This window comes from Vitis vinifera, chromosome 12 (assembly GCF_030704535.1).
Source record: "Vitis vinifera cultivar Pinot Noir 40024 chromosome 12, ASM3070453v1".
NCBI lineage: Eukaryota > Viridiplantae > Streptophyta > Magnoliopsida > Vitales > Vitaceae > Vitis > Vitis vinifera.
Window position 1 is genome coordinate 13,939,816 of NC_081816.1, and position 72,089 is coordinate 14,011,904.

At 32.8% G+C, this 72,089-nt stretch overlaps 1 protein-coding gene across 1 annotated transcript; it reads left to right on the forward strand.

Annotated features, from left to right (window-relative positions):
- Positions 1-5,619: 5,619 nt before the first annotated feature.
- On the forward strand, positions 5,620-51,619 carry LOC100243324 (uncharacterized). The gene is made up of 12 exons (XM_019223304.2): positions 5,620-6,811; positions 8,433-8,538; positions 8,613-8,717; positions 8,796-8,924; positions 9,029-9,111; positions 14,545-14,641; positions 23,994-24,042; positions 40,303-40,354; positions 46,834-46,905; positions 47,956-48,043; positions 48,188-48,304; positions 51,223-51,619. Exons 1-12 carry the CDS (start codon positions 5,688-5,690, stop codon positions 51,427-51,429), a joined length of 2,229 nt encoding a protein of 742 aa, XP_019078849.1. The 5' UTR covers positions 5,620-5,687; the 3' UTR covers positions 51,430-51,619.
- Positions 51,620-72,089: the final 20,470 nt, after the last annotated feature.

Consider the following 72,089-nt stretch of genomic DNA (forward strand, 5'->3'; position numbering starts at 1 on the left):
GATAAGATTACATCATGATTCATTGTAGGTCCTATCCAGTGTACATCATATATACTAGTGAACTCACCATGGGAAAACTATCTCAATGACCAAGACAAGTCATCCCTCCAATTAGGAGGTAGTGCATAACATTCTTAGATGAATTGCCCAAATTCATGAACCAATTATGGACTACTCATCACTCTACAAGGAACTCATAACTTGGATCTTCTATACAACTCTAATTACTCCCATATTATGTAAAATACAACTAATGTGGGTGTGTATGCTCACATAACTAATGTATATCGAATAAAAGGAAACTAAGACACATGAAATAAATAAAGTTATAAATGAATTTCAATCTGCTACATCATATCATGCTTTCTAGGGCTTAATCCCTATAATCAAAACTTGATAGCCTTATGTATCATGATTCATTGGAGGTTCTATCTAATATATAACCATACACACTAATACCCTCACCATGGGAAACCTGTCCTGATTACCAAGACCAACCATCCCTCTAATTAGGAGGTAGCGCAATACAATCTCTAATGGGCTTCCTAAGCCTATGATCGGTTGTGAACAAGTCATCTACTTATAAAGAACCCATGACTTAGATCTTCCATACAACTCCTTATGAATTATAATGCATGGAAACATGATAAGTAAAACAGAATTAGAACTTCATTAATAAATAATAAAATCCAAAAATTTATTACATCATGTTATACTTTTAAGGGCTCTATCCTAATAGGTCTAAGGCACTAAGTAAGGAAGCACACTTGGGAAAATAAAAAATGGTTTTTAATACATTGTTTGATGCAATTCAAAACTCAAGTAGACTTAAAATGAAAGCACTATGGCTATGGGGACTAAACTTGATGAAGAAAATAAAAAGGGAGACAACCAAAAGAGAAGAAAAGAAAAACAAGAAAATCAATGAAAAAATTGTTAGGATAAAGCCTTTAAAAGCATGACATGATGTAATAAACATATGACTTTTTATTATTTATTTAATAAAGTTACAGTTCACTTTTATCCATCCTATTTCCATGCATTATATCTTGTAAACACCTTAGTTTGTCTCTTTTGCATAGTTCGTGACTTAGGTGCATTAGGAGTTGCATAAAAGATCCAAGTCACAAGTTCCTGGCAAATAAATGACTTGTTCACAATCGGTTCATGGGTCTAAGCAAGCTATTAAAGGCTATAGTGCACCACTTCCTTAGTAGAGAGATAACTGGTCTTGGCTATTGAGATGGGTTTCCCCTGGTAAGTGCACTAGTGTGTATGGTTACACATTGGACAGGACCTACGGTGAGTCATAGCTTAGGGTTGTCAAGTAGTCATGACTTCACCAAGCTACTTCATTATGTTGTCTCTTAACGTTGAGAGAATATTGAGTTTATGTCAAAGTTAGCAATGGCTTTAAGTTATAGGTGAAATCATAAGCTAATCATATATTCCCTATAGATTAGGTTACTATTGATGGAAGTTGGTAGCAATAGGTATTCTCAATAGACATATCATGATATCTCATGAGATTGAGATTGAGTATCCTCTTGGATGATTCTAAGGAGGCGTGTTCATGTAAACTATGGTCATAGTAGTTCTTTAAGTGGAACTTGACATTAGGTGTTATAGAGCTAAGACATGTCATTTGAACGCACAATAGAAGGATTTATAACTTAAAGATAGTTGAAGTAATCTTGAAAGGCTGATAGTTGTCATGTTATTAGACCGCAAACACCAGTTCATGGGGAGATTAAACACAATGGGTAGAAGACCACAAAGCTGAGCACATAGTTTCTTGTTGTTATTTACATAGGATGTTGGAGTTTAGTTGATTCTTTATAGTGAGAAGTTATCAATTTTATAATTGGATTCTGAGGGAGCCAATACTTCTATAGGTACTTTTAGTGCTCGCTTTGAGTTCATATACCTTGTTGGCATGGGTTATGAGGGTCGAATTAGCTCTAGGTTCACTTTTATGCATAAGAGTGTTTTGGGAATTACACAAGGTTGCACAAGAGTAAGTGAACAAGGTTTCTAGATTAGGCCAATTAATTCATTAATAGGACCTTTTGGGTTAATTAATCTATTAAGACCATTTTTGGGCTAGATTAAGTTACCCAAGCCCTAAGTGGGCTCAAGTCACTTAAGCCTATTAGGGTGCCCTATAAATACCTCCTTAGGGGTTAGTGTTTCCATAGCTTTTTGTAGAGAGTTGTCTTCCACCTTAAGAGAGAAAAAGTCATGGCCTCCACCCTCTTTTCCATTTCCATCGAGAGTGTTTCAAGATCAAGGTTTGAGTTATCGAGTGAAAGAAACCTAGATAAAGTGTCATTAGAGAAGCTTAAATGGGTAATTCATGAGTTTTCTCCACCCATTCCCAATGAATATTCAACATAGGAATAAAGGGATGCTCATAAGAAGTTGTAAAGAGCTTATAAAGAGGCCATGTGCATTATACTTGGGTCATTGGACAATGTATTGCAATAGCAACACATGTCTCTAACTTGCTATTACTTATGAGATTCTGTTTAGTTTGCAAGAGATGTTTGATGACAAGAACAAGTAATCTAGAGAAGCTACCCTTAAGACTATTATGAACACCAAGATGATACAAGGAACTCTCATTAGAGATCATATGATGCATATGATAGAACTATTTAATAAGATTAACATCCTCAAAGCTTAAATGGATGGTGCGACCAAGGTTGACATGATCTTAGAGACATTGCAAGATCCCTTTAAGCATTTCAAGTTCAACTATTCTATGAATAAGATGTTGATGAACTTGCTAGAGTTTATGAGAACTCCAAAAGGTTGAGGTGATTCTTAAATATCAAAGGAGTGTTTATATGGTACTAGTAAAGGCTTCTTCAAGATTTTCTAACAAAAAAAATGGAAACACCAAATAGGAAAATCCAAGACTAGGAAAGGAAAGGAGAGGGAAAATTCTTCCTTTACGATAAGAAGGGTCATTGGAAAAAGGAATGCCTTGACTACCTGAAGTAAAAGGAAAGTACATTCCATTTACTTTTAGTTGAATCTTGCTTAGTGGTGGATTCCACCAATGCATGATGGATAGATTTTGAGGCTAGTGACCATATTTGTAATTCTTTATGGGGATTTCAAGTAAGGAGGAGATTGAAAGAAGGGGACATGAACCTAACTCTAGCTTTTAATGCGAGGATAGTTGTCTAGGTCGTGGGATATGTTACCCTAGTATAAGATAATAAATGTCATCTAGAACTCAAGGATTGTCTCTATGTACATGAGTCTCAAAAGAATCTTATTTCAGTTTCTAGTCTAAATAAATGCAATTATTTAGTTTATTTTAATAAAGAGGTTCTTTTAGAAGGAATAATTCATTTATTTGCTTAATCCCATTGGTTGACAATCTATATTGTATCACTCCATCTCATTTATTTGTGTAAATTTTGAACAGTGTTAGACTCCTACAAGTAGGTGCATCCTAATCAAGTAAAAATGTGTACAATACCTTTCTATTTAATAGATTTTATTACAATTATAAGACCCATATAGAGTTTTTGGAAAACCCTATAGGTAATTTTTCAACATAAATCTAGTGTTCTTGTTTGTAATAGAATTTCTTTATTCATTCCTTAAATGACTGGAATATTTTAACTCTAATTGAAATTAAACAAAAAAAAAGGGGGGGGGGGGGGGGGGGGGGGGATAGGTTGTTTGGACTAACTATTCACCATCTCTTCCCCTCTAAGTTGTTTGGACTAACTATTCTCCAACTCTTCCCCCAGACATCATCCCTCTAGGTAGTTATTAAGATTAGGAGAGAACTTACAACATGACAATCAAGAGTGGTACTTCACTTTATGATAGCGATTTCTCTCCTAACATACCTCTATAGTTATTTTATGACAATGTTAGTGTTCTCTCTCTGCATGCCAGTTAATTCAATTTTAATTTTAGGCTTAGTCTAAGCACAATGAATTTTTATTATTTTCTTTAGGAAAAAGTAACACGAGGCAACCTTATCACAGTTACATCTCTTGCACACAACTTACTGACATCCTTGGTTAGCCATATCTCAAGAGTATTTTGAAGAATTCTATTTGAGGTTAGGAGTCCAATGTTTTCCTTTCTAGCTTAAAGGGTTTGGTTAGTGTTAAAGCAACAATTGAAGAAACCAAGGTAATATTCTGCCTTGCAAAAGCAGAAATAGATCAAAGTTAGATAAAAAAAGTGGAAATATATTTTCATAGGCTATGACTCAAGTTACAAAACTTATAAGTTGTATAATTGATAAAGAAAAGTATGACATTAAAGTATCAACGAGAAGGTTGGGGTTTAACAAACACTAGGTTCCATTCTTTTGGGTATGGACAACATTCTACATGGATTACATCTAATTGTCAAAGAATCCAATGTCTCATGATCAAAGCAAGTACATCGATACAAGATATCATTTTATTAAAGCATTATTAAAAAAAAAAAAAAAAAAAGGCAATGCAATTGAAGTTTTAAAAGTCTCATGATCAAATTGTTTATACTAGTTGAATATTTGAAAACACTAAATAAACTAGTTGGAACAAATCAAATTTAAGGGGGCATATTAGAAAGTGAATTTGAGTTATTGGAAGTTCCCAACAATTATATTTGATTTATTTTTAAAAATTCTGTCAGATTATTCGTAATTTGATTGGTAAATTTTAATTTTCATAGTTAAGTAATTGAGTTTTGAAAAGTTCTTATATTTATGTTTAGGAATTTCTATTATATTAGGCGTGAGTATCTATAAATATGAGGTTGTATGATAGTTGAATTAAAGTGTTTGAAGACACATTTAATTTCTCTTAATATTTCTCCCTAGTTTGTATGTGTTTAGCCCTCATAGTCCAACAATCTAAAATAGTGTGAATGTTCGTCTTCTATCTCCATTCTTTAATGCCCTACATTATATCATGTATGTATATTTATGATGCATTTTAAGTTTTTCTTTCCTTCAATAAAAATAACAAAGTCTTTCTCCCTAAGAAATAGGTATATATTTCACAAGCATAAACCCTTTTTTGTTTATTTGTTATCCTTTCAATTCTTTTCTTGATACTTCCTCCAAACACACAAATTCCTCTTTCCGTGATGCTTCTCTTGTTTCTTCAAACATAAAAATTCCTTTCTTGAGATACAAATTTCAAATAATCCATCATATATGGTTAAAAAATATTGTTGTTAAAAATATATGTGAGATGACTATAATCATGTCAACAAAGCTCACAACCATGATATAACCTACAACCAATTCAAACATGCACATAGATAGAGAGCCTTTTGCTTGTTAGGAATTCAAGTAGAACCTTTTCTTTGATTATATATTTTTAATTTTATGGTTGTTACTGTTTACGAGTTATGCAGTCAGGAGAAGAAATTAAAGACCTTTAAATTCATTGAGAAGCATGGCATGGCGTCCATTACAAGGCTTTGGACAAAGTATGTATTCACATATAGCTCTCTTTGCTTTGGCTTTATGCTTTGTTCCTTTTCTTTTCTTTTCTTTTCCTTACTTAATTCCCCTCTTTTGATGCTTTTCCATTTCCTTGGATCACAAGAAATCCTTTGATTTGCAGAACAAAATCCTAATAATATGTAGGTGTGGATTATGAGATCAGTTGAAACAAAATCCCTAACAACAAAACCCTTATTGCGTAAATATCAGAATGTCTGCAGATGCTCTAGAGTTCCTGAAGAACAAATTCCTGGATGATTTGCGAGAAGCAGAAGACGAACACCTGCCTCATGAGATCCCTTTCCATTCTTCTTTTCAAGAAATTCGAAAACTTCTGCAAAACAGGAAGATAACACGTTCACAAGACTGTATGAAGGATTGTCTTAACCAACTAAACTTCACATTGGCCAACTGCATAATCTCCTTGGAGAACCGCAAAATGCAAAGAAAGAAAGATTCGTGGCTTGACCCCTACCTTCTGCCAGCCCTCCAGTTTAATTCTGAAACAAGAGGGAAGTTGCTTGCCATCAAGAAAAAACTTCTCAGTACAAGTGACGAATCCCAAGCCAAGAGTTCCCTTCCTGCCCCAAGTCCATGGTCTTGCTCCTCATCCTTATCAATTGATCAAATTCCACGAGAAATTGATAAACAAGGCGAGGAGATAGAGCATTTTCTTGTGGACGCAAGTGACCGTGATAAAGGAATAACTAGGAAAATTGGAATCGTGGGGCCTGGGGGTTCGGGTAAGACCTTGGTAGCGAGGAAGATTTTTGCTATCCATGTGAATGATTATAGAATTTGGATCGACTTACCATTGAAAATGCGGGAAGGAGAGAAAGATTATAAGAACATTCTTGAAGCTATGTTGAAGCCGAACTCTGATGAGCAGCATAGAGGTATGAATTACAAAAATTACAGTGAAGAGAAACTACTGGAGGAAGTCTGCAAAGTATTGAGGAGTAGAAAGTATTTGATAGTGTTTGATGGAATTTATGATATAAACCTGGAATGGTACTCCAGGTTAGAGAAGAGATTAGGGTGGGATAATGAATCAAAACAAGACAGAAACGGCATCATCATCATCACCACCAGACTCCCCGGTGTGGCTGAGAGGATGGTAGGCTCCCAAAATTTATATCACATGCAGCCCATTTCCAATGAGGCTAATTGGAAGCTGCTTGCGTCTGTTCCTGTTGATGGTAAGGGCATTCATCTTCCTGAACAGAACGGATTTCTGCTGAGGATGAAGAATGAAATTGAGGAAAAGTGTGATGGTCTCCCATTAGCTGGAATGACATTGGCAAACGTCATGGCTCAGTACATCATTGGAGAAGAGTAAGTATCTATACCTATATGTTAATATTTGGTTTTTGTTCATTTTGGTAACTTCATAATTCTTTAATTTCACATGCATATCCCCTGAGATACAGTGTAGATACCTATAAATTTATTTCATTTATATTTTAGAGAATTTTTTTAAAAAAAAATTGTGTGTTTAATATTTTTTTAAAATAAATTTTATGTATGAAATATATGTATCTATAGGGATGCTAACTAATAAAATTTGAAACCGATGATGACTAGTATATTTACACTCATCCCAATGGATATGAATGAAATAAACCCTTCAATTTTATATAAAATATCAATCCCTTAGTAAAAATTGCCCTTTAGTTGTTTTTATGATCTATGAGTTGCTTTACAAAATAAGGTGTACATATAAATATTTTTCATGCATAATTAAATGTTTGTTATTCTTACAGAGTAGAAATAAATTTTTATTGGAGAAATTTGAACAACCATCTTATTTTGGGAATAAACTAAATTTTAAATTGAAAATCTACAATCTTTTAGATTATGAATTTGACTAGTTGAATTGATGGTTTATAAATAGTTTGGACAACATCTATCAAAACTAATTGATTTTAGCACTTGATAAATGTTGACTAGCCTTGAAGATTGACTATTAGTTGAATAAGGATATCATTGTTAAATAGATGAAAAAAATGACTAAAATACCCTTCAAGATTTGCATTGTCCATTTGAGCTATCTTAAATAACTTTTTAAATGTTTGTGTATTAAAATTTTAATTAATTTTTATTAAACTTTCTAAATAATGTACTCTAATTATCTTCAAATTTCTAGAATTAAATTTATTAAAAATTCCTAAAATGCTCTCAATCCTAATTAAGATTTTATACATAAATTAATTTTTCTAAATATATTAATCATAATTAACCTCAAAATATCACCAATTAGAATAATTTTATATTTCAAGTAGTAAAAATAAAAATTACTTCCTAATTAATCTTGAATAATTTTTATTAAATGATTAAATTTAATTAACTTCAAATTTTACTAATTAAAATCATTAAATCTTACTGTTTATGATTTGTTTTTTTAGTTTTCCTTGATTTTCTTTGCGTAATTCCAAAAACAAACAAATTTTCAAATCAAACCCTATATTAAAAAGAAAAAAAAATGAATTCCCTATCTAATGTTGTCATATTTTACCTGATCTTATGTCATCTATCACTTCATTAATTGTAATTATATTTCATCAAATTTATTAATCTTACGTTATCACTAATTAAAATTACTAGATAATATTAAATAGTAATATTTTTTACTACTAGTTTTAATTAATATTCCTATTCAAGCTTGAAACCAAGAAAAATTTTACTTTCTTTCATCATTTCCATTTTCAATATTTTGTTTTTTTTCAAATTCTACTCATGAACATGGGCTAATATTTTTTTTCAAGTTCCATTTATTAATTAAATCATTCTCAATTTTGGTTTTCATAGAGGGCAACTCACCTCAAGTTAGGAAAAACTATATTGCATCTCAAGTGTTATGTATGTTGGTTTGAGACATTTGTGTTGTACAACCTTGCGGAATATTAGAATAAAAACCTTGCGGAATATTTTAAGACTAGTGTTGGTTACACTGCAGGTTTAACTTTGAAAAACTTGTATTGTTGATGATCAATCCCAAAGACAGCCCAAAGCTGGGGGAGGATTTGATTACATCACGTCGTAGTATCTTTCAACAATTTCTGGTAATCTTTCAAACCATCCTCAACATTCATTTTTGGAACAGTTTGCTGACATTATGTTTACTTTCGATCTTAAGGTCTGTGATATTTCAGAAATTGCTTCCCATCAAACATTCGATGACTTTTATCAAGTTGTTAGCACTCCAAGATTAAACTTCTTACAGACGCCAGAAAGAATACTAGTAGGTTGGGTTATGAATAAGAAAGGTTTCAGGTTGATATCCGGTTGGTTTTTACTTAATTCATATGTCTCTCACCAGGTCTTTGGTGGGGATGCTACTGCTAATCGGGTCCTTGGAGCACTCTCTGACAGAGAAGGCCTTCCCCATCCACTAGTTGCCATGGTGCCTTTGGGAAATGAAGTCAACATTTCAGTTTCGCTTGGATGGGTAAAACAATAATTATTTCTTGATAAGTTTATATCTTGACCATATTTATATTATGTCTGAAAATATTGGCTTTGACTCTGAGTTAACTTCTTCTTAACCTAAAGGGAAAGCGAGTTACGGAGACAGATTATAAGCCAGAGATTTTGTTGCGCAAGTTGCAGACTGCTGATGAGATATTAATAGACAGGTAATTGAGATTGAATGTCACTAAGAGAATGTGCATTTTTCATGTTATTAACATTGTTTCCTTGGAATATATACAAGTTGAATGTTCTTAATATGATCAATTAGTAAATTGTTGCACATATTTGCTTTCAGACAAAGCCAATTTTTTCATGCCATGAGTTACTTCAATGCCCAACCAACATCTAAGCAATATAGGAGAAGAAAAATGACAATACTTAATGGTGTATTCTTCACAAAAGCTGAGGGACCAGAGTGGCTCCTAGAAAAATCACTAAGCTTATCAATGTAGGAGAAGAAAAAGATCGTAGTACCTAAGTGAGCCAATGTAGGAGTCTGTGTGTAACTAAATATACAATTGGATTCATTCAATTTTACAGTAGTAATTTGGATAGCTGATATTATCTCAAGTTTGATTCCTAGCAATGGGACAACCATTAGAAGTCTTTTAAATAAATGATATATTGCGTTGGCTGTAGTTTCAGCCTGAAAACAAAGGATGGATGCTGAAAGAAAATGGAAGAGTAACACCCGGAAACAGAGGAGTAAGAAACAGTCCACCAAAAAACAGAGGACCCTCACTTTGTATTTCTCTGTTCTGTTGTTTTGTTGTATAGCGGCAGTTTACAAAACCAGATGCAAAGAGATTTAACTTGAGTGTATCTCTCCATGTGGAAGCACAACAACCACTCAAAACATAAAAACAAAAAACTAATTTTTACATGATACAACTCAAACACAGCATAGGCACATCATGTTAAATTCTTCCCCCTAATGTGATGTTCCCCTACACCCCAAAGCTTTCGGAAGTGAACAAGCTTCTCCAAAGGCAATGCTTTAGTGATGTTCCTCTACACCCAAAAGCTTTTGGAAGTGAACAAGCTTCGCCAAAGGCAATGCTTTAGTGAAGATATCAGTTAGCCGCTCCTTTGATTTACAATACATCAATTGAATCTAACCATTTGAAATTGCTTCTTTAATAAAATGGTACTTCACTGCAATATGCCTAGTCCTACTATGAAAAACATAGTTTTTTGCAATGACTATAGCAGATTTGTTGTCACAAAGTAGATCTGTTGCTTCATTTTGTTTCTCCTTGTTGTCTTCTAAAATTCTACTCAACCATATGACTTGAGAAGTTGCCAATGAAGCTGAAATGTACTCTGCTTTAGCAAAGGATTGAGTCATAGAACCTTGATTTTTTTAAACCCAAGATATTATATCCGAACCAAGGGAGAATGCATAGCTTGATGCGCTTTTCATGTCATCAACACAGCCACCCCAGTCACTATCACAATGGCCAATTGGCTTCACTTCAATATTCTTGAAATATTTTATTTCAAGCTTTAACGTGACCTGCAAGTATCTCATGACTTTTTTTGCTGCTCCAAGATGTAGATGACTAGGAGAGTGCATGAATCTAGAAAGCAAGCTTGCTACAAACATGATGTCTGGTCTTGTTACAATGAGATACAGGATATTTCCAACAAGACTTCTAAAGTGAGTTTTATCAACCATCTTTCCTCCATCTTCGTTTGCAACTTTTCATTCACAACTAAAGGAGTAGATATATAGGATTGCAACTAGCCATGCCAAAATTTCTAAGGATATGTTCAACATACCTTTTTTAGCAAACAAACACTCCATCTTCTTCTTGATAGACTTTAATTCCTAAAAAATAACGAAATTCCATATTTTTTCATCATTTATTTTCTCAATTTTTCAACCATCTTCTCATCATTTCTAGTAAAAATCAAATCATCAATACAGAGAAACAATAAGGATTTCAGAATTACCTTTGCTCTTCACATAGAGTGTAGGCTCCCTTTTGCTTCTAATGAAGCCATTTTCAATGAAGTAGTTGTCAATTTGAGTGTGACGGGCATGGGGAGCTTGTTTCAAACCATATAAGGCTTTCTTCAACTTGTAAGCTTTGTTTTCTTCACCATCAACAACAAAGCCTTGAGGTTGTTCAACATAGATCTCTTTTTCCAACTTTCCATTCAAAAATACAGATTTTATGTCAAATTGGTAACAACCAACCTTTTTAATGGAAATCAACATTCGGCTATTGTGAGTAGCCTTTTGAAACCAACCTAGCTTTAAGCCTTTAAACTCTACCATCAAAATGGTATTTCACCCCTAAAAATCCGCTTCACCCCAATGATTTCTTTGTCTTTGGCATTTCAACCAATTGCCATGTTTGCTTTTTATCAATGACATCAATTTCATTTTCCATTGCTTTCTTCCAATCTTCATCTTTTATTGCCTCTTCAAAACTTTGAGGTTCAACAATGCAAAACCTGCATCTCTCATAATAAACTCCTCATTTTTCTTGGAGTTGAGGATGGTGAAGATAAGCATGAGTTGGAGACTCAGTTGAAGGAGATAATGGAACCAATCTTGGGGAGTCTTAAGGCAATGAAGTTGAGGTGCTACCATTTTCATTTTCAACAAGTGTTTTTGTTTGAAGTTCATCAATAAGAATTGTTTTTTTCTAAATTTTACCTTCTTACCAATTCCAAGCAGCTTTTTCATCAAAAATAACATCTTTGCTTATGATCAACTTGTTGGTTTTCAAATTATACAGCCTATAACCCTTTGATTATGAACTATAACCCATGAAGATGCACTTTTCACTTGCTTCATCTAGCTTACTCCTCCTTTCCTTTGATACTTGTGAACAACATAAGCACCCAAACACTCTGAAGTGTGTTATAAATGGCTTTTTTCTACCCCATGCTTCAATCGAAGTTTTGTTCAATAAGGCTTTTGTTGGGCATCTATTCAAAAGATACACTACAATGTTTGATTCGTCCTTTCAACTACTCCGTTTTGTTGAGGAGTATATGCAATAGTAAGTTGTCTCTCAACCCTTTCATCTTCATAAAAAATTACCACATTGGCTTGAAGTATATTACATTCCTCTATCACTTCTCAGTGTCTTTATGTAGCAACCACTTTGCTTTTCAAAGAAACTCTTGAATTTTTTAAAGATAAAGAACACTTCTGATTTTTGCTTCATGAAGAACACCCAAGTCATTCTTGTGAAATCATCAATAAAGAATACAAATTACTTGTTGTTGCCTTGAGAAGGTGTAGACATAGGCCCATATATATTAGTGTGAATTAACTTCAATACCTTCTTTTCTCTCCAAGCAACTCCCTTTAGTAATGGTTGTCTATGATTCTTTCCAAGAGCATAACCTTCACATACTTCATTCTTTTCTTCAATGGTATTAGGAAATCCTTATACCATCTTCCTTTGACAGAGCATCTTCAAGCTTTTGAAGTTCAAGTGCCCAAATCTTCTATGCCACAACCAAGCTTCTTCAAAATCTTCCACTCTCAAAGCCACGTTTTCAACATATTTGAAGACAACTGGAAAGCTTCTATTTTTCTCCATCTTTATTTTCTTCACTAACTTTCTTCTTTGTTCCTTATCATAAATGGTGCACTCATTTCTTCAAAGTGAAGTTTGTACCCATGCTCTACTCGTTGTCCCACACTCAATAAATTTTGCTCCAAGGCTAGCACAAGAACTTCTCTGATGTAATTAGTTCCCACTTTAGTTTGGATGCCAACTGTGTCTTTTCTTTTGACATTCACTAAATCACCATTGCCCATTTTGACTTGTGAGTTGATGGTTATATCTATGTCAAGGAAAATATTTTTGTTGTTAGTCATGTGGTTTGTGCAACCACTATTAAGGAACCACACTTTATTCTTTTGCTCTACAACACTTTGACAAGCATAAAACATGTTTTCATCAGCTCTTTTTTCTCAGCACGGCTTGCTTGTTGATTGTTCTTAAATCTAAAATCTTTTTTAACATGCCTATATCTTTTACAATTGAAGAATTAAGGCTTCCCTTTGAATTAACAATCTTTCTCAATATGATTGTTTTTTTTATTTATTTATAAATATTACACTTTGGGAGTGATAAGCCTTCTTTGTTAGTGAACTTTCTTGCATGCTCTACCTTTTCTATCTCTTCTTCTTACTCTTCCCCGTTTAGTTCTACCACCTCTAGATGAATCGCTTTTATTTTCATTGCTTGTATATTTTCTTTCAACATTTCTGGAGTTAATGCTTAATTTAGATTGGAATGCACTTTCAACTAATTTTTCAAAAGGCCTCAACAATCTCTATTCATAAGCTTTTAAAGACCCAATTAGCTCTTGTACACTGAGTAGTGAGGGATCTTTTGTTTCTTCAACCACAACCACCATTGGGTCATATTTATTAGGTAGTTTGATAAAAAGTTTCTCAACAATTCTTCTGTCACTAATTTCTTCGCCATATGACTTCATCTAATTCACTAACTCTATAAACCTGGAAGAGAACTCATTTAGAGTTTCATTCTCCTTCATTTTCATATTTTCTAGCTCTTTTCTTAAAGCTTGAAGCTTTACTAACCGAGTTCTTCCATCTTCTTATAACTCTTGTTGAAGAATGTCCTATTCTTCTTTAGCTTTTGAAAGTCTCATAATTCTTATGAAGATGCTTTTACCAACACCTTGTTGAATAAATAAGGGAGCTTTTACATCCATTTATTTCAACTCTTTCAACTAATCTTTTTCAATTGGAGTTAGTACAGTCACATTTTTAGGTTCATCAAAACCATTTTCAACCAAATCCTAAACATCTTGAGACATCAATAATTAATGTTTTCATTTTTATGCACCAAAAACCATAATTTTCTCTTTCAAATAATGGAATAAATTATTTTGATATATTACTTCAAACTTTTTTCATTTATTTAATTCTTCTATATAAAGATTAAATAATTTAAAAATATAGAAATTTCTTAATAATTTTAATTATAGTTGACTTTCTTTCCTAGCAAAACCAAACATGAGAAAATCATTTTCTTTAGCATTTTTTTCTTTTCCTAGGATTTTCTAGTAGCCAAACATAGCTAAATTGTGTTGAAAATATCAATAAACTGCAATACTATTCTTGCAAAAAAACTTATATGAAATGCAAAGGAAGCTCTCTCTAACACACACACTCACAAGTTGTATGCAGATTTATAGGCATAAAGCAATAGTGTTCAGAATTCTTAAAATATGTAGAAAATATCAAGAAACTGCAACATTTTCTTTCTAAATGCCTATGAAATGAAAATTTTCTCTCTCCTATTTGTGCACTACACACAACAAGCAGATTTATAGAAACACGAAAAAAATTTAGTAATAATTTTGAGAATTCTTAAAGCTATTCAACTTGGTTGTAAATGATATGCTTATATCATATGTCCCATATTCTTTATTCAAACATGCATGTCCCTTGTTTTCATATGAGCTATTGGTGATTATGTTTTCCCATAACTCAGTTACAAAAAATTATGTTTAGAAAGTTATCATCATTAACAACTTCATTTCATGTTATTAATTAGTAACTATGTTGCTAATGTAGTTGGGTCTATTCACAGTTGGAAAGTTGTAATGAGGATTGCAATTCCAGATGGACTTAAGCTACCAAATACTGTTCATATTAAACAACTTTCTGAAAAAGAGATTCTGTTCAAGGTAATATTTTTCATATTGAATTTCTTTTTAATTTTATAAATAAATTGATGCTTTGTAGATCAAGAACAATTTTGTGCACAAAAAAAATACTTAAACATTTAATATTAAAATAAGCAAATGAATTTTTTTAAAGTTGGAATTCTGAATTTCCAGCGAATTAGTTCTAATTAGTGATACTTGCCAGAATTTAGCTATTAAGATTTTTTTTTTAATTCAAGAATAATATTCACAAGTGTTAGGTAAATATAATAAAATAAATAATATTATAAATACCTTATTATAGAATGTGCGAATCTTATGCTTAAATTATAACCTCCTTCATAGTAGAGACTTGTCTTTAAGAAACTACTAGAGTTTCTTGATGTTTCCATTCTCTAAATCCTAGTCTAAGATGGATTTCTTTCGATGACGGGAGGGAGAAATTAAGATAACATATGAGTTTGTAACAAGAAACCACATGTGGCTTAGTCATGTATTTGCAAGTCACCAACAAAGAGATAAGTGATACTACATTATTTGAATGGGGAGAGATTTACCTTCTTATTAGGTTGGTTAAATCTAGAAACATATTTTGAATTTTAACTTTTATAAAATAGTCGGATAAATAACTTTTGATATGAAGATAAAATTAAATAATAGAATTTTCATTCTACCTAATATATATTCACCCTTAAATATTATACAAGTTCTATTCAATAAAATTTAAAATATTGATACATTTATACTTATTCTTATCATGATTTGATTTGATAATAATAAAGATAAAAAATAAAATATTATTAAGATTTTCATTTCATATATATATATATATATATATATATATATATATATATATATATATATATATATATATATATATTTCAATGCAACTTAAAATATATATTTATGATATCATGTAGACAGTAATTTCTACTATGGTTGAACAATCGACTTGACCAATGAACTGTGACTGAGTAACATTTCCAGTTTAATGACTAGTTCAATTATGAAAATATTGCATAAAACTACTTCAAGATATTACACATGGTGGAAGCAACTAAGTGTAGAAGCAGAAGTTGGACCCAACATTTATGGAATCTTTAAGCTATTCAACTAAAAACGTAATTAAGTTGATTAGTCATCATGTGATGTTGACATAGTTAATCAACTATTAACAATATGGAAATGCCACTTGTGCCTCTATGCCTTTGGAACTTATTCTGCATTGGAACCATCCATGTCTCTAGTAAACAATATATTCTTATGCCAAAACTAAACATAATCAAACCATGTTGCTACCATCAATGTGCTCTATTGACTAAGCCTTATGAAGCTCCCAAATATATTTGCATTTTCACATTCTTGCATATATAGTATCATTCATGTGTTCACAAACTTAGATGCACTTGTTCCATGCTAGCTTCATGGCAGGTCTAGTGGTGGTTACTCTAGTCCTCTCTCAAATTACATTGGGAGAATGGCATGTCTAGTTAGTTGATCTTTGTTTCCTCCTCTATGAGCTTTTTAAGTCATTCATTGACACAGGAGTGTCCCATTATATAATCTAACTCCTAGTTAAAAAAGTGTTCCAACTCCTTACTTTAATCATGTATGCAAGGGATGCAAAAACTACTTTTGAATAGGTATATTTGGTATTAGGATAGTGAAAATTCCTATGCATACTGTATACCGCATTAACTGTCTTTGAGTTAAGATTCAAATGCATTTTATGGAACTTCATTTGCAGTTCTAGAGATGAAGTTATGTTCAATTTTTCATAGAAAAGTCAAATCATTAAATGCTACTCGAGAATTGGAGAAGTTCTACTTCTTAGGTATATTATAGTAGAATTTTTTATTTGAGTGAGACTTTATAACTTACCTAGAAAATATTTATGGAAATTGTTCATGCTTGGGGGGTTGTTCTAAGTTATGACAATTGGAAGTCAAATAGGGAGAAGTTGATGGATGAGAGGTAAAGGCTTTGTAGGAAAAAAAAAATGGTAGATGTTATGAACAGAGGATTGCTTCCTTGCTTTATATCCCTTGTGAACTACTTTGGGTGGTGATTGAATCTATATTCCATAGTTTTTTCTTCTTTGGTAGTGAGTTTGTATTTTCCCTCTTATCTATGTAGTTCTTTTCTTTTTCCATCCATCCTAGTGTCATTGGTGTCAAAGTAGGTTCTAAGTTCTCATGGTTTATTATCTTCATCGCACATAAAATGTTGAATAACATCCTGCTCATGAAAGAGTTGTTCATGACATTGAGGTGGAAGAATTAAGGAGACAAGTGTGACAACTACAATAATTTTTAGAATGTTGTGAGGTTGTTAGGCACAATGAATCCAGTCATAATATAGAGGATGAGGCTCCTAGCAATAAAGATAAAAACATTAATCCTTTTCATAAAGATCTAAGCTAATATTCGAGAGAAGTCTATCCTCCTCATTGTGTACAAAGGAATCACAATATTCTAAGAGACTTTGATATTAAAGTTGATATCCTAGAATTCAAAGGCATAATGAAGCCAGGTGAGTTTATTGATTGGCTTCATATCGTGGAAAAGGTGTTTAACTACAAAGAAGCTTCAAAGGTTCATAGGGTAAATTTTGTTGCTATCAAATTGAGAAAGTATGCCTCTTTATTGGCAAGAGAAGAATTATAACTTTGCAAAAGATGAAAAGGGAACTCAAGAGTAAATATTTGCTAGACAATTATTGGTAAGATGTTTTCCTTAAGTTTCTCAACTTCAAATAGAAGGAGTTGCATGTAGAACATTGATTGATTAATTTTCATCATTTATCGCATCAAAACAAAATTTATAACCTAATTCAACTATGCTAAAGTAACTCTTACTTGATCAAAAAGGGTTTTTAGCCAAAGTTACGATAGTATAACGGTCTTAGGTGTCGTCCACTAGGGTGGATTATTTCCGGTGATTAAGGCTTGAATGGGGAAGAAAGAAATGATTGTGATCAAGTAAAATTGTATTGGCAATTCATAATGAAAATTCAAAATAACAATGATTTCAAATTGAAAGGAACAATAAAATGTAAAATAAAAGGAAATTAATAAGGAAAATAAACTCTCGAAGTTAGGATTTTCTAGAAAACAAAATCTATGGTGAATAGATGTTCAGATCTATTTTTCATCAAGTTAGATTGAAAACCTAAATTCTCACCTAAACTAATTTTAGATTTAGCTATAAGTCTATACCTAATTTCTCTTCAAATTAGGTCATTTAATCCAAGAGATCAATTTAAACTATATATTCAATTCATCTTAAATCATCTTCCAATGATTCATACAATGCAACTATGCAATCTCATTAAATATAGCTTTAATAATTTAATGAATCTACCTAGTTTGCAATGTAATAGTCATTCAAGATAATCTGAAGAAAAAAATTCCTAAATTTCAATTGATCAATCAATTAAATCAAATTACCTTTGCAATTAAAACTCATTTCTCTAATTCACCATAATTCTTGCCTTTAAATCCTTCTTCCTTCGAGAAAAACAAGATTTAGCGACTCATGCTTGGAGATTTGGTCTCATAAGGCATGTTTGGCTAGTGAGAAAATGAGGGAAAATGAAAGAAAATAGGAAATTCTATTAAGAGAAAGAGTTTGTAGAAAAATCTACAATCCAAAGTATCCAAAAGTTTTTTAATGAGAGATTCAAGTTCCTATTTATATGCCAAGGTCAAGTGGACACTTGGCATCATCTAAAGGGTCATCTGGAACCTTCTCCCTTCAACAATCTAAAGTTTGACATCAAAAGAAGCATTTCACATGTTTGTGTGAAACCAATTGAGCAATAGGAGCAACAACTTTTTGGACCATTTTGCATGGTTGTGCAAAATTTTTGCATGTTCATGCGAAATCAACTTACACATCCTCCTCAACCTCCAGTACAAATTCCACTTCTAATCTAATTTGCACAGTCATGCGAATCTACAGCATTTGGTTTTTGAGCTCCTCTTTGTCAATTCTTCAATTTTCTTCTTTTGACTCTAAGTTAGCTACCTCCAATAAGCTCCAAATCCCGGTCCAAACCAATTGCATCGCTTCTTCTATTATGCATTTGGATCATCATCAACATTATTTGTTCTCTTAATTTGATTCATCTCTTTTATCACCAATATATCAAAATCATACCTTGAAATGACTCTAAAACTTCATAAAGCTTGTTAGTAACTCTTACAAGGGTAAAAACTTATTAATTGAGTGTTTTAGGCTTAATTACTACTCAAAAGATGTAAAATTCATGAGAATTATTATCTAAAATATGCTCTTTTTGAGTAGTAATCAAACATATAGCAAAGTTTCACCATCTTATGATGAAATGTGATCTTATTGACTTAAAGAATAAACCATAGCTTGTTTTCTTAGATGTTTGAAGCCTAAAATTAGTAGTGCTATCCAATTACAACCTTATTAGAAGATAATGTGTGCAAACTTGCTCTTAATGTAGAAAAGCAACAAAAGAAAGTAAAGAGTAGCAAGTTTCGGCTTATGCCACAAGATGGTCCATTTAGCTAGGACATATCTCTAATGTAAAGGCTAATTCAATTATGAAAACCACATCTAAAATAGCTTTGAAGGGTGACGATGGAGTTGGTTATAATCGATTGTAGAGCTTGTTGAAAGCTAATTCTTGTCAATGTTTTAAGTGTCATGGATATGAACATATAGATTTAGAATGTTCCAATCACATAATTCTCACCCTAGTGGAGGAAGAAAATGGTAAAGAGAGTGAAGTTGATGTCCAAGGTAGCTTTGAAACCCAAATAGAAGAAGAAGAAGTCATGTATGAAAATCAAGAAGAATCTCTTGTAATTCAAAGAAGTTCAAGTGCTATTCATGAAAAAGGGGTGGATTAACTACAAAAAAAAATATTTTTGACACCAGATGCACTTCCAAAGGGCAAGGTCTATAATGTCATCATTAATAAAGGCAACTTTGTGAATGAGGTGTCTACTAAAATGGTGGAGAAACTAGGCTTCAAAATGGAGAAGCACTCTTGCCGTTAGAAATTGTCTTGGCTTCTAAAGGGAAGTGAAATTAATCTAGATAAGAATTATCTTATTTTTTTCTCTATTGGACAAAATTATACATATGAAATATGGTATGATGTTCATATGGATGCTTGTCATCTGCTTCTTGGGTTTCTTTACAAATATAATAGGAAAACCATTCATGGTGGATACAAGAACACTTACTATTTTGTCAAGGATGGGATTAAAATTGTTTTAGGTCCTTATAATTTGGAGGAGCTCCTAAACTTTCTAAAAACGGCAAGGGGGCGTGGCGGGGATGAATAATTCACTCACTAAAACTAAATGTAAAAAAGAATTGATAAAAGAAAATCTTGACTATATTGACCTACCCATCATTATGCAACAACTTCTTGAAGAATTCCAAGATGTAATCCTAAAGGAGATTCTATTTAGTCTTCCACCTTTAAGGGACATTCACCACTACATTATCTTGTTCTAGGTGTTGTCTTTCCAATTAAATTAGTGGCATAAAAATGAGCCTTAGAGAGCATGATGAGTTGAAATGATAAGTTGAAGAATTATTAACTAAAGGATTAGTGAGGGAAAGTATGAGTCCATGTATAGTACCTGCTATTCTTGTGCCAAAAAAATGGAACTTAGTGTATGTGTGTTGATAGTAGAGTTGTAAATAAGATAGTTTTTAACTATCATTTTCTCATTCCACGTATTGATGATCTTCTTGATCAACTTCATAGTGTTACAATCTTATTTAAGATTGTTTTGTGAAGCAATTATAATCAGATTCGAATGTGACCCAAAGATGAACGCAGAATAAAATTCAAGATCAAAGATGGACTTTATGAATGGATGATTTTGTTGTTTGGTCATTCCAATGCTCTAAGTAACTTCATGCTACATCTGAATCATATTATAAAACCTTCCATGGAAAAAAAAAATTATGTACTTTGATGATATTCTAGTGTATAGCGAATAGGAAATGCAACACATTGAACATCTTCATCAAATTTTTATCAAGTTGAGAAGCCAAAAGCTCTATGCAAACCTAAAAAAGTGTAGATTGTTTATTGATAGACTTGTCTTTTAGGATATATAGTCTTTAAAGATGGAATCAAGATGGATCCTTATAAGGTGGAAGCAATTTTAAATGGGCCGACACCTAAGGCACTTCATGACATTCAAAGCTTCTATGGTTTGGCTTCTTTTTACCAAAGGTTTATCAAGGGATTCAGTTCTATTGTTGTTTCTATCACTAAATGCTTAAAAGGAGATATTTTCAAGTGGACAAATGAAGCAACAAGAGTCTTGAAGTTGTGAAGAAAAAGGTATTTAAAGCACATGCTTTTTCACTTCCATATTTTACTAAAGTATTTGAAGTAAAGTGTGATGCTTCTAATATGGCTAGGGGTGTTGTACTTAGTCAAGAAGGTAAACCAATTGCTTTCTCTAGTGAGAAATTAAATTAATCCTAAATGAAGTATTCAACATATGACAAGGAGTTGTATGTCATTTTTCAAGCATTGGATCATTGGAGCCAAAATCTCCTTCCTAAGCCATTTTTCTTGTATTCAAACCATGAAACATTAAAGCTCATTAATAGTCAATAAAAGCTTAATAGCAAGCATGCTTCTTGGGTTGAGTTTCTTTAAGCTTTCAGATTTACAATCAAGCATAAGTTTGGTAATCAAAACTTAGTGGTTGATGTTTCAAGCCAAAAACACTCATTATGTGCAATGGAGGTGCAAACTATAGCTTTTGAAGTGATAAAAGAGTTTTATAAGGATAACCCTTATTTTGATCAAATTTGGGAAGAGTGAAAGAAAGGATCTTATGGTTAGTTTGTATTGTAAGATGACTTCTTTTTAAGACTAATAGATTATGCGTACATTCCTCAGTGTTATCTAAGAGAGTATGTGTCGAAAAAGCTCATGGAAGTGGGATTAGTGGTTGCTCTGGGAGAGACAACTCTTGTTATTATTCAATAACATTCTTATTAGCCAAAAATAGGACAATAGGTTGAGATGCATGTAAAAAGATACAAAATATGCCCTATAACCAAAAGTCACAACCAAAACACTGGTTTATACACTCCACTTCTAGTGTCTAAGGCTCCTTAGGAGGATGTTAGCATGGATTTTGTTGTAAGTTTGCTAAGAACTCAAAGAAACAATGATTCTGTCTTAGTGGTTGTTAAACGATTCTCTAATATGGTTCATTTTATTCCATCCAAGAAGACTTTAGATGAAACTCATATAACTAATTTGTATTTTCAAGAGATTGTGAAACTTCATGGCATTTCAAAAACCATTGTTTTTATCAAGATACGAAGTTCTTAAGTTATTTCTTGTGTACCCTCTAGAAGAAGCTAGAACAAGTCTAAATTTTAGCATGTCTCACCATTCCCAAACAAATGGTCAAACAGATGCGACTAATTGAAGATTAGGAAATATTTTAAGAAGTTACATGGGTAAGAAAATTTGACAATGGATCTTAATTTGGCTCCAATTTAATTTTCTTCCAATCGATCCCCTAATTAAACAACAAGCTACATTCTCTTTGAAGTGGTATGTTGTAAAAAAATCCCATAACTCCAATGGACTTGGATCCACTTCTAGCCACTGATCATGTTAGTAAGAATGTTGAAGAAAGAGCTAAGAGTATCAAAAAGCTACATAAACAGGTTCAAAACATAATTATCAAGCAAAATGAGAGGCACAAGAAGAATGCTGATAGAAAAGGGAAGAGTCATGGAGTTTAAAGTAGATGATATGGTTTAGGTTAATCTTTGAAAGAACATTATCCACTTACAAAGTTTCTAAACTTTAACCTAAGGTAGATGGCTCATTTAAAGTAATTCAACAGGTTAATGAAAATGCTTAGAAGATTGATTTTCCTAACAACTATGGTGTTTCAACAACTTTCAATGTTTCTGATTTTTCTCCTTACCATGTTGAAAAAAATGACCTAGACTTGAGGACAAGTCTTCTCCAACAAAGAGAACTTGACACAAGAGTGTCCCATTTTATAATCAAACACCTAATTAAAAAAGAGCTCTAACTCTTTACTTTAAGCATATGAGATGAAAGAGAAGTAGAAACTGTTTTTAAAAAGGTATATTTGGGGTAAATATAGTACTAGGATAATGAAAATTCTTATGCATACTATATACCAATTTAAAGGTATTTGAGTTAGGATTCAAACACATTTTAAGGGACTTCATTTCTAAAAGGGAAGTGATGTTCAATTCTCCACATAAAGGTCCAATTATCTAGTGCTACTCAAGAATTGGAGAAGTTCTACTTCTTAGGCATATTACAGTAGAATTTATGATCTGAGTGAGACTTTATAACTTACCTGTAAAATATAGTTGTGTAAATTGTTCATTCTTAGAGGACTGTTCCAAGTTATGGCAATTGGAAATCAAAGATAGAAAAGATGATGGATGAGGGATAGTGACTTTGGAGAAAAAAATGGTAGATTTTGTGAACAGAGGATTGCTTCCTTGCTTTATATCCCTTGTGAACTACTTTGGGTAGTGATTGAATCTGTATCCCTTAGTGTTTTCTTCTTAAGTGGTGAGCTTGTATTTTCCTTCCTATCTATTTAGTTTTTTCTTCTTCTTTTTTTCTCATCTATGTTGTTGTTATTCATATGACTCTTATGCTTGTTATGGTTTTTCATTATTTCGTAAAGTGCAATCCAGATGTTTTCTAATATAGCATGTTTAGCTTACACGTAAATTTATTGATAAGGTTTTATAAACCCTTTTAAAAATACCATTTCCAAGCTAATATAAATCTATTATAACAATTAAAAAACATATTTCAATGGATAAAAACAATTTTCATGTCATTTTATGCCTATTATTATATGATATATATCTATGTGCGTGTATGTGCACAGTGCATGCGTGTATGTGCACAGTGCATGCGTGTATGTGCACAGTGCATGCGTGCACTTCATATGCAATTGGTTGTATTTCAATAGTAAGTATATTTTTACACAAATGTGAGCATTCTTTTGAGCAAAGACTAATATAGGATTAAACTTACTTCATCTATTATTATAGCCAAAAGTCTCATCTATTTTATGAGTCATGCATATGTAAGAGAGACTATGACTTATGTTTTAGTTACGTTAAGAATTTTTTGTAAACATATTCTTTAGTCTCTTGATGTGACAAACTAATATATCTTTTTTGAATGAGTAACATCAATAAGGATTGATTTCTTCTTAATTATCTATAATTCAGAAATATAATTAATAAGAAATGAACAATACTTGAATTAATTCTTGAAGTGGATGAGGATTAATTGTTAAGTTAATACCATTTCCTTAATGTCATTCTGCTAGGGAGGTGACAAAGAACTTCATGCAAGATTTTGGAACTATTTTATCATAGGTAATACCTTCGATTTGATTTATTTATTTATTTATTTTTTATCTAAAGTCATACAATCTATTTCAAGATTCATAATAACAGTTCTTTTTTTTTTCTTTTTTTTTTTTTTTATGAAACCAATGAATTTTTATTGCTTTTTTTAGATTTTATCCATTTTTCTTTTTCTATAAAAATCAAGATAAAAAAAGAGAATAAAAAAAAAACCTTGGAATGGCAATGGGTCCTTTCATGTTGAGTTTTTGTTGTATTGAGGTATGATAATATTTGATATTATCCATAGAAAATGTTTAAAAATTAATAGGTTGGAATTTTTATATGAGGATTTGTGTAAGACATTATCTTGCCTGTATGTCATGTAGAACCTTTATAGAAGTTTATTATTTCACTTTTGTTGGGATAACACCTAGATCATATGTGCATGCAAAATCTGTCTTAAGGATATCTAGATTTATGCAACAGATGCAAAATAGATATTAAAACTTTAAATCTAGAGTTTAAATGCTCTACCTATGATCCAGATGTTCCTATATCAATTCTAGTAGATGAAAAGACTAGTGTCACTAATCTTAAAAACCAATAGGTCTTCCACCCAATTAGTCTCTTTCCTGGATCCTAGCACGTGAGAATGTGGAACCCTCTTTAGATGAGGTGAAGGCTAGGTACCTCTTTAGACAACTAAATGTTTAGAGTGTCGAAGTCCTAAATCCCTAAGAGGGTTTATATAGGTTTCCTCATGGGTTTAAGTAACTTGAGCCCATCTTAGAGTTAGGTCACTTAATTCAACCCACTAAGTTCTAATTAATGTATTAGGCTTGTTAGACTAGAATAAATTAATTAGCTCAATCTAGATAGATCACTCATAAGTTCTTGTGTAACCTTACATTTTTACTTATGCACACATATGAATAAGGAACCCAAATGTCTCTCAATAGATACGTCACTAAGGAACATGAGCTTAAACAAGAACCACTAGGACCTATAGGAAAATACAAACCCCTAAGAACATAAGAATCCAATTTGAAGTTGACTCAACATCCTATTAGAGGGAGTCAACTACACTTTAGTATCCTAGGCTATTACAACGAGATATAAACTCAGTTCCATGACCTACTATCCACTAAAAGCAAACTTTTAATAAACTAATGTCTACAATCTAATGAAGTGGATGCTATCAGCCTCTCAAGGTTACCTCTCTAACCCTTGAGTCTCTAATCCTCCTATTATGTGATCAACTAACATACTCTAGTTGTCCAAGAGCATAAGTCAAATTCTAGTTAAGGAATTACTATGAGCATAGACTTCCTTATCACATATCCTTAGGATCACCCAAGGGGACATACTATCTCAAACACATGAGATATGATGATGCCTTTATTGAGAATACTTGTTGCTTCCTACCTTAATCAATAGTGACCCAATCTGTAGGAAATATATGACTACCTTAGGGTCTCATCCATTGGTCAAAGCCATTGGCTCAATATTCTCTCAAGGTTGAGAACCCATGCAATATATTAGTGCACTTATAATAGGAAATCCATCTCGATCACCAAGACAAATCATCCCTCCAATTAAGAGGTCTTGCACTACAATCTTTAATAGATTGCTTAAATCCATGAACCAGTGATGGACTACTTACACCTATGGAACCCATGACTTGGATCTTTTGTGCAACTCTTAATGCACCCAAGTCATTTACAATGCAAGTGATACATGTAGAATGCTCAAACAACTATTAATGCAATTAAGGATAGAAATGGGAACTAAAAACCATAATAAATAAATTTATTAATGAAAACATATTTTGTTACATCATATGTTGAATGATATGTCCTAAGAGCTGCTGACATGGAGCTGAGTAGATTGAAGTGGAAGTAGTCAAATAAGTTCGTCATGTGGAAGATTTACCTATTCCTTAAGAAGTATTTGTTGGTTTGTTTCTATTCTTTAGGAAGTATCTATAGGTAGCAGGTTTGTTGCTATTTTTTATGTTCTTTTGTTTTAAGCTAGCTATATAAATAAGTGCTTTGAAGCTTAATAAAATATATCACTTCAGATTCCTCAATGTTTTGTTGCTTCTTGAGAGTTTCTACACTTTGTTTCTATCAAAACCCACAAATTGGTATCAGAGCCAGGTTCTTGAGCAACCTGTGAGGTGAGTGAACCTATACACCACCATCTACCCTATCCAAAACAATATCTAGAATGACCTCAGAAGCTTCACTGAGTGCACTGGCCACCTCCAGTGTTTGATGGAATAAATTATCAAGTATGGGTTGTCCGCATAGAAGCCTACCTTGATGCTAGTGATATGTGGGAAGCTGTTAGTGAGGAATATGAAGTTCTTCCCCTGTCCGACAATCCAACTATGGCTCAGATAAAACTACACAATGAGAGGAGGTAAAGGAAATCAAAGGCAAAAACTAGTCTATTTGTAGTTGTCTCATCTACAATTTTCACCAGAATCATGACACTGAAGAAAAAAAATGAAATATGGAACTTCCTGAAGAAGGAATATGAAGGAAATGAATGAGTCAAAGGTATGCAAGTGCTAAACCTTATTAGAGAATTTGAGATGCAAAGGATGAAAGAAACAGAAACAATCAAGGATTACTCAGACAGACTTCTTAGTATTGTTAACAAAGTAAGACTTCTTGGTACTAAATTTTCTGATTCTAGAATAGTTCAGAAAATTTTTATAACAGTTCCTGAAAAGTTTGAGACTATAATATCATCTCTAGAAAACTCAAAAGATGTGTCAAGTATCACCTTGGCAGAGCTGTTGAATGCATTACAAGCTAATGAACAAATGAGGCTTATAAAACAAGAAGGATCTGTGGAGGGTGCATTTCAGGCCATATATATTGACAAGAAAGAGATACAAGCAACAATAACAGTAGCAACAACACTCAAAATTTTCCACCATGTCCTTATTGTAAAAAATCAATCATCCACAAAAAAAAAAAAAGTGTTGGTGGAGGCCGGATGTAAAATGTCACAAGTGTGGTCAACTAGGGCATGTGGAATGAATATTCAAATCTCAATAGCAACAAGGAGAAGTCAAGACTGTTGTGGAAGAACTTCAAGATGAGCAACTGTTTGTGGTATCATGCTTTGCCACTAGCTGCTCCCCAGAAACTTGGCTTATAGATAATGGTTGCACAAACCATGTGACTTATGATCAAGGGCTCTTTAAGGAACTTGTAAAAACTGTTACTTCCAAAGTTAGAATTGGAAATGGAGCATATCTTGTAGTAAAAGGCAAAGGAATAGTGGCAATTGAAGGCCACACAGGTTTGAAATTAATCTCTAATATCTTATATGTTCTTGAGATTAATCAAAATCTATTGAGTGTTGGTCAGCCGCTGGAAAAAGGCTATGAGGTGTTGTTTGAGGACAATCATTGCATGATTGTTGATGCACAAGGCAAAGAGGTATCTATAGTCCAAATGAAAGGCAAAAGTTTTGCCTTAGATTTGATGAAATAAGAGCAGACTGCAATTCACAAAAGAAGAAAGCAATACAATGCTTTGGCATAGGCGTTTGGATCATACTGCCCTTCTCTTTATGAAGAAGAACGATCTTGGAGAAGGCTTGCCTGAATTAGAGGTGAAGCCTCCTACCTGTGTAGCCTGTTAGTACGGGAAACAAATAAGACTTCCTTTCCCATAAAACAAGGCTTGGAGAGCTACTCAAAAGTTGCAGTTAGTACACACTTGTGTGGGAGGACCTCAGAGAACACCATCACTGAATAGCAGTAAGTTCTATATTGCTTTCATTGATGATCACACAAGAATGTGCTGGATTTATTTCATGAAATTTAAATCTAAAGTTGCTGACATTTTCTGGAAGTTTAAAGCTTGGGCTGAAAATCAAAGTAAATGTATAATGCAAGTGATTAGGTGTGATAATGGAACTGAATACACCTCGGAGAAATTTAACAAATTTTGTGAGGATGCATGCATTGAGCACCAGCTTACAACACCTTATACCCCTCAACAAAATGGAGTCGTTGAGAAGAAAAATAGAACACTTATGGAAATGAAAAGGTGTTTGCTGCATGATAAAGGGCTACCAAAGAAATTCTAGGCTGAGGCTGCACATTCATCAGTCTTTCTGCTTAATAGACTGCCAACAAAAGCTTTATAACAAAAGACTCCATTTGAAGCATGGTATGGCTATAAACCAAGACTGCAAAATTTAAAAACATTTGGTTGTCTTTGTTTCTCTTATATTCCACATGTTAAGAGAGACAAATTAGATAAGAAAATAGAAGCTAGGATCTTTATAGGCTATAGCTCAATATCAAAGGCTTGTAGAATCTACCTTCTAGAAAACAACAAAGTAATAGTTAGCAAAGATGTCAAATTCTTCGAATCAGAAAGTTGGAATTGGGAGAATGATAAGAAGCTTGAGTTTAAAGAGAATCTTGAGTTCCAAAATGACCTTGAGTTTTAGGAAGAGAATGACAATATTGATGATGAACCTGTCAGATGAACCAGATCACTCTCTGACATCTATCAGAGGTGCAATGTTGCTATAATAGAGCCCACAAGGTATGAAGAAGCTGCAGCTGATAAAAAATGGATGGATGCAATGAAGGAGGGGCTTAAAATGATTGAAAAAAACCAGACTTGGGAGCTAGTGGACAAATCGACACACAAAAGGGCAATTGGAGTCAAGTGGGTTTATAGAACCAAACTCAATTCTGATGGTTCTGTAAACAAACACAAAGCAAGACTGGTTGTCAAAGGATATGCTCAGATGTTTAGGGTGGATTTCTCTGAGACTTTTGCCCCAGCTGCTAGATTGGACACTATAAGAATGTTGTTGGCTCTTACTGCTCAAAAAGGCTGGAATATACATCAGATGGATGTCAAATTAGTCTTCTTGAATGGATACTTGGAGGAAGAAATTTTTGTGGAGTAGCCTGAAGGTTTTATTGTTCAAGGAATGGAGGAGAAAGTATATTTGCTGAAAAAGGCCTTTTATGGTTTAAAACAGGCACCAAGGGCCTGGTACAACAAGATTGATTCACATTTGTTAGGCTTAGGCTTTACAAAAAGCCTAAGTGAATTTACTCTATACTTCAGGAAGGTTTGTGATGAAACACTTGTGGTATCTTTATATGTTGATGATCTACTTGTGACAAGAAGCAGTATGGAGCAAATTGACAATTTCAAAATGGAAATGAAGGATGTTTTTGAGATGACTGATCTTAGAAGGATGACATTCTTTCTTGGCATGGAGGTACAACAAAAGCAGAATGAGATCTTCATATGTCAACAAAAATATGCCAAGGAAATCTTGAAAAAGTTCAAGATGGGAGAATGCAATCCAAGTGCAACTCCAATGAATCAAAATGAGAAGTTTTGCAAAGAAGATGGAGTGGCAAAAGCTGATGAAAGGCTTTACAGGACCATTATCGGGTGCTTGATGTACCTAACGGCAACCAAACCAAATATTATGAATGTTGTAAGTTTACTCTCAAGGTACATGCATTGTGCTAGTGAAATTCACTTTCAAGCAGAAAAAAGAATTGTTAGATATGTCAAGGGTACAATTGACTATGGTCTGAGGTTTTGTCAAGTTAAAAACTTTACTCTCCATGGTTATTCAGACAGTGATTGGGCAGGTTATGTTGATGACATGAGAAGTACTTCAGGTTATTGTTTCAGTTTTGGTTCTACTATTTTTTCATGGTGTTCCAAAAAGAAAGAAGTCATAGCTCAATCCACAGTAGAAGCAGAATATGTAGTTGTTGCTGCTGCTGTGAATCAGGCTCTCTGGATTAGGAAATTGATAGCTGACTTGTTTATGGAGCAAAAGGAAAGCACACAAATACTCGTAGACAACCAAGATGCAATTTCAATTACAAATAATCTGGTGTTCCATGGAAAAACAAAACATTTCAAGCTGAAACTCTATTTCCTAAGAGAGATATAGGAGGAAGAAATACAGTTGGTCTACTGCAAAACAGAAAGTTAAAATGCTGATATCTTAACCAACCCACTTCCCAAAGCTAGATATGAGTTCTTGAGGCAAAGGCTTGGAGTCTACAGTTCCAGAGACAAGGAGGAGTGTTGAATGACATGTCCTAGGAGCTACTAACATGGAACTGAGTAGATTGAAGTGGAAGTAGTCAAATAAGTTAGTCATGTGGAAGATTTACCTATTCCTTAGGAAGTATTTGTTGGTTTGTTTCTATTCTTTAGGAAGTATCTATAGGTAGCAGGTTTGTTGCTATTTTTTATGTTTTTCTATTTTAAGCTAGTTGTATAAATAAGTGCTTTGAAGCTTAATAAAATATATCACTTCAGATTTCTCAATGTTCTGTTGCTTCCTGAGAGTTTCTATACTTTGTTTCTATCAAAACCCACATCATATCATGCTTTCAAAGGCTCTATCCTAACTATATTGTCTATAGGTAGATATGTACAAGACAATCCATTTATAATCCCAACTAAAAGAAAAAGAGAATGTGATTTTTATTTTTTTTATAGATGTCTAAAGTTGTCTACATACTTGTACTTATCATATTACATGGAGTAATATTAGGAATTGATCACAAGAGAAATTATAGGATGATCTTTATGATACAATAACTTATAAGGAAGAAATAAAGGACTCTACTTACACCTACAAAACTAGGAGAAAGGTAGAAATAATTAAAGTAAAGGTGACTAATTATGATTGTGCTACTAATTCGTTTCCTTAACAACCCCTCACAAGTAAAACCACCTATCCATGATGGAGAGTATGCTCTTCAAAAAACAAAAACCATTTTATGGGTAAAAACTTAGTGAAAATATCAACAATTTGATTCAAGGAAAGAATAAAATATATATCAAGTGACTTTTGCATAACCTGATCTTAAACAAAATGAAAATTGATCTCTATATGCTTTGAGCAAGAATGAAGAATTGGACTAGGAACAAGGAGAGTAGTACTTATGTTGTCACACCATATATTGAGAGTTGAATGCATTGAAATGCTTTCAAAGAGTAAAAATGGAATGCATTATGACCTAACTATGTTAGATGTTAAGGCATAATATTTAGCTTCTATGCTGCACCTAGATTCAACACATTATTTCTTTGATTGTCAAGAAACCATGTTGTTTCCCAAAAATACACAATTGCATAAGCAAATACCATAATTAGGAGCACTATATTTCATAGAATACCATGGTGAATTATCCCTTTCAAACATCTTAGTGTTCACTAACTATACTTCAATGTTTTATGGTTGGAGCATGCACGCAATGGTAACCTTGTTGAGTGCAAACATGATTTTTGACCTTGTGATTATAACATAGTGAAAGGCTTCAACATTACAAATGAATAAATAAAGAGCTCTATATAAAGTTGGAACATTAAAAAGAGCTCCATAATGAATAGAAATATTATTACAATTTGCTAAAAGAGTGGTAATTGGCTTAACTTTGTCCATTTTCTTTTTCTAGAGATGATCTTCGATGCATTTTCCATATGAGAAATAAAGAGTAGCCTCTTACACATTATAGTTCTTAAAAACCAAACCTTTGGAGCTTGTTTTAAACCATACAAGTCTTTACATGAATAACAAGCATGATCTAGTCACCCTTGATCAAGTGAAACCATGTAGTTGTTCCATAAAAACTTACTCATCTAATAGGCCATGAGATAAGCCACGACAAGGATGATAATAGGAAGAAGAAAATAACATAAAATAAATAAAATAAAACCACACACACACACCCATACATGAAGCACACAATAATTTATGTGATTTGTCCTAAAGCCTACACTCACATGTAAAAACAAAGAACTTCCATTATTATTGAGGAGAGTACAAACTAAGAGCTTACAAATCCCAAAATCCCAATCACCAAAAAAGAATGTCTCTTTTTTGGTCAAAATGTCATCTTATATATGTAACTACATATGGATATTTCATATAAGAAATTAGTTGTATAATTGTCAAAGATACCTATTACTTGAAAAAGAAAAATTACAATAGGATGTTTCCTTTGTGATTATAAGAAAGACATCTACATGAATATGTCTTATTAGGAAAATATCAATGACTTATAAATTGACTCAAAATAAAACTTATGATACTTTCCAACATTTACCATCTAAGATTCAAACAAACTCAAAAGTCTTTCATGTTACTTTGCTATTACATCCATGAAAGGGCATTTGGATACCAATACCAATTAAGTCCAAGTAATGCTCAAATATAACTATAGAAATGAGCTTAGTCATCATATCTACTAGATTGTCCATTGTAGAGATCTTTTTCATATCAATAACACCCTATGTAATCACATATGTGATAAAATGCATTCTAATATCAATAGGTTTGGTCTTCTCATGAAACATATAATTTTTAGTTGAATGTATGGAATTTTGGCTCTCATTATAACTCCTAATGTTAGCTTAAATTGCCAACCAAACCCCTAAATCAAATAGCTTCTTCATTGCTTCTATGCTTCCATGTATTTTTCTTCAATTACTGATAAAGCAAATTATACTAAAAGGTTGATTTCCAACTATTAAAACTACCATATAGAGTGAATACATACCCTATTAGAGTCCTTCTATCCAAGTCTCCAATGTAGTCATAATCAACATAACCAATAGCCAATAATTGTCTTTAAAATGTCACTATTTACATTGTATACTAAGTCAAAATGCAATACCCTTCTCAAATATCAAACTAGCCACTCACTACTTATCAATGAGTCTTTCATAGGTGATACATATATCTACTTACCACACTAACTGCATACAAAATGTCTAACCTACTATAAATTATAGCATACATAATTCGAACTACACTAGTATAAGGAATATGTGGCATGTGTTCTACCTTCTCCTTGGTATGTGATGATAAAAAACTTAAAGGTTTGAAGCAAGCTCCTAGTGGAGTACTCACTTCCCAACTTCAAAGTCTTTTATTTCAAACTCTCCCCTAAGTTGAGTTTTCAACCTATTAATCTCATATATGTTCTTGTAAGCAATTAAAATTCCATAACAATTGGCAAAAAAGAAATAAAACAACCATAAAGAAGCTCCCAATGAAAAACACAGATGTCACGCTTACTCATATGGTAACCATTACCAATCACAAATGTATTAAACTTGATCATTAACACTAGAAGATGATGTGATCATGGTTGTCATCTTGCTATGAACCAAATAATTTTGATCAAATTGGTAGTAGTACGATGAAGAATTATATCCAAACCAATTCCATAAATAACTTCCTTCTTGTTTCCCTTTACCTCATCCTCATCATCTCCTTCTATTAGACTTTGAAGAAAAGTTGCCACTAGAGGTCCCAATGTTGGAGTTCCTTTTTGTTTGTTTTGACTAAACTTCCTTTGCTTGTGTAAGATAATGTTCAAAGTTGTTGCCATTAGAGGTGACAATGTTGGAGTTCCTTTTTTGTTTGTTCTAACTAAACTTTCTTTTCCTGTACATTATAATGTTAGGGAAAAAAACAATAATGATCTTGTTGACACTCATAAGAAGGGATAGATGTACTTCTTCCAATGAGGGTTGATCTAACTGGTTACTCACAAAGATTACATAAAGATCATATTTAGGGCCTAGCCCTAAAAAATAGCTAGCATCAAATCATAATCAATTATGAGTTATGCTATAGATGCAATATGATTAGTGAGTTATCATTTTAAAATGATAATCACATACATGCAAGCTTCTCTTTTTAGATGTTTGCAACTACAAATACATTTACATGATTTGAGCTTGGAACTATGAGGCATGCATCATCTCAAGGGCATTCCAAATAACATATAATGTGGTGCATCTTACCACCTATACCAATTGTGAGGAAGAATTTACCTTGCTTCTTCCCTATTAAGTATTCTAGAGTGATTTCCTTCTAAGCTAAGGAAACATCTCCTATGATGACAATTTGAGGAGGACTTGGTTTGGATCATTCATTATATAACTCTTAAAAAAATGGCCTAAGATCAATACTCAAAATATTTTCCCAATTTGATCCCCTTAGGTTATTAAATTGAATTTAGATTCCATCATCAATCATTGAGTAATAAAATGATCACATAGGTACTAATAAACTATACTAGTTTTTTCCTATACAAGAGTTTTTATATTTCCTTTACTATGTTAACTTAGCTAGCTTAAATGTAAGTATGTCAGTCCTTGATTCCTAATTCTTGCATTCTAAACATGGAGTTTTAATGGTTTTGATTCAAATTGTGCAACCTTTTTTTTTTTGTTTTTTAGCCATCAACGTATTCCAACCCACGTAATGAGCATTGATGTCACTGACTCCCAATAAGATGATATAGGGTACCAGGGTTAAAGATCCCCCTTAAACCCATATTTGAGTTTCTAATCATCCATTTCTCTATATTTGCTATTCTGGATATAAATACTCGATGCTTCTTGAGTTGAGTAGCCTAGTTACTTAAAGGAAACTCTTAAAGATCTTTTTTTTTTTTGAAAAAAAAAAAAATTGAAACCAATCCTAATATCATTCATAAATATGCATTCCCCTTAATTTACTATGTTCAAATTTGGTTTTTTAGGCCCCTACCTACCAAAAAAAATACTAGATCCATTGTGTGTGAGTCAAAGAAGCATAAGAAATCTTCTATAGATCACTAGCATGTAGGTTTTAAAGTTGAGTGCAATTATATAATCCTATGATTTAAAACATTAACCTTTAGTATTAAGCGTATTAAAAATTCAATTCAATCTCCCAAACAAAAATATCATGAAAAGAAAAAAATTTCTATGAAATGTCTTAACATATCATTTATGTTGTGAAACACATGGAATAATACCAATTTCTAACTAAGTATGACAATAAGTTCAAACAATGAGGTGTTACAACTGCCCCCCCCCCCCCCCCCCTCTCAACCTGAATCTAACATTGTCCCAAGTGTTTTCAACTAATAGATATATAGTTGAAGTATGAGACAACTTGATAATTAGTAGAAATTAAGAAGGGTGAATGGAAACCTCCCATGGAATTAGTAAAGGTAGAAGGATGGCTTAAAAGGATCAATGAAGTGCTATAAAAGAAATAAACCATAATTAAATAAGAAAAAGTAAAGCAAACAAAACAATTAAGTATACTTTCTTATTATTTTGTCCATCATTTTATTTATGCACTTAGATTAATTATAAGAATGAGTCCAAAATAAGTGTGGAAAGTTGTCTTGTTTCTTCAAAAATATGATCTTGAGAGTTGTGGATTCTCTTGTTTCTTCAAAAATATGGGCTAGTTAGTCCCATAAGTCCACTATTTCAAGATCTTTGACACCCCATGATTTTTGCCTTAGCTCTTCTTTATAATAGAAAAAGAGGACCTTGGTCATGTTGGGTTATGTTTATCCTACCCATGAACCCATATATTAGGCTATTTGATATTTGGGTATTCCCTAAGCCCAAATATAGATATATAAATAGCTTCAGGTATTTAGTATTATGAGAGAATGGAGATTTGATTGAGAAAATGAAAGAAAATTAGAGTTGTTTTCTGGCCACTATTCTAGGGCTCAAGGTGAAGTTACAGGTTTTTTCATCAACCTTTTAGAAAGTCCCTGTGGTATGTTTTCTCCTTGATTTCTTTCTATTTATGTTTCTTGGGGTTATGGATTCCTACCTCAAGCATTAAGATACTTATATAAGTTTTCAAGGTGAAGAAACCTGAGGACTTAATTATTGTATCCCCATTTATTGAAGTGGATGAAATTTTCTCCATGGTATTTTACCTCCATTTAAAGGGTTTTTCCATGTTATATTTGGTGTCCTCTTTTTGGTTAAATGTTCTTGATTCTTGTTAGGTTGTTATTATTGTTAAGATGTGGTTATTATTGTTGAGTGGTGGTTATTATTGTGGAGGAATCTTTTAACCTTGGCAGGTGAATGCTCTAGATCTATCTCTTTATCTTCCCAATAGGTTAAGGATATAGCCAATGGTTTACTTTTAGCATAGAGCTTATTGCTTGCAAAGTTTTTTCACAATCAAGAAAATAAAAAACCTCAAGGCCATGCATATCAGTTAAAATTTCTTCATTCTATGAATGCATGTAACATGATGCAATGTGGTTGCTCAAAACATTTGGGTCCATATGGCCTTCCCTTATATCCTCTAATGTGGTAGTCTCATCCCTAATGCCATGGTCTTATGATAGCTCATAGGAGCAAGACACAACTAATCCCTCTTGGTTTTACACATTAAGTAATGAGGATAAGTAAAATGCCCCTTACTATTGGGCTCCAAAAAAATAAGTAAGCTTGCATATGATGTTTTTATCACTTCTAAGGATTGGACAATGCGACATTGAAAGATTTTTTTTGTGAAAAATGGATTAAGGTTTGGTTTTCTATCTAGGCATTAGGGGTCTCCTCAAACTCAAGAATCCAAACTTGGTTGATGCTGTTATTGGAAAAAATAGAGTTTTTTATATTGGTGTGGCCATTTCTCCCACCTATAGTCACAAGGTAAGCCTCCCAAGTGTTGTATGACATTTCCAAAGATGTGTGCGTATATTCCCAATCCTCCTATGTATGCCTTTAAAGTTGTCATCCAACATTGTCACCAATAAAGAACTCAACATAAATTTTTTTCTAATTTGAAAATGAAGTTCAAACTAAGTTAAATATATACAAATATTATAATCAACAAACTAAAATTAAAAAGAAATGAGAACAGAAATAACTCATCGGGTTGTCATGGCAATCAAAGGAGCCTAAAGTGCACAAAAAGCTTAAACATTGTATCCATAGATTTTTTATCAAAGGGGTCTTCCCCTAGTTAGAGAATCTAGCTAAGAATGACTTTTTGGAAACCCCCATTGATGGACATCCAAGTTTAATCCATGAAAATCACTAATTAAGATGAAAATGAAATTTTCATCAGGAAGTAAAATCTCTGAGAGCATCATTTTCCCCCACAAAAATCCTCCAACAAAAAGTCTTCCAAAGCTAATATTTATAATATTTATCATTTCAATAGTGAAGATAGTAACCATTCTCCATCAGTTGAACCACACTTAACAAGGTTTTGTTGAAGGTGGTCGGGAACAAGAAAAACATCATGAATATATCCTTATCCTTTCTTACTTTCAACAGCAACATTTTATTTTCCTTTTGATTGTACAACAGCCTCATTCCCCACTCTTCATTCTTACTTTGCAGGTAGTTGAAGTATTGATCCCTAGAAATATTTTTTCATTCATAACATGTGATTACTACAACCACAATCAAGATACCAAACATTATGATTTTCATGAGAGGCAGATTGACATGAAAAAAAAAAAAAAAAACACTTCTCATCATCATCATTTTTTTCTTAAGTAAAATTTTCTTGATTGTTTGCCTTGAATCTGCAGTATTTCTAAATATACCCAAACTTCTAACAATAATAGCATTGAGTTTTCCCATGATACCAATAGTTAGAGGTAGCATGATTTAATTTCTTACAAATTTTGCAAGAAAACTTAGAATTAGAAGTTATATCTGCTTCACTATGACCTTTTATTGAAAAGTGTCTTAACTTTCTAATTAATATAAATTTCTTATTGTAATGAATATCATAAAAAATATTTCTTACATTCATATGTCATTGTAATATTATATTTCCTTATAAAATAAGAAAAATTATTAAGAATATCCCTATAAATATTCTAAATCATGGGAAAAGGGTTGTGAGATGGAGATGAGTTTGTGAAGACTATACAAGGTAGGTAAAGGTGTTAGAAAGAATAAGAAATAGTCAATGTACCAAAGGGGCTTGTGGTTTAGGGTATAGATATGAAGAGTGAGGAAAAATGTAATGTTTCAAGATTCAGTAGTTGTATTTGATTTTTATCCTCTATAATATTTTCTATAGTATAATGGGATAGCTTTTCTCATTTATGGATGTAGGCATGTTGAATTGGACATTAAAACCTCAAGTACCTTTGTGTGTGGATGGTTTGATCTTTGTGTTCTTAAATTAACATGTTTACATTTGATGCTTCTACTAGCATGATGCCTTCTTCCCTTTTATTTGAATTATGGTTTATCTTCCTTGGAATCTACCTTCCTTCGATTAGTACTTCTACCACCTTTTCTTGAAAAATTTTGAGAGTTATTTGAGAGCATTGATTGAAGGCACTTCCAACTGATTGGCCTACAAATCATAATCTCCTCCACTCATGAGACTCCAGGTTTCTCCTTAGATATCCAATAAATGAATTAGAAAGGTCTTTTGATTCTTCAATTGCAGCAACAATGTGCTTATATTTTTTTGAAAAAATAATTAAAATTTGTGTACTATTTTTTGATAAATAAAAAATATATCTTCTCCATATGTCTTCATTTGATTAACAATCTCAATTACACTATAAAAATTGTCTTTCACAAATTCAAAATCTTTCATTCTGAAAGTCATGAATTCTCTTCTCAATGATTGAAGTCTGATACTTATTGCTATTGCCTCCAAACTCTTGCTGCACTATCTCCCAAGCATTCTTGGATGTATTGACACAAACTATTCTTGAAACAATATTTGAAAAGACTCCATTTTGGATTCTTCAAAGGGCTCTGGTATCATTCATCCTCAGTACTTCAAGATTATTCTTCTCACCTTCAAATAGTTTGATCTCACCCGTAGTTATTTTCAACAGTGCCCTAAAGTCTTTATGATCTTAGTCAAGTCTTCATTTTCACTTCCCAGAATCCATAATGTTCTCTATTAAAAGTTGGAATAATAGAGATTCAAACTCAAGCACCCTCTCCTCCACTAGACACCATTTTCAATGTTATCGATTTCTAATGCTCTTTTATAGAGATCCAACCACTCTAATACTAAATTTGTTGAATTAGAAAAAAAAAAAACCATCTGAGTTGCAAAAATGCAAAGCTCTTCTTCCAGGAAGACTAAACTTCAATTTTTTTTATCTGATTATAGAAACTAGTTATTACAATATTTCTATAGAATTCTATCCTCTGCTCAACTCTCAACTATTACCAACTACCTAATTTAATATATCAAACATATTTTCAATAATTTATAAAGGCTTACAAGATGTCCTTGAAAATATTTATTTGAATACTTCCAAGAAAGCGCATTACATTCAAACATATTTAACATTTAGTAACCTCGTGGACACCTCATAAAAGGAGATTAGAATGCTGCTTGACACCTAGATTGATAAGAATCACCATTTACAGAAAGACGGTGACCTTTTTCATTAATACTGATGAGGGGCTTTTGGGGAAGTTCGTTGATATATGACACATTGCATGTGCTTTAATGTTGCTTACCCATAAGTTGGTTTACCAAATTATGTTTGCTGAAGAAAAGAATACATACACATAGTATATACGAGTTTGAGATGCTTGAATTAGGATTATCTAGAAAGACTATCTACATATGTAGAAATGGGCTTGTGCAGTTGATAATGGATTTTGGTTGTCGTATTTTTGTAGAGACTAACTTGGTCGGATATATGGAGGAAAATGTTAGCTAGATTATTTCTAATCCTAACCGTAGTTTAGAGAAAAGGCACACTAAATATGTAAGATTATCTGACTGAGAATATTGTTAGGTTTAAAGGGCATTTAAACCAAGAAATTACTTGTGACACCTTGTTTTGATAATGAAGTTTGTCATCAACATTGCACATAAAGCAATTTTAGATTGGGAAACAGATGTAAATGGACAGTTCAACAAGAAGTTAAATATCTACTTGATCTACATTTCATTTATTTAGGTAGAAACCAACTTGCTAGTGCCTTGGTTAAAATAGTATGAAATGTCGATTTTCATAGCATGAATTCTTAGCAAGTTGGCCATTCATGGTAAAAGTACAAGTCATATAGGAATATGTGGTGAAGCTTATGTCACCATTTTACTTCTACTTTATTTTTTCATTATTAAGTCATTAAAACTCTATGTTATCATCTAAACTTGCATTTATTTACAACCCCTAATTTCAATGATGCAAAACTCATATTAGATTTGTTAATTTACTATAGTGTCTTTTACATGGGATGGGTGTTTAGGCTTCTAAAAGAGTCAATCAATCACTCTTTAATTTACCTTATTTTCATCATTTTTTGTATAGCCTTGAGCATTTAGGATTATTTTGAATTTTAGTAATCGAGCTATGATTTGGAAGTAAAATTAAGATCCTTTTTCATGAGATTAGATGCAATAAAAGAAAATGGTTAACACCGTACATATATCATAACTATGTATGTTAAATCTTTGTCATATTTGTATCAGGATTGGATGCTCAAGAATGGTATGATTCCTCTGGTTTTAAATCTTGGTCAAGGTAAGTGTTTTGATACACATTTCTCCTTCCTCTATGACATTTTAATTCAGTTTAGTGCAATAACTATGCGACTATATGTTTACTATTTTAATTTTTGTGTGATATATATTAAATATGTCTTCTTGTTAGGCTAAGAAGTATGAAACTCATTTTTTGGTATCATTCCCCTTAGTGAGTGAGAGAGTAAACATTGGATGTTTGTTCAGCCTGCTAAACTGGTTGGAGTGACTTTAAAACATATATAAGAATTCTTCTACTTCCAATAGGGTAGTTTGAGTGAGTTCGTGAAGAAAGTTGTTAAAAGATATCGAAAATAATGAATATCCTTCAAATAAGAATTGAGAAAATAAAAGTTATGCTTAAAGGAGAAAAACACCCAAGAGGGGGGGTGAATTGGGTTTTTCAAAAACTTTTTCAATACAACAAATTCAAGCACACTATAAACAAGAAATAAAGAGATAGAGTTAGAGAATTCAAACTCGAATTTTATAGTGGTTCGGCACTTCCTTGCCTATGTCCACTCTCCTCAATCTCCTAATCAAGTGAGGGTTCCACTAGCTTGAAGCTTTAACCAAGCTTCCAATCCTTTACACTTGGATTCCGACTCCAATGGGCTCTAACACAATCCCTTCAAGATTCAAACCTCTTGAAGTCTTTAACACTCAAGTTTTACAAGAAGGAAACCCTCAACCTAGCTCGAAGATAGCTCAAATATAAAACAAAGCTAGGATGACTCACAAGAGTGCACTAAGAAAATATGCAAGTGATGGTTTTAATGCACTAAGAAAGAAATGAGAGCTTTTAGGCCAAGAACAAGTAGGTAGAAAATTGATTGCAAGTGTTCTCTCTTTAATAAATGAAATGGAGCTCTCAATTTATAGGTTTCTAAGCTCGGGAGCCAAAAACAACAAAAGGTAGCCTCGACCAGTCGAGCTGGGGGTCGACCGGATCACTAGCCGTAGGAGCATTTAATGCTTTGGCAGGTTACCATTGCATCGATCAGAGATCGACCGGGAAGGGGTGAACCTTAACTGAGAAGAGGAAGCTACTGGATGACAAAGAGTGTTTTTGGCACCCCTCAATTGGACCTCGATTGAACAAAGACAACCGATTGACCGATTCCCCAACCGGTTGAGCCGGTTGGCCAGAGCCTTGACCGGTTCAGCTTTTTGGCCCTGAAAACCTTTCTTTTTCAATTCCTTTCTTTTCTAACACTTAGGCAAGGTCTTTAGGTTAATTAATGTGCCAATTTTAAAATGTTTTGCCTAAGGTACATTTGATAAAACTCAGGTTTTAATGAAATTGAAATTTTAAAGGATAAACCGAGTTCTCAAAGATGCATGAAACGGTATGAAAAACCTAAGTGCACCCATACATTCATCTTACATTTGTTTCCTATGATCAAAATTCTTCCAAAAGTCTTCATCTTGTATCCATTTGGTCCTTTGATGAATTTCCGAATTTATACCAGATATTCTTTACCATTCAAACCAATTAGTCACTTAATCATGGTTTGTTATCATCAAAACCTGATTGGGAGAACCCTTGGGATAACAAGAATGAAACAAATGTGAACTAGAGTGCCTATGCATTTTCAAAATTGTTTTTTCAACCATTAGATTACCACTAAAATACACATGAGTGTAGATGGGTTGAGGAACAAGAACCCAAGTGTTTTTTTTTCTCTTTTCATTTCTTTCTTTTATTTTTCTTCAAAGTATTAATTTTTTCTTCTGCTTTCGAGAACTGATGAGGAATTTTAAGAGCATGCTTGAATGTTCTAGGATTAGTAGAAAAAGAAAAAAGTTTCATCAGATATGCTAACTATAGTTTCATGTTATGCTTTCACTTTGAAAAAATTTAATATTTTCCATCATTTGAAACTTACAAAAGCTTTTAAAAAATTATGATTGCCTTTTTAAATCGAGACAACCCAAGTATAATGAGAGTAATCATCAAAAAACACTACATAACACTTAAAAATTTACTACAAGCAACTAGAACATGTTCTCATAAATGGGAATTAAATTTTTCCAAAGTGAAACTTGAAATTATTCTAAATAGTGATAAGGGAAAGTTTTCAACTTTTTTCCATTTTACAATAGGCACAAACAAAATGTTTATTTATCCAACTAGAAATATTAACAATTGGGAAAAATGTGTTTCCATACAATAGGAACTTAAGTTTATAAAAAATAAATTTTAAGTAGTTAACTAAAAATAATTAGCATTTCATACACTTTTTGGTCAATAATTTTCTTATCTTGGAAGGCTCTCAAAATCTTTGAGTAAAGATAATCCATGCCTTGATGCCATATTTATAAGACGGCCTTCATTTGAAGCATGTAGTTGCCTTTGTTTATGCCCTTCTGCAAAATTTCTTTGAATGAGATCCCTTATCACAGCAAGACTATTATATAAGAACCCAAACGTATAGGCATAATCATTTGTTAACTATCCAATTGATAAAAAATTCTTTTTCAGATCACGAATTTCGAGCACATCTTTCAATTTCAAATTGCTATGCCCGGTATCCAAATAGCTATTACCAATATGAGAAATACTAAGAAATATTCCATTACAATGTAAATAACATCTCATCCATATATTGTAAAATTTACCTATGTTATTAGTCATGTGTCATTGTACTTAAATCTCCATGGATCTTTGAGTCTAATTCTTCTTTCAAACTCAGATTGAAAAGTATTGGGTGGCATCCTTAACTTGAAAAGCATAATGAAACCTATGCCAACACTTTACAACATATTGTTAGCATTTCCACAAATTCAACAAATTAGTTTACCTTCGTTTTTTCTATAGGTTTGCCTAAGAAGATTGTTTTTCTGGTGCTCATCCCTACTTGGCTTTTGACTTAGCATTGTCAAGGTTGTTTCTAGGACATTCACTCTTCACAAGTGCAAACCCTCTCCCTTGTGAAGTAAAATGACATCGTCCTCATCCTCTTCCCTCACAATCATGCTTTTGAGAAAGCCTTGATTATGATGTTGGGTAAGGCGGTTTCATCAGCATGGCTTCTCTGAAATCACTATACTCCGATTCCTGATCTAGAAAATGAATCAACTTTTAAAGGACAAATAATGGTTGGTTGATGGCTGCCAAACTATCACATATCTGCTTGAATTATCATTGATATTCTTATATCAATAGAGATCCTTGATTAATTAAGGAATGCAAGTTGAGTTTTTAAATGGAATTCTTATTCTTTTGTCATTAGACATTGATGTTCTTCTAGTGATTTTCATGCTTGGAAAACAGTATTGGTTCCCTCAACTAGACAAAACACTTTTTTGATCATTGAACCTATAAATTATGATTGCATAACCCATGATTGAATTTGGGTTTGGTTGAGGCCTCCCATTCATTATCATTAATCTCCTTCGATAGTTTTCTAGTACTAGAAATATGGTAAAAGACAACAAGACTTCTTATGGTAGTTGAACCTGAGAATGCCAAAAAGATAATTTGAAGGAGTGAGATTGATTGAAATAAAACTAGCACATTGATGGACTGATTGGACTATAGATTAGTTTCAGTTTGTACTATTGACATTTATATATAGGTGAAATTAGGACACTTTTTTTTTCTCTCTTAGAAGACATGTTGTTTCGTAAGGATGTATCTACTATTTTAAAGACACAATCTCTTCCAAATGATGTGTCTAGTGTCTTAAAGACACATGTCTTCTAATAGTCACCAACAAAATCTATAAATAAACCCCCTTGTCTTTTTAGATTTCACTCATTCATCTATTCTCTCCACTCTTTCTCCTCTCTAGTCTCTTAAACTTTCAAGTCCTTCTTACCTTCAAGTTTAGTCTTTTCTTTTTCTCCTAAGTTTTTTTTCTAGGAAGTTTTTTTTCCATATTTAAGAGAGTACAAATCACCAAATGATTCGTTGTTTCTTGTGATTTTGAGTGCTATTATCACAATAAAGTGATTGTTGTACTTTAGAAGACAATCACATGTACATAAGCACCTAATCGGGTTAAATTTTTCTTAAAGACAGAGTCAAAGTTTAGCCTCGATCAGCCCTAGAAATCCATCTAGTCAATAGTTGGGATAACAAACTTACCATTCACCTATATACAAATTCCAACATGTACATTGGTGGGACTTCTGTTTTGAGTGTACAATGATGGGGTTTCCATTTTGAGTGAGGGATGTTTCATGGGGAAAGCTTAGATATAGAGATAAAGTTGAAGGAATATGATGATTTTTCATTCATACCATTAAAAAACTACCTAGAGGAGAGGGAATAGGTAGTCCAAGTAAGATAGCCACAAAAGTTATAATTAATCTAACCAGTATTTTTGTCTTCTTTCATAAATATATTAATTATGAGTTGATCAATCCTATGCACAAGAAATTTCAACCACATAGTTGACACGTGGAAAAACCATCTAGAAATATCCAAGTATAGAAAATCATGATGCTCTATTGACCGAAAACAATGTACTAAATATGAGAAGGTATACAAATTTACCTCAACAGGTACTACTCTCTAGGATTTTTTATAATTTTCTGATAGGTCCTCAACATAGCACTCTCCCATGCTCCTTGGTAGATCACTTCAAAGACCATATTGAGGTAGTGACTCAAATCATCATCCTCTAGATCACTAGTTTTTCATTTTTTTTAGAATTTTCTTAAAAGATTGAGAAATGAAGTACCAATGCTATAGGGATGGCTGATCTATTATGTTCTCTCTATTCAATATTAGAACTTAGTATTTATACCAAAAACCAAGGGCTAGGATTTGGGAAACAATTATAACATTATTTTTACATATTGCCCTTGAAAGGATGAAGTACAAAATAAAAAATACAAGAAAATTATCTAACCTTTGAACACCCCATGGGGGAATATTTGAATGCCGAGGAGGATGTGTGAATGTCCCATGGTGAGAGTTTGAATGTCTTAAAGTATGTTTGAACACTACCTTCAAGTCATTTGAATCTTAATAACTTCTAATACGCACATACCTCAAGATTTATCAACCTTGAAACATCTTAAATCAATTGAAAATAAATAAGACCCTTAGAAGTACAATGCATATCTCACAATGTGGAATAAAATTACTAGCATGCATACATACATACATACATACATACACACACACACACACATATATATTATATATATCCAAAAAAAAAGGAAAAAAAAAACTAGAAGATAGATTACATAACTTAAGGAGAAAATAATAAGGAATTTTATTTCCACATCCATCATTATTAATATCCTTCAAATTTTGCTTCATTGATTATACTTCCCATAATTTGTGGAGTTGAGAATCTCATTTCAAGAGGTCTAACTTTTGCAATATTATTTTCCTTATCAGATTTATCCTATTCAATTTCCCAAATCCAATGCTTTTAAACCAATTTATTTGGTAGAAAAGTGAAAAATAAAAAATAAGAAAAGGAGCAAAGAACCATATGGGAAAAAGAGTGCAGAGGCTATCTTGTAATATACATAAATGTATGACAAATTTGAGAAATTTCAAGGAACTAAAACATGGTAACAAATTTGAAAAAAAAAAAAAAGGGCAAAACAAAAAAATTGGGAGGCAAGGAACATAAAACAAAGTTGGAAACATCAAGTGCATGATTCTACACTCCAATGGAAAGCAATATGAAACTCAGTTAGTAAAAATGTCCACCTAGACCGTCCATATAGATGATCATCAACATTGGTAATTAAGATTATATTACTATTAACCTACTCTTCATACTGATTTGATCTATTCTGTTGAGTTTCCCAATCCAATACCCTTCTAAGAAGCTGATTGATAGAAAAATAAAAAAAATAAAAAAATGCCAAAACAGAGCTCTAGTTAACTAGAGGTTTCAACCCTTTCTTTGTGATCCACAATCTAAATTTGCTAATCTACTTCTAGGAACAAGTTGCTTGTGATTGTTCCATTACCTAACAATTCAATTTCTTAGTTAAATTAGGAGCTTAATAAATTAAACAAGCTTTCAACACTTCAAATATTAATGTATCACATTTACATTATTCAAATGTAAATAGCAAGCCAAAAGAGTTTGTGAATTACTAAACGAGAAACTTTCCCTTTATTCAAATGTAAATAGCAAGCAAAAAAAGTTTGTGAATTACCAATCAAGAAACTTTCCCTCTCCTCATGTATGACATGGTGGGAAGAAAAACTTAATTATTTTTAACAAAAATGTTAAATTTTTGCTTCCTAGTGATAACGATAGTTCATGCCTTAAGTTCATTAATATCATAGATCTTGTAGTATGAATGATTCATAATCATTTTGGAGTAGTCAAGATAATTTCTATGGTAAGTTCTGAGAATATTGAGAGAGCTTTTCCACTGGTATTGTGTATATCATTTTATAATGAACTTTAAATGGTGCACTCTTGCTTTCCATTAGCTACATCATTTTTTTTTAATTGTTTTACAAAGTGAGACAAATATATAACTTCAATGCAGGAATGCTACTCTACCTATAAGTATTAAAATCAAGGATCAAGGTCAGTGGAAGAAATTAGACTTTCCTCACAGGTAAAACGATCTTATGATTTTTTTAATGAGAATTAATTGGAGAAAAGTCGGTCATATATTGAAACTCATCTTTGAGCACAGTTAAACTATCTTGGTGATAGCTAAAGAAACTAGCAATGTACTTGGTCACAAATCCCAACAATAAAAACCAAAAATGATTATGGCCAACATAGGCATTCCAAAATCTCCAAACAAGTTCTTCTATCACAAACCTAATAGTGAACAATTGACTTTCTTGTGATGATAACACAAACATCAACTCATGGCGGTCATGCAAATAGAGAAAATGCTCTCCCATGTGGAGTTTCGTTGATAAAAAAAAAAAAAAAAACTAGAAGTTGAGAGATCTTGAAATCCCCTTAGTCACCCTATGACTCTTCATCTCATGAACACCGAATAGCTTCCTCAACACAAATCACATGGTTATGTCATCAGCTACTAGTCATCATTAGGACTTATGTTAGCTTAATATGCATTATCAGCTCAGAACCTAACAGTTTATGGTTGGGTCAATTGATACCTTGACATGGTAACATATCCTTGATTTTAACCATGTTAGCTTGATATGCATTATCAGCTCAACACCTAGTAGTTTATGCTTGGGTCAATTGATACCTTGACATGGTAACATACCCCTGATTTTTAAGTGTCTCCAATTCAAATGCCATTACTTTTTCCCCCCAGTTATGGAGCTCTGGTGCAAACCCATAATAGGTTGCCTTGTCATGAGTTTGGATTCCATTATTTATTTATTTCCCTCATTTAATGAGCTCAGGTTTTGAGTTAAATTGGTAGCTTAGCAGTTGTACATTTCTCACATTAAATTTATTGCCAATAAGAAAGAAAGATTTGGTTGTACTACCTGACACATAAATTGTGAATCAGGTCCCTATTTGTAACATCTGGTTCGACCATTTTATCACTTTTCCCTTCTGTTTTTAATCCATATGATGTCAGCCACCAATTTTTAACTCAGTGAAGATTTTACATGAGTTGTTTAGGTGTTATATAGTTGATTAATCATCTGAATTAGTTTTTTCTTGTGTGTAGCATCAAGTCAATTGTATGCCTTAACATGCCTAGTTTTCCTGGTGGGCTAGATCCTTGGGGGTTACCAAATCAGAAGAAAAAACAAAAAGTGAGTTCTCCTTCTGATTGTTTAATTTATTTTTCCTCAGAAGAGATAAGCAGAGGTCACTTTCATGTGGTTTAAATCAAGACAACTTCACCTTTCCTTGCTTAAAAGTTTACTTTAATAACTCTGGCTAACTCCAATATCCAGAGAAACTTTACTGCTTCTTATGTGGATGATCAACTTCTTGAGGTCATTGGATTTAAAGATGCCTGGCATGGGGAAGATTTTCTTCCTCTAGATATCCACGGGACTCGACTGGCCCAGGTTAGTTTTATGCATGGACATGTTTTATAATATTCCAGCTCTATATGCCTAAATGAATCCTAGAAACAAGGATTCTTATTGCAATATTAATTATTGAATGGAGAAAATTACTAAAAATTATTAAATTAGTGTGCTCCTTCATTGCAATTAGTGTGCTCCATAATAGACATAAATTGACACCTAAATTTTTAGATAACAATAATTGGTAGCTGCTTAGAAGGCTCAAGACTCTTCATCTTGATGATGGTTGCCATTAGATTTGAACCACCAACCAAGTCTTTGATGCCATGGATGACAACGATGTAGAGAGAGCAAGAATCAGTCGCTTTGTCGATTCTAATCAAACATATTGAGTAAAAGAAACACTCACTAACAAAGCAAAGAATGATCAAAGAAGTCATACTTTAGGGCTTACTTTTCAAACCCTTTCTTACAAACCCTTTGAAAAATTGCCCTAGTAAAACTGAATCCCACAAAATCTTAGGACATAAAAGGTGTTTGATAAATCAACTTAATGACTTAATATAATTTAACAAATGAATTTAAGTCATTAAGTAGATTAAGTATGTTTGCTAAAAGAACTTAACATCACAACTTAATGTCAAGATTAACATTAACTATTAAGTCAAAATAATCAAATTATTTTTAATCTCAAATCTTTTTTTACCTTATTTGCTCATGTTTAGTGAAAGTATATTTTACGACAATAACTCCACATTTAGGACTCATCTTTTATAGTAAATATTTTGTAGTTATCTTAATCATTTTATAATATTTTAAATATGAATTTTTAACCAACAAATTTATTGCTTAAGATTAGTAAAAGTGAAAATTAGTTAAAATTAAATAGAGTAAATAGTCATTAAAATTAATGAGGATAAATATGTAAATTTGATGATTTAAAATAAATTTTAAGTTAATTTTATCAAACAGCCTTAGTACCTAAAATAATATCAAGTAATAAATTTTAAGTTAACAACTTAAGAATGATTTAATGTCTTGGTGGTGAAGAAGATGTCTTGAATAAGATTTGATTTGTTGGTAGATGTTATGGCATCTATTGGAGTGAGAAACCTAATATGTCAATATATGTGTCCAAAATTAAACAACTTCTGAAACATATATATGAGGGCAATATGAAAAATTACGGCAACATAGAATAATAGATAATTTCCCTATGGTTGCATCAAGGACACTGCTTCAAAATCTTATCTTTGGACTCATTTTTATCATGGTTGTGGCTATATATAGACCTTATAAGGAATTCCCCTCACTTAAAATTTGCCTACATCATATCAAACCCTTTAGATGGGACATGTTTTGGTCATAACTATATATTCATTTTAACTTCAATTTTTCATAGCCCCTGTTAAAGGTTTGTGACTATATCTTATATTTCTTATGGTGCTTGTTTCATGATTATTCTTCTTGAAGATATAACAGTAAGATTTTAGGATTCCTTTTCTAATGCATGGGTTGCTTCTGCCTTTTCCAACTATTCCATGACCATAATTGGTCTTGGAAGTCCCTCTTCAGGCCTGAAATTGCTGACGGTAGTTGGCTTACTACTACTGTTTCCTTTTCCTTTATCCATGCCTTTTTTCTGATAGGTCTAGTATTGATTGAAAAGCTTGTTTTAAAGGATTAATGTACTCCAAAAATCTACTCATTATTCTTTTTTCATGTGCTTAATAGGAATTGGTTAGTTCATACACAGCAAGTTATAGATATTACGTTGTCACTTCCCTACAATTTCTTCCATCATATTTCCCTATAATTTCATTGTCAAACAAAAAAAAAATGTTTTGTACATACCCCTTGTTAGGTATAGCATCTCCAAGAAAGTTACTGCCTTGCTTTTCCTCTGGGCAGGATGACTAGCTACCATTTTTGGAGGTTCTTCATAACCTTCTATAATCAATTTCCACGATTCCTAAGAAATCGCTCCACAGAATGTAACACTAATCCTTGTATACAGAGGAAGTTCATAATCCATACTTGTTACTATTTGAGCTCCTTGCAAGATCTTCTAAAGCTCTTATACCACTATTGCCTTGTGAATATTCAAATTACTTTTATAGAATTTTTCATATAAAAACTTGAAAAAAAAAATTGCCGAGAGTTTTCTCTACATAAAAAGGAGCTTTAATTTTTTTTTTTCTCTTCTCAATCTTTGGGTTTCATTAATACATTATTTAACAAAATGATTCACTTTTCTCGTAACTTGGGAGACTTCTTGTACACCTATTAACTACATATATAGAACTCTCAAATATTTAATTTTAGGAAATAAATTTTCTTGGAAGCCATACAAACCCTTTAAATAATTAAAGATTTTTCTTTTTGAACTACTTAGTAACATATTTTATCCAATCCATCCACTTTAGTGCAAAATAACTAGTGATCTTTATCAAATTTCTACTAGGTAGTATTGTATTCCATAACAATTCCAATCATTTCCTATGTGGCCCTGCATGTTACATTACATGAAGGTTATGAAATTCATTGCCATTTTAAGCTCAATTGCTTAATATATTGATAGGATGCAAGAAACACAGCTATCAACCAAGGGTTAACTATATGAATTCCTGGACTTTTTATCAAAATATTAGTGGTTGCATGATGCTCCTTGAACCATCATACAGAACCAGGAACTTTTACTTAAAACAGGTTTGGTCATGGAAAAACAATTTTTGCTTCAATTTTACGTTCTTCAATTTCACGGTAAGTAATTTCATTTCATAGCAACCAAGGTACCTTATTTTAGTTTATGATACCTTCTTTTGATAGTTCAATCTTTTGTCATACAATAATGATACTCATAATGATAATGAAGATATAATGTAGGCAACCTTTTTAGATGCATTTTGAAATGCGAAACATGGTCTGGCTGTTTAACTTTTTACCTCCCAATTCAGGTGGATCGGATCCAATTTGAGCTTCAGAAAGGAGAAGCTAAGCATGTCTACATGAGTTTTGATGGAACAAAATGGAAACAGCCTACCCCTGAGGATGATGATACATACCCGATTGGCATATCTTATTCATGTGCAACCAAAATGCTTGCAACTCAAACGTCAAAATGCAAACTTCAACCACCAGCCAGTAAAGATGAAACTAAATAATCATATCAACAAGTTAACATTTCCATTAATATCTCTATTCTCAATATGCCTTTAAAAAACTCATTAAGATGTGCCTTTGGATATAGTAATCATAGCTTTGAAGACTCCAGGACCTCTATGTTATACTGGTGTAATTATATTCAGTTTGAACATTTGTATACATTGGAAAATATGCATTCCAGGTTCACAAGTATTTTGCATAAATTTAATCAATGCACTAACTTGCAAGTTATGTAGTGTGGAAAATGTGATTGGCCTTCCATCAGGAATCTGTTGGGATAAACACAACGAATGCACAACCAGGTTTTATCCCCTCTTGTGAGAACCTAATAGGAATCAATCAAATAGAGCAACAAGAATTCACCCAATCAACAAGTATATGAACACCAATAATTTTAGTGTGGAAAACCTTCTCCAATATGAGAAGTAAAATCCACGAGACCCTTAGGCCACTTAAAAATTCCACTAATATAATTAATGGGTTACACAATTCTCTCTAGATAAAACTAGAGGCATATATCAACCATATCTCAAGACAAATTGATCTTGGTAATTTCAACAATTTTGCATAAAAACAATGGAGAGATCTCACCAAACACACTACTGTTCTCGGACTAAAATATAATTTTTCAGAACTCCAAATCAAATCTCCACCGTTTAGAATGAAGACCAATGCGTTCTGAACGTGCTCTCCAAATATTGGCTCAATCGAACCACGGATTAACCTTGATCAGAGTTCATGATCAAAACTGTCCGAATAGAAAATGCATCAAAACGGAGGCTCTATTCTCGGATTGAAAGACGCCCATCCGGATCTCCAAATCCGATCTCCACCGTTCAGAATGAAGAGCAATGAGTCACGAACCTCTCCTCTAAATTTCAGGTCGATCGGCCCACAGACAAAGCGGAATCAAACCTTTGATGAAATCTGGGCAGTGAAGAAAAAACTGAATTTTTCTCTCTAACTTCAAAATGGTGGTTCTCCCCTTTCTCTCTCTTTTCTCCTACCTCTAGTGGCTGCAAAAAAATTGGAAGAAGAAGAAGTAAAATGATTCTTTTTCTAGCCCTTTTATATAAAGGCCTAAGAGATCTTAAATTTTGGGCTCTTAATTTGGGCCTTCCACATGAGGAAAAACCCAACAAATCTCCCCATTTTCGATTATGTGGAGGGACTCGCCATCCCCGCGATTGAACAACAAATTTCAAGCTTCTCCCTTGGTAAGGACTTCATTTACATATCTGAGCCATTGTGATCGATATGTATCTTCTCAAGTTCAAACAAATTATCATTGAGAGCATCTCTCATCCAATGATACCTCACATCTATGTGCTTCGATCTTGCATGAAAGGTAGAATTCTTACTAAGGTATATGGCGCTCTGGTTATCACAGTATATCATATAGCGTTGCTGCTTAAACCCGAGCTTATGTATGAAATGCTTCATCCACAACAACTCTTTACATGTTTCTGCTGCTGCAATGTACTCTGCCTCTGTTGTATGAAGTGCAACACATTTTTGTAGTCTTGATTACCAAGACACAACACCTCTTAAGAATGTCATCAAATAACCTGAAGTAGACCTTTTATTATCTACATCCCCTGCCATATCTGAATCAGTGTAGCCAACAAGTACTGGTTTTCCACTTCCTAAAGTGAGTTTCAACTTGGAAGTGTCTCGCAAATATCTCATAATCCACTTGATTGCCTTCCAATGTAGTCTTCCTGGATTAGATAGAAAGCGGCTAACAACACCAACTACATAAGCTATGTCTGGTCTAGTACATACCATGGCATACATCAAACTTGCTACTGCTGAGGCATATAGAACACTTCTCATGTCTTCCTTCTCCTTATCTATAGAAGGGCAATGTCTACAACTTAGCTTAAAGTGACTAGCTAGAGGAGAACTAACCACTTTAGCTTTGCTCATGTTAAATATATTGATTCAAACTTCTTCTACCATTGCCTCGATGCCTGCTTTAAGCCATAAAGACTTTTCTTCAACTTACACACATAATCCTCTTTTCCTTTTATTATGAAACCCTTTGGTTGTTCCATATAAATTTCTTTGTCTAAATCACCATGGAGAAACGCAGTCTTAACATCCATCTGCTCAATCTCCAAATCAAGACTAGTTGCCAAGCCCAAAACTACACAAATAGACGACATTTTAACAACAGGAGAAAAAATCTCATCAAAATCAATACCTTTCTTTTGACTGAACCCTTTGACAACCAATCTAGCTTTGTAACGTGGTTGTGAAGCATGTTCTTCTTGCTTTACTCTGTAGACCCACCTGTTCTTCAAAGCTCTTTTTCTCTTTGGCAACTTGACAAGCTCATAAGAATGATTCTCATGCAATGGCTTCATCTCATCTTGCATAGCATCAACCCACTTTATCTTATTCTCATCTCATCCCCCATGGCTTCCTCATAACTTTCAGGTTCTCCCCCGTCAGTTAGTAATACATAATCATCAACAGAATACCGCGTGGAAGGATGTCGGTCTCTGGTAGACCTCCTGAGTGGAATATCTAGTGGAGCCTCTACTACTGGTGATTGCTCATGAACATCATCATCCATCTCAACTTGTGTGGGAGTTTCAACATCACCAATGTCAGGTTGGTCATCATTTGCTTCATCTTCAACCTATGTAGGAAGATGTGTCAAAGGAACTGGATCAAAGTCAATCAAATTATCACTATACTGAAACTCTGTTACATCAGTCTTCTCAATGTCCTGTATGGTATGATCTTCCATAAACATAGCATCTCGACTTCTTACAAGCTTTTTCTGCACCGGATCATAAAACCTGTAACCAAGCTCATCCTGACCATAGCCAATGAATACACAAGGTCTTGTCTTAGCATCAAGCTTAGACCTCTTATCTTTCGGAATGTACATAAAAGCCTTGCATCCAAAGACACGTAAGTAATCATAAGAGATTTCATTATTTGACCAAAATTCTATCCGGAACATCAAATTCTAAAGGAACACATGGTGTAAGATTGAGAACATGTACAACAGTATTCAAAGCCTCACCCCAAAAGGATCTTGGCAACTGTGACTGTGAAAGTAAACATCTCACCCTTTCAACCAGTGTCCTATTCATTCTCTCAGTCAACCCATTCAACTGAGGAGTCTTAGGAGGTGTCTTTTGATGTCGAATACGATGTTGTCTACAATACTCATCAAAATGACCAAAATACTCACCCCCATTATTAGTCCGGATGCATTGCAATTTTTCACCAGATTGTCTCTCAACAAAAGCATGAAACTGCTTAAACACTTCTAACACTTGGTCTTTTTTTTTCAAGGTATACACCCAAATATTTCTTGAATGATCATCTATAAAAGTCACAAAATATAGAGATCCACCAAGTTTTTTTTGTTTTCATAAGACCACACACACCAAAATACACTAAATCAAGCATACCTGGCTTCCTTGTATAGCTGTGTGTTTTGAATGCAACTCTGGTTTACTTTTCTGCTAAGCAATGAGCACACCTTTTCAAAGATCCCTTCTTCATACCAGAAAGAATATTCTTCTTAGCCAAATTCATCAAGCCTTTCTCACTCATGTGACCGAGTCTGTTGTGCCAAAGCCTAACTGTGTTATCATCATCCACTGCATTGATACTGGAATCAATTACCTTTGCCTGCATCAAATACAATGAGGAACACTTCTTTCCTTTTGCTACAACCATAGAACCTCTAGTGAGCTTCCACTAACTATCATGAAAGGTGTTACAGAACCCTTCATCATCAAGCTTACCTGTGGAGATTAAATTCATGTGGATATCTGGAATGTGTTTGACATTCTTCAAAATCAACATAGTACCATTACTAGTCTCCAAACGCACATCTCTCATACCAATGGCTTTAGCTGAGCCATCATTACCCATCCTAACACTTCCAAAGTCACCAGATGTGTAGGATGTAAAGAAATCTTTCCGAGATGTAGCATGAATTGAGGCACCGCTATCAATCACCCAACTGGTCTCCTGGCAAGCAAAATTAACAACATCAATATCACAAACAATAAGAAAATCTGAAGTGGTAGTGGCAACTCGATCATCTTCACCATCATTGTCATTCTTCTTTTCCTTCACTTTCCTTTGTTTCATATCTTTCTTCAATTGGCGACAATACTTCCTTATATACCCTTTCAAATGGCAATAATGACACTCAACATTGGCAAACTTGTTAGTCTTGCTTTTGCTTCTGTCTCTGTTCTTCGGACCTATACTCTTACTCATCCCCCTCTTTTTAGTAATTAGGACATCTGACTGTGAAGAAGAACCCTGTGACTTTCTTCTCATCTCTTCATTCAAAATACAACTCTTAACCAAATCCATATTCATAGTACCATCTGGGGCTGAGTTAGACAAAGAAGTTCTAAATGTCTCCCACGAGTCCGGCAATGTACCAAGAAGCCACAACCCTTGCACCTCTTCCTCAAACTTGATATTCATTCTAGCCAACTGATTAATAATACCTTGGAATGTATTCAAGTGATCTGTCATAGGAGTTCCATCTTGATACTTCAAGCTAATCATCTTCTTGATCAAAAACAATTTATTTTTACCAGTCTTTCGAGCATATAACTATTCGAGCTTGTTCCATAAACTCTGTGCATTTTTCTCTTCACTAACATGATTGAGAACATTATTATCTACCCACTGTCTGATATAACCACAAACCTGTCGATGAAGTAAATTCCATTCTACATCAGTTTTATTTTCTGGCTTTTCAGAAGCAAACACAAGCAAATAATAATCCTTCACATACAATAAGTCTTCCATCTTTCCTTTCCAAACATGATAATTGGAGCCATTCAGAGTAATCATTCTACTTGTATTGCTTTCCATTATTCTACACAAGGCATAGATTATCTTGAACTAATGCTCTGATACCACTTTGTTAGGATAAACACAAAGAATGCACAACCAGGTTTTACCCCCTCTTGTGAGAACCTAATAGGAATCAATCAAATAGAGCAACAAGAATTCGCCCAATCAACAAGTATATGAACACCAATAATTTTAGCTTGGAAAACCTTCTCCAATATGAGAAGTAAAAACCACGGGACCCTTAGGCCACTTAAAAACTCCACTAATATAATTAATGGGTTACACAATTCTCTCTAGATAAAACTAGAGGCATACATCAACCATATCTCAAGACAAATTGATCTTGACAATTTCAACAACTTTGCATAAAAACAATGGAAAGATCTCACCAAATACACCACTGTTCTCGGACTAAAATATAACTTTTCAGAACTCCAAATCCAATCTCCACCGTTCAGAATGAAGACCAATGAGTTCTGAACGCGCTTTCCAAAAATCGGATCAATTGAACCGCGGATTAACCTTGATCGGAGTTCATGATCAAAACTGTCCAAATAGAAAAAGCATCAAATTGGAGGCTCTGTTCTCAGACTGAAAGACAACCGTCTGGATCTCCAAATCCGATCTCCATCGTTCCGAATGAAGATCAATGAGTTACGAACCTCTCCTCTAAATTTCAGGTCGATCAGCCCACAGACAAAGCGGGATCGGACCTTTGATGAAATCTGGGAAGTGAAAAAAAAAACTGAATTTTTCTCTCTAACTTCAAAATGGTGGTTCTCCCCTTTCTCTCTTTTTTCCCCTACCTCTGGTGGCTGCGAAAAATTGGAAGAAGAAGAAGTAAAAGGATTCTTTTTCTAACCCTTTTATATAAAGGCCTAAGAGGCCTTAAATTTTGGGCTCTTAATTTGGGCCTTCTACATGAGGAAAAACCCAACAAAATCTTCCCAAAGTACCACAGTGAATGTTATAAAAGCAAACATTATTTTTCACAAACCAAGTAACCCCAGAAAGCTTTTGTTTGAATATTTGCCTTCAATCAGAGAGAGGCAGCTTATATATAGAGCCTTGGAAATATTAAGAATCTGAAGAATTTTAGATAAAACTCAAGACTAATAAATTATCTTCTCTAGTGCATTATCTTGGAGATTATCAAAACACTGGTATTATCCACATTTAAATATTTTTTTTCTATTCCTTTCTATCAAAGCAACTGATCTATCAATTACCGAAACCTCACGATAAAACACTAACATCTCCTACTCACTCATAGTAGGTATAATATAGTACTAGTTTTTGCATCTTTCTCATTAATTCCATCATCTTTGTTCATAAAAGCTATGGGTTTTGCAAGTAACAAAAAAAAAAGGGAAAAAAAAAGGTATAGATCAGATACCATACCAAATCTCATTATGACTAGCATGGTTAGAGTTGAAAGGAGTCTTCAATTTACAAAGCACAATTCTTCAATAATATCACTTTAATCCTCTCTGATCGTTAAAGAAAGAGCTAAGTATATTCAAATTATGTTACGCAATATAAACTATTGACAGTGAACATCTCACTAGAGAGTGCCACTAAATGATTTGCACTCAAAAAAATCTATAAAAATTCTTGTTTTAAGCAACACAAAACCTGTTTTGAGTGCTAATCACACCCCTCAATCTAAACATTGCTAGTCCCTAGCAAGAAAAGAGAATAAAACAAAAGCATACAAACCTTATTCCCTAGTAATTGAATGTAATACACAAGTCACTTAAATCAAATTTAAAACAGCACCCTAAAAATAAAAAACTCCCTAATGTTTGAGTGAAAATCTTTGACATGCATCAATATAACCTAAGATAGAAAACTATGCAATAAATGTTTAGAATCTATCTTATTCCTTTCAAAGTCACTCATTCTATTAAAGACTCGTGTAAAGATACTTATTCTTCAATTGTGGCTCTCAAAAGGGTAGCTCCGCTCAACCTAAGGAAGGCAATATCCTCCCCAACTGATTGGAAACCAACCTTTATGCATTTCTTAGCTCTATTTTTATTTTTTTAATAAGTAAGAAAGTGAAAGTTTAAAGGAAAGATACCATGTCTATGATGCAACCTAGAAACTTCAAGTTGTGTTATGGAGAAAAAAATCTCAGAAGAAAATTGGAAGACATGTGGGTTGACTCTCAAACTCCGCTTGGACTTGGTCTCCTTGATCACTATTATCTTGTCCTCCATTCATTTAAAAGAAAACAACTAATATATCTTCTCCCCCCTTAACCTGTCTAACCCACCAAGATCTCTGTTATCCCAATACTTTACCTGATGTATGATAACTCTAGTAAAAAAGAACAAAAGAGACTTATCACTGCTTTGCAATACTCTAAGTATCTTCCTCAAGGATCAACTTATGTATATTATTGATACCACCCTAAAGTGATTTCACAATATAAATTTTAGCCTAAATGATGAAAATGTATGTTATGAAATATAGTTTAAACTTAAGAAAACTATTTAGAAAATTGAATAAATAATCAATTTCAACTTCTATTAATTCAATATTGGGGCCTTCATAGTCCAATCTCGATAATAGGACTCAGAGAGAATAAGGTTTTCACTTCATTGTGATCTTAGGGTTTTTAGGCCCTATGGTCCTCCACTATCAACTTGGGTTATATAACTCAATATTGCATTTAAAATCTAATTTCTCATTGATTTGATCTCTAAATTGTACTCACAAGGTGCAAGATAGAAGGAATTATTCAATGTAAAGACTCAACTCATCCAACTTAACCTCAAATTATTGTTAAGAACCTAACATGTGTCTAACATGTATTAATTTGAGATAAATCCCATGTTTATGAGGGGAAAAGGATGCAACAAAAGTAAATGGGTGAATGCATGGCATAAGGAATGAGGAAAGAGAATTATAAAGAGTGATTTAAGGTTAAATTTTGAAGGACTTCCCAAACTCATTATGAAGCCAGCCTTATGTTAATCAAAGCTTAGGAAGTTAAGAATCCAACATTTGAGAGGGCACACACAAATTGGATCTAAAACAAAAAGGTTATAGCCATTGAATTCAAACCACTTGGGACTAGAATTCAAATGTCAAAATGGGGAGAAACATCAGGTCAAAATGAATTCAATGTCGAAAAGAAATTCAATCCAATGTCAAAATGTAGTAACTTACCTAGTTGAATCCAAGGTGAAATTCAATTGGATGTCAAAATGCAGTCACTTTCCAGGTTATATCTAGGGCAAAGCTCAATTCGATCACTACAAGAAAAAAGTCGTATCTTAACAAATGATTTCTTGACATAAAGGTATTATACTATTATATGTCATTGTAAGTTATTTTAATAGGAAATAATGACTTATATAAATTAAGTGTAAGTAACAATGACATTTGTTGAATTTAGAGAAATCAACATTGACGTAAAATAAGTTTAGCTTGACATAAAATTATGAGACAAAAAAAAAAAGTAATAGCAATATAATTCATCATAATTGCAACTAATGGAGTTACATTCACATATCACTTATAACTCAATATAAGCCACGTAATTTTCTGTCATGGATAAGCAAAAAAGGGTTGTTTTATTAAAAGAGATGGAATTATCCCATTTTGTAAATCTAACCCTCAGCTTTTTCTAAATCTATTTTGGACAAAAATGCTCACTTTTTTCTTACAAAAATAACATTTTATTTTAAAACACACACACACATATATAATCAATAGGTTGAGAGGGGCATTTGTGTTTTAAAAAAAATAAATAAATAAGGTTATTTTCTAAGACAAAAAATGAAGGATAGATTTCCATATATGGGATCTGGGATCTTTTTATCCCTTTTAATCAATTATTTCTATATAAAATGCACTCATCTATTTTCTTTCTAAACTTCAACAAGAACTTGACACCCCTTCTTGAGAGCATTTCACTTCGAAATTCACACTGCATTATGTTACCATGGTGGTGAGTCAGTAATGACTCCTTTCTTGACAATGAGTTCTTCAAGGTATTTAGAAAGGTTTATAAAACGTTAAAGTGGAAAGGTGTGTCACAAGGGTTGATTGATCCAGGGTTTAATTGAGAAAGCTTCAAAGATTCAGAAAACAAGTGCTTCAAAGTGGTATCTTTGAGAAGAAAGTTCAACATCTACACCAAATGCTCTCCAAACTCAAGGTATGAAACCCTAGTTTGTAGATCTAGAGTTTGTTTAGGTTGTATACATCTTGTAAAGGGCATTATAAATTTCTTTGAACTTTTATAAATGTGATCAGGTGTCATCAATGGCACCGAAATGTTTGTGGACGAGAGTTTGGAGACCAGTCTTAGGTATTAATGCAAGAATGGTGTTTGTGTTTCATAAGAACAAGGGGTTGTCAACATAAGCCTGATGTTTTTTCTCATTCAATAATTACTCCTCTCATATAGATGAGATCTGAATTGCAACTCCACTGTCCAAGCAAAAGGATTTCAATGTTCTATGTTATTGGAACTTAAGATTTGTGTATTTTCTTTTTCTCTACCTCATCTTTGTGGCTCTAAAACTAAGCCTTAGAAAACTTGATGTTGTTTCACAACCATATTACCATGGCTTAACAAGAATCCATGGACTAGTGATAATCACTTGAAATGGTATTTTTAGGAAACAAACGTGTGAATCTAGTATTTTCTTTTAAACGTTAAGTTTTGTTGAGAGAAATAGATGTCAGAGTCTTGGATCATTTGACCCATTTCACTTTTTTCTATATTAGAAAAATCAACATAATCATTTCCATAAAAGTAGCATTTTTCCTAGCTATGTGTATTAAAAATAAAATTTTACTAGTATACTTTTGTTTATCTTAGCCACTGTAAGTTTTGGGATTTGTTATCAACTCTGCCATTTTTCTAAGGCTATGTTGGTAGAGAATGAGGTTATCTTAGGTGTTGAATGAGAGGACTCTGAAGGTGTCATTGATAGGACAACCTTCGCTAAGAATGCATACAACTGTTTGGTTTGAATTTGTGTTCTACCAACTCCAAGATATTAGTGGGTAGAATTCAGAGGTCTAAAGAATTCCTTGGATTACTTGTGACATATCAGCCATGGCTTTCAACTGAGTAGTAGAAAGTTGTATTTTTTATCCTTATTTGTTAGTCTATTTACCCAAATTTGCAAAGGTGCCACATCATGGCCCCAAATATCAAAAGAATGGAAGAAAGAATAAAATATATAGTAATGGACATTTATTCTTTTTCTTCTATCACATTATTTTGTTTGTAGGGGGAAAAAAGCCAAATGTGTGTATTATGCATGCACCAACACCAGAATACAAGTGTACATCATCTTGTTCTTTGACTAATGTTGCATTATGCTTCCTTGCTATGTTGGCCTAAACTCGAGAAACTCTCCCTAACAAAACAGTCAGTAATAGGAAGAAGGAACAAGGGTAAAAATTAAGAAACTCATTAAGTTTCCCATATTGGTTTTGCATTCTTTCAAATATTTGAATTATTTCCTGTCAAACCAAACCCCCTTTGGTTACAAGTCACTATTAGAATTTAACATTCTAGTTACAATCTTGTTAGATAAGCTATTGAGACAGTGGTTTTTCCTATCTTGTAAAAAGTGAGCAAAATTTTCAGGGAAAAAACTGTCAAAATGTACTAATTGAGTTACCTCTTTTGCTTCAAACTGTTCATATTTCTGATTCTACTATCACTGATAAGTTATATTTGTATACTCTTATAAGAAATTGTAGTTGGCTGCAAAAAAGAATAAATGCATTTTAAGTGAATTCTTGTAGTGGTTGTTTTCATTTTTAGCTCATGAACAGAGCAGGTGGGGTAAGCAAAGGCGTCATATGCTTTGGTGCAGCAACCAGTTTAGTTTTCATGGTAATGTGGGATGTGAAAGATTCTGTGCGTATATATAGTTATACTCACGACATGTAATTTTGTCACAAATTCATCTTTATGTTACTTTAGTGTTGGTATTCTCGAAGGAATGTGCATGTGAGGTTTAGAAATTAGGGTAAGGTTTATGAGTTGCACTTAGTATCAAATTCATAGAAAACGTTTACTTATCTTCCTGCTTAAAGTTATTTGTTGCAGTTATATTTTATGCTTCCACATTTTCCTAGCATTGCTATGTATAAATTTAAATTTGAAGAAAGGTTCCCATGTACTTAGGCTTCGAATATTCTGCAGGCTACATGAGTTGCCATGCATGTTTAGGAAGTGGCCAATTCTTCACTTGATGTTATAAGATCTATTAAATATTATATGCATTATATTATATCCCTTACTTCTTTTCATTACAACCAACTATTTCTTGTTCTCAGACTTTTTTCTTTTATTTTTCTACCTCCATGGTGAACAATTAGAACCATGCGGTCTAACTTTTAGTTCAATACAATTAGACCATGCAGTGTGAGTTTTAGTGTAATCAAATTTGTCATTAATGATATTGGTTCATGGTTTTGCAACATATGGAAGAAGAATGTCACCACAACTGGTTAATAAATTTTGGTATGAAATGCCTCTAGCCTTGTTACCATTCAACAAAGTAAATCATAGACCCTCTTTACACTTTTCAAGCCTGATACTTCATCTCTTTTCCATATCCTCTTTCAAACCTTAAAATCCATGGCTGCCTTCATCTGGATACCAATATTCTTAGCTCTTTGCATCCATTGTTATCCTATTTCTTTATTTTTTCCTTCAATTTTCTCTTTCTAGAATCTATATTTTTTTATGGGTAATTCTCTTTAGAATTTTTTATTCTCTTAATTCTCGTTTTGGGATTTTTGATATAGACCATTTTATCTCTATCTAGGTTTCGCTTTAAACTATTATATCTTATTGATTTATTATTCTGTATGATTCTTAGTTTTAATACTATTAGGACAATGAGTCTTATTTGTTTGTTGGCAATTTTATTCTTTTTAATATTTGGTCATAGAAGTCTTTTTAGATAATGACTTGCTCTCCATTAAAGATCAAGGGGTGTTGTTCGCCTAACTAGGAAACCATAGGTACTTCTAAAAAGGTTTAACTTGTGGCAAGTTAAGCCCCTAAAAGATATAAAGAGCCCAGAACGGTATCTTTTGAATTAATGAAAATTGACTTTTTATGGATTTTAAATGAAATAGGAGACGCTTGAGTAGGCAGTAGCACTCAAGCATTGTGACCGCTTAAGCGCTTAGCACAGCTCAAGCACCTGGGGTGCTCGAGCAATGGTTAAGTGCACTCAAGTAGTGGTTAAGTGAGCTCAAGCGCTTATGTATTTTATATCGAGATTTGAAAGCTATTTTTTAGAATTTCATGCAAATCTCATTGACAAACCTATTAATACCTAACCTTTTCGGATTATTTGCCTATAAACACCTCCCTATTACCCTTCAAGGGTTAGAGATCTTATTTTCTTTAGAAAATGTTTCATAAAGGAGAAATCCTAACGTGCCACATAATTCATGATCTCTCATTCAAAGGATTCAAGCTTTGAATTTTGGGTTAAAGATCTTCATCCCTTCAACGAGGTTGAAGTGTAATCACTGGAGCAATCAAAGGTTATTACGTCGCAAACATGGATCAAGTTATAAGTACTAGAGAATAAGTCTTTAGGGTAAAGCGACTAGGTAAATCTGTATAATTTGATCTTATATAATGGATTCAAATTAACGGTCTTAAACCTCATGGTTTTTTCTTTCCATAATTAGTGTGAAGGTTTTCCATGTAAAAAATCCTTATGTCTTGTTACTTATTTTTTTATTATCTTGATTGTATTGTCAGTTATTGAATAAATTGATAATCCATAACTTCTTGTAAGGAAAAAGTTAGTTACAATATACAAATAAATTTTTTATTCTTTAATTTTTAAATACACCTATTCTCCCCTAGGTGTTACCCTATTGGATTTTCGGGTTTTTTCAAGTATGAGTTATTGTAATAACTTGTTTTGTTGAATACTTGATTTCCTATCATAGGTTGGAGACATAATTTCACATCCTCATACCAATTGTGACTTTCTTAGGAAAAAGTTCTCTTTCTTCTTAGTCATTGGTTGTATTTTGAAAAATAGCACAAAGAAATATAGCTTAAGAAAAAAAGTAATACCCAGTCGTTTTGAATATGTATTTTGATGTTTAGCAATCTCTTGCTTTTTATATTCATGCCTATGTTTTGAATCTAATTTTGACTCTTCCTAGTTATATAATATATATTTTTTCTTTTCTTAAAAATGTATACTGTAAATAGATGGTAGGTACGTGCATGAGATGGTTGAAAATAAAATGATGTCTTAGAAAATTATAGTTTATAGGAAGAGCAACTTTAACTTGGAGCTTTACTTCTTTAATATTCTCCAAAGAACATTAAAATAACCATACACATATTAGTCAAAATAGTTGAATAGAAAAAAGGGGAAGTGCATTTTTTTTTTTTTTTTGCATCATCTAGTTTGTAGCATCTTCTTCCCAAAAGAGTTTGATTTCTATTTCAAGTATAAATTTTCTAAACCTTATATGTGATTATTTTTGAGAGGTTTGCAGCCTTCCTTGTCCTTTCAACATGAGGTAGTGATACCATTGCAACAAGCATGTCTTGCTTACTAAAGGTAACAGATGTTTCAACATGAGGTAGTGATACCATTGCAACATGAGGTAATAGATGTTAAGCGTGGTGTTAACTCTAATCATCAACTAATTTATCATAGATTGTTATAGTAATCTATTTATTTTTTATCCTTATAAAAGTAAGATATGAACAGGTTATTTATGGTATTTCATGTTTTAAAAACCTAGGCACCAAAATCAAAGTATAAATGACTCGATATAAATTCTAAAGAAAGGTGGATACTCATATTTAATAAAACCCACCATGTTCACTACTATTGCTAATTTATGAGAAAAATTAGAGAGAAATTTGAATAACCTTAACAACCTTATTATATGTTGAACACAACCTTAACAAACGTTGGAGAAACTTTACTTCCAAATTTTGTGAAGTCTTGTAAAATTAACAAAAAACAATAAAAAAAATATGAATAAAAATTTTGTTAAAATTTATCATCATGGGATAATGATTCAAATATATTATTCTTTATAAAAGAATTTTTTTTCTCTGATTCTTTTATTTTAATCACAATTTGAAGAACGATAACAAAAATGTTTTCTTGGATTTGAAAATCTACCCAGACCTTAAATGACTTTCCCAAAATAAACTTATTAAATAGGGAAGAATATGTGTGTAATACTTTTGCCCCATTTGTTAGACTTGTAGGGAGATTTTATAAAGTCTTTTCTTTTTTTGTGAAATCTCCTTTCTTGTGTGAAGTCATTTTGTTGGTCTCGTTTTGCTAATTTCCTTTGTCAAAGAAAGTCACCATTATTTATAAGTGAAGAGAGAGAATTGAATTTTGATCCTCAATATTTAGTTACTTAATTCAAGAAATTTGGTTCCTTAAATTTAACAACTTTTATCTTAAAAGTTTTTTCCAAAAAATAATAATTACTATTTCTTTTATTATTTTTTTCTAGTTAGAGATTTGTTTCCCCTTCTACGAAACTTATCAATGAGCTATTTCTCTTTTGATTAATTTGAAGTAATTTCATTTGAGTTTACATGTCACTTATCCAACCAAACCCAAATTTTATTGAACTATTAATCTACTATCCCCATTTTAGGGCGCAACACGAAAATACATTGTCATGTACAGGGTACAGGGGTGGATGTTGAAGTTAGCTTTCATTGTTTTTGGGAAGATGTCATGGAGATGTGTGACATGTAGTGTGTCACAATGTTGAGTCCCGTACGGTGTGTTGTGGGACGGATGCCCTCCATGAGAATTTTAGTGAACAAAAATGGGTGCAGCATATGGTTTGTGCAGTCTTGAATATATAAATATTAGAATAGGCAATGGAGCATGATGCCATGGGGACGCGTGGAGCAACAATTAGTGGCAATAGTGGATATATGCGTGTATATATCACGTTTCTTTCTATTTTTTCTTTTTTCATTTTTAAAGCTCTCCAACTTTCTTTTTGGTTCTCTCTCCTTTCTAACTTCTATTTTTTTTTCTGTTTTTTTTTCATGGAAAAAACAGGTCACCATTCTCGAACACGTATTGCCTTCCATCGCTCGGAGAGAAAATTTTGGGTTCAAATAAATATTTAAAAAAAATCACCTTTAACACTTAAAAATTAATTTTTAACAAATTTAAATATTCATAAAAAATTATGAATATTTAAAGTTTCACTCTCATGTAATTAATAAAAATAATTAATTATGTTCTATTTAAAAACTTAAAAAACATGAAAAAGAAAATAAAAAAGAAAATAGATTAAAAAAAAGTATGGACTGGGACAGGAAAATATATACAAAGGAAAATAAGAAAAAATTGTAAGTAATTGTGAAATTATTTTCCTATGCTTTCTCTAATAAGTTATAGAATTAACAATAATATTATTTCTTGATGATAAAAAAAAAAAAAAAAAAGTTTCCCTTAACAAGTCAATATTTTGTAAACAAAGGAGAGAAAGATTTTGCGTTGCATTTGCTCATAAAAAAAATAAGGAAAATTGTGTTTTGGGCCAAAAAATCAAGCTTTGGTCCATATAAGTTCTAAATTTAAGTCCAAGACCCAAAGAAAGTGTGAAAATTGAGAAGGATAAGAAATTTTTAACTTTTCGAAAATGCCCTTTGCTGGCTATTCAAAAAATCCACATTGGAATTCCATTTATGTTGCCCTAATTTTACTCTATCCGGCATTTCATTTCAAATAGTGGTGTTTTTCATCTCTCCTGATTTCCTCCCTCGCTTCCATTTCATTTGAGGGCCAAAGAATGCCCTAATCTCTATGGCGATTTCCTTATCTCTCGATTTCATCTCTCCCGGCCATTTGATTTCAAGTGTAGATAGTGGCGGTTTTCATTTCTGTCGATACATTGCCCTCATCAATCTCCACCGGCGTTGCCCTCTGTGCCAAAGTAGTTGGATATTTGAGGTTAGTAGGTTCTCCAATTTTGTTTTATGCTTCATTTCGTCTCTCCCGACCATTTGATTTCAACCCAAATACATTGCCCTAATCTCTATCCCGATTTCAGTTCGTCGTCTATCGTTCTCTCGTTCTCTCGTTGATCCCTATCGTTGTTGCCCTCCATGCTGACCGTTGTTAGATATTTGAGGTCAATAGGTTCTCTAAATCTTGCCCTAGATTTGTTTAATCGTCGTTCGTATGAGGAGAGGGATTCTTGTTTTCTCTTAACCTTCAGTTTACGAAGTCAATTTAGGGTGTTATTAGTATTTTTTGCAAACCCATCTCTAAATGGAAATAGTTCTTATTTATTGTAGTGTTTTTTATGCTGAGATACATAGATGACTTGTGAATTTTGGGTGCTTGGCTTTCCTTTTTTTTACACTGATGGATTTTTCTGGATGGGTCAACAAAATTTTGGGGAAGGAATGTTTCAAAATTATGCATTATCCCTACTTAATTTTTGGATAGTAGTATTAATCTGTACCCTGTTTTATTGGTGATACTCTCTAGTCTGCCCCATTTTCTATTCCAAGATAATCAGGCTTAGTTGTTATTTGCCTTTTATGAGTGGTTATGAATCATTCTCCTCATGACATAAATTGAAACTATTCATGCGCATGAATACAGTGAGTATCTAAATGGAATTCTATGATGGCACCAAGAAATACAATGTGCCAATATTCTTTAAAAATAAAAAATAAAAAATAAAATAAAAATAAAAATAAAATTGACCATTTTACCCTTCAGCCTTGGCAACTAGGGTCATAGGATCAAATTCAATCAACATTAGCTCACATTTACTTGAATATGAGCATAAACCTATGCCTTGTGAAGGAATAGATAGCTTACATGACTCATCAACACTAATTTGTTACTGCACAGCACACAACAAATTTAATTGGTAGAATTGACATTTTTTCATTAAAATAAATAGAATAGTGCAAACTAAAACAAACTTCGAACAACTTTTAAAGACAAACATATGAATATGAAAATAAAGTTCTAATGAAAAGCTAGGCACTAAACTCCAGCAAGTGTTTATCTATCAATTATAATTGTTCTGCTACACAAATCCTGTTTATCTATCAAACTAGATCGAGGGTCATGTCCTCTCTAAATTTAGGGTCATATGGTCTTCTTTCGTCTTGTGCTGAATAGATGCATGCGTCTAGGTTTCAACTAACATATTCATTTTCTAGTCATTTATCCATCTTAGCATCTCCATTTCTGCATGCTTATTTGATGTGGGCAGGCATCATTAGTACAAGGCCTTTATCTTGCAAAATTGCCCTTTAATGTTAACCTAACAACCCCAAACCACTTCCCCACAACAACTTTCCTACTCTAATCTTGGAGCTAATGTTCACTTGATTCTTCATATATCAGTGATCAGTTCAAAGATAACCAAATATGCACTTGGGCATCAATTCTTACAATTCATCCACTTCTACTCCTGTCAATATTTTAAAATTCTACTCTAGGTTTATTTGTTTTTTTTTTTTTTTGATAGGGAAACAAGAATATATAAAAGATGTCAATCAAAGAACACTACAAGTACATGGGATAATTCTACTATAGTTAGTGAAGTTATACTTTATAAAATTTAAATTCTGTTTAATTTTAAACCCCTAGATTGAAAGGCTCATTTTCATAGTTATAACTTAAATAAAATCCAAACGATTTAAAGACCACATAGGAAAAAAAAATTAAGTATCTAATGTGAACCTTAACATAACCATGATTTGGAATTGATTTGCCTATCTCTCTTTCAATAATCATGTTTTTCAATGTATCGGTTCTTTATCACATTAATATATCTTGTGTCCATGCTCTCATTCAAAACTTTAACTTCTCATCCTTCCATCCATTAAATCATTTATGAATACAAGTCAATGAAATTGGGATGGATGTAAAGGATGGAAGCATTTCAAATAAATCTCTCACTAACATAAGATTCCTTGCTTTTGATAAAAGTCCCTTCCTCTAAGAGGTTGTCTATCTCTTAACCTTTTCTATCACTACTATGATCAATGTAAAGAAGACTGAACAGTTGCTTGTTTGGGATGTGCAAGGAGGGGGTATAAAACCTAGCAAAGTTGTTTGGTTACGGGAAGGGGTCATTGGAAATGCTTTGTTTAGATTCCTTTGAGGTGAAAGCAGCATGGAATGCAGAATTGGGGAGGTTAGCATATTAAAAAAACATGTTGAGGTTTGAACTCATGACCTCCTAACAACTAAGGCTCTAATAGCATTTTAAGCTATGGAATTGGCTCAAATCAACTTGATGTGCATTATTACCCCATCATTACCTAACATCGACAAACTTTTGAATCAACCTTGTAGCTTAACTTTGTATCAAGGGCCAAGTTGTTAGGAAGTCATAAGTTCAAACCTCACTGTATTGTTTATTTTCCCAATTTATTAAAGCTATATGCAATTCTACAAGAAATAAAGTAAAGGCATGCATTTTTCCCAACTTTCATAATTTATGGTTGAAATGAATAAATGTTGATTACTTAGGGTTTGTTTGGATATATTTATTAGCTATTTTTTGTGTTTAAAATCATAAATCAGAGCATAGTAAGAATTTTTATAAAAGGCGCAAAAACTCTTTAAGATTGATATAGAAATTTTTGTGGGCAAAATTAAGGTATTATAAAACTTTAAATAGTTAAAAATTTCTCATCACTAAAAAACTGATTTTTCAAGACATAAGCTAAAGTTAAATTTTTGTATATATAAATTGTTGTTTAATATAAGTTTTTTTAATGCATTATTCATTAATTTTTAGAAAGAGAGTGACCTTGCTCTCTACACTCTCTACTATTTCCTCTGTGTATAAGGTTATGCTTTGTGGTGGAAGGTGTTGGCAATCAAGATTGAAGTTTCTCATTTCTCTACATTTGCACTTGCACCTTACCCACTTTCCTTTTTAGTGCCACTACTTGCTTCATCGTCCGCCTAAAAAACCCTATAAACTCATATTAAAGATAGGTGCAGATGCAGGTATAAACAAATGGCATCTTCATTTTATCATGATCACCAACAACATCCCCACTTGACTTGCGTCTTTCCCTTTTCTACCTTCCATTTCACATGTTTCTTCTTAATTACTTGTTGTTGGCTTCAAGTTAAAGGAATGAAAAAAATAGGCCTCACACTTTGTTTGAACAATAAATCTTGGTGACAAATTGTTGGTGGTAGCAATTCGTATGGGAACAATACCTCTTGTGAGATGAAAAAACTTTTTGGATGACATTGAATATGCATAATTGTTTGTTCAACAAAATGAAATTTGTGCTTTGTTTGAAAAGGTTGATGGATGCAACAAATAGGATATATTGTTACATTTTTATGGTAGGCAAACTTGTCCATAAAAATGATGGGCAATGGGAATACGTGGGTTGAAGAAGCAAAGGTATTCACATATATAAAGGAATTCTATTTGAAGAATTCACTCAAAAAGTCTTAGAGAAATTCGACATCTCCCTTGATGTGATGAAGATGCACTACACCCTCAAGTTCAACCCTATAGTCATACAAGATTTAGAAGATGAGGACGACTTGGATAACGTGGTTTCCCACAATGATGACTTTGCAAATGTATACATAATACAGTCACCCTATGTGGAAGCCATTGAGGCAAATATACTTAATACACAGTTGGCATTTGGGTAATGAACTTTAACATGAATGTCTATTTAAAATATTGGGAATATCAATTTTATGCATGATGTAGTCTAATTTTGTTAATGTATGTAAATGTAGAGGCCACCTCTCATGTTTCCTTCCTCTAATGCTTCATGCGATGCAATTCCTAATACTATAATGCTATCAAGAGGTTTTGCATCACGTTGTGCAGATAGTGAGTACACCCCTTTGGAATCGAATCAGTTTCGTGAGGCAATATTAGGGTCGGGACATACATTTAAAAATGTTGAGGAGTTTTAGAATGCAATATACCAAATGTTATTAGGTGGGAGGCTTGAATACAAGTACAAGAAAAATTTACCTACGCATATGTTCATAAAGTTTTCGGTTGAGGGTTGTCCTTGGAATATAACAGCTCACGCTGTATAGGGGAATGTAATCTTGCGAGTTCATACTTACCAAGTGAATCATAATCATATAGCTCAAGATGAGTGTTCATCTAAGGTAAGGGTTTCTTCAAAGAGAGGTGATGTTGTTTTTTAAGATGTGTTTAGAACCACTCTAGAATATCTTCCCTGTCAAATTTGCAAGGATTTTGAACGTGATCATGGAGTTTAATTGACATATAACCAAGCATGGCACCTTAAAGAGAAGGCACAAGAGCGCATATATGGAGCTCCATGTGAGTCCTACGTGTTTTTGCCTTGGTTATACCATAGGCTAGGGGAAATAAACCCTAGAACTTGTAATGCCCCAAACCCAATTTAGGGGTAAAATCGTAATTTTGAAATTATTAATTAATTAAAGTAATTTAATAAGGATAAAAAAGTTTTTTCATATTTAAAACCCCTAGATATAAATTAGATTTTTCCTACCTTCTCTACTCAGAAAACCCTTTTACACAGAGATTAGAAAGATCAGAGAGCATAGGGCTGAAGATTTGGAGGTTTAGGGTTTGAAGATCAATTTTTCAAGTAAGATTTTTAATCCTTAAATTATTATTTTATATTTGTTAATTAGTTTTGAACACTTTAGATATTCTTTAGAGTATCTCAATTTTGATACTAATAATAATAATAGGTTTCTTTAGATAAGAGTAGCGTGATTTTCTAGAACGGTGAAAAGAAAATAATAATAATAATAAT

Coding starts and splice junctions, on each gene's coding strand:
- LOC100243324 (XM_019223304.2), top strand. CDS start 5,688: ATGTCTGCAGATGCTCTAGAGTTCCTGAAGAACAAATTCCTGGATGAT. Junction 8,718..8,795: donor AGACGCCAGAAAGAATACTA/GTAGGTTGGGTT, acceptor GTCTCTCACCAG/GTCTTTGGTGGGGATGCTAC. Junction 46,906..47,955: donor AAATTAGACTTTCCTCACAG/GTAAAACGATCT, acceptor TCTTGTGTGTAG/CATCAAGTCAATTGTATGCC.